The 72,089-nt window shown below is 33.5% G+C and overlaps 4 protein-coding genes across 5 annotated transcripts; 2 read left to right on the top strand and 2 right to left on the bottom strand.

The window, feature by feature from the left end:
* Positions 1-2,562: 2,562 nt before the first annotated feature.
* Positions 2,563-3,075, top strand: LOC111983174 (2S seed storage albumin protein). The gene has a single exon (XM_024014838.2). It carries the CDS (start codon positions 2,563-2,565, stop codon positions 3,073-3,075), a length of 513 nt encoding a protein of 170 aa, XP_023870606.2.
* Positions 3,076-4,450: 1,375 nt separating this feature from the next.
* LOC111983172 (polyubiquitin) lies at positions 4,451-11,799 on the bottom strand. Its single transcript, XM_065761433.1, is given in 3 exon segments — positions 4,451-5,105; positions 5,108-5,894; positions 11,515-11,799. Coding segments are annotated over 3 exon segments (1,608 nt in total). The 3' UTR covers positions 4,451-4,569.
* Positions 11,800-24,743: 12,944 nt separating this feature from the next.
* Positions 24,744-28,883, bottom strand: LOC112036130 (polyubiquitin). 2 transcript variants are annotated; one of them, XM_065761432.1, is made up of 3 exons: positions 28,771-28,883; positions 27,723-27,998; positions 24,769-26,207 (listed from the first exon to the last, which is right to left on the bottom strand). In XM_065761432.1, exons 2-3 carry the CDS (start codon positions 27,996-27,998, stop codon positions 24,882-24,884), a joined length of 1,602 nt encoding a protein of 533 aa, XP_065617504.1. In that variant the 5' UTR covers positions 28,771-28,883; the 3' UTR covers positions 24,769-24,881. The 2 variants fall into 2 exon arrangements, with proteins under 2 accessions (XP_023876977.1, XP_065617504.1); XM_024021209.2 differs by lacking the exons at positions 27,723-27,998; positions 28,771-28,883 and adding an exon at positions 27,028-27,161 and having other exon boundaries at positions 24,744-26,255.
* An 11,047-nt stretch (positions 28,884-39,930) lies between these two features.
* On the top strand, positions 39,931-53,273 carry LOC112037872 (uncharacterized). The gene is made up of 4 exons (XM_065761431.1): positions 39,931-40,062; positions 41,214-41,313; positions 52,099-52,281; positions 52,988-53,273. Coding segments are annotated over exons 1-4 (408 nt in total). The 5' UTR covers positions 39,931-40,060; the 3' UTR covers positions 53,111-53,273.
* Positions 53,274-72,089: the final 18,816 nt, after the last annotated feature.

The following is a 72,089-nucleotide window of genomic DNA, read 5'->3' as shown; positions in this document are numbered from 1 at the left end:
CAGTCTGCAATTTTCAGTCATAGCTTGATCACTTTGACTGGTCTCATGTTATACAACTTGTCTCACCCTTTCCTAGAATGATATCTCTTCATTATGTAAGTTCTTTTGTTATCAAAGCTCTAGAATCCCAAGTTTTACGACACATGAAATGCAGTCACCTGATGATGATTCAAAATGTAGAATATCTTACACTTTGACAGTCTATTCCCTCAAGTAATTGGTGATATAAAATAATGCAAGATGTATACAAAGAATTGATGAAACCTATAGGAAATATCCAAAAAATGTCAATCCTTCATATATTCAAAACCCCGATCACTCTTTCTCTCCCCGTGCCACTTAACCAAGCACTCTAGCCGCTATCCCTCTACCCATTTAACTCTTCACTCCATTGCTCTCTCTTCAAACCAAAGATTCAAGGGTTTTTGGGTTTGGTTTAAGATTTCGTTTGCAAAATCTCAAATCGAAGCTCTATCGGTGTTGGGGGTTTTATGTCCTCTTGATGATGCAACTGTCTCCCATCATTTAGGTCAACTGGGTTAATTTTCTCAGCTTCATCATAGTGGGTTGTCGCTCTCTGTCACAGGATTGGATGCTTCAGGTGGTCACTGATTGTTTGATTCAGAAAGCTTGTTCATATGTTCAACTTCAATTACCAGTAAATTCTTGGAATGGGTTTGGATTGGATTTTTTGGAATGAGTTTGATTTTGGGTAGGATCTGATGGGTGTTGTCGTGGTAGTGGTGTAGGTTGTTGTCGTGGTGCTATCTGGTGGTTGCGAGATTGGCATGGGTTTGGTTGTTGTTGGATTGATGCGGTTCTGGTTGCGAGATCAGTGCTGGGTTTTGGCCATGAGTATAGGTGGTGTTGGGTTTGCTTGTTAAGAGCATCTCCAGCAAATTCATCAAATTTTTGTACTGTTTGGAGAATGAACAGTGACTTTTACCTTTATCTACCCACTTTTTCAAATACACTTTCCAACAGATTCTCTATCTCATTTAAATATTATTTCTTCATTCATTATTTATTCTTTTTTTAATAACTACACATCTTCCAACACTTTTTTATTCAACACCTAATTATTATAATAGGAAAAAAAAAAGCATTTGAAGAATGAACAATAGCCCATCAGACTTGATGGGCTACTGTTCATGATCCCAAAAAAAAAAAAATTCCAGGTATACCGAACCGGTTGGAGCATAAATAGTGCACAGATTCTCCAAATTTTAGCCAAAAAACCCGGATACAGCATCTGTTGGAGATGCTCTGATGGGTTTTGGTGATGTTTTGGTCGTGGGTGGTGAGTTTGATCAGTGTGGGTGTGGTTGGGTTTTTTTTGGTGTTGCTAATCGGTTAAGGTTTGAGGTTGTTGGTTGCAATAGGGAATAGAGAGAAGAGAGGAAAAGGAAGAGAGAGAGAAATAGTAAAAACAAATAAAAAAGAATATTTTAATAAAATGGCAAAAAAATAAAATAAAGTTTGGGATGTTTGGTGTGTTGTAAAATGATATAATATAATTGATAAAGTAACTTTTAAGATGGTAAAATATGATAATTTGTAGAAACCAGGTCTAAATGCTCTCAAGGTTTTAAATAATGTCATTTGGAATAATTCACACTTTATCAGAAATATCTAAAATTTTTAGACATCTAGTGGGAAGTACATTGAAATTTGAACTTTTACAAAACAATTGCCCACATTCAATTTCAATACTTGTTAAATATGTTTATTCCTCCTCAAGTATTCATTGAGCCCACAAACTATAAGAAACTATATTTATTGTCTCACATATAAAGTTTACAGAGCATTCTGTGGACATATAAAGTAACACAAATACTAATACATAAATAAATTATATATATATATATATATAAAAGAGAATTAGAATATATAAAGTAACACAAATACTAATAAATAAATAATATATATATATATATATATATATAAAAGAGAATTAGAATATATAAACATGTAGCACTAAAACATGTGCATACGTACATGATCAAGATTGAATGTTATTTTTAGTTGATTGGAAATTGGAATAAGTGAGATGTACTAATTTGTGGAGGGAAATGCTAACGAATGCTTTTAGGGTATTAGTTAATAATCCATTTAAAGAAAATTTTTATGAAAAAAAAAAAAAACTAATATTTTGACAATTTTTTTCATTTTCCATAAAATAGTATTAAAATTTTCTTAAAATATATTGTTAAGCACTCGTTTAGCATGACACATTCAAAATTGCAATATTTTTTCTAAAAACTGGTTCCCACACTGTTTTCTCAAATAATATTGTTTGTTGACAGAAGCATTTGCATAACACATGACTAGCTAGCTACTTGGCAACATGAGCACGGTGATCAGACCATGCAAACCCACCTAGCATGCCACACAAATCCAATCATGCAATAACCAAACCAAAAGCAAACAACAATTAAACCAGACATAGCTACCCCACCTTCCACGTACCTAATTACATGCAGAGCCCAAAATCCTCTACAAAAACCTCATCACCACCACCAATTCCAGTCACCAAAAACAACCCAATTAAGGATTATAGTCATGGCTAAGCTCACTATCTTAGCAGCTACTTTCACAGTCCTCCTAGTCATGATTGCCAACACCTGTGCCTACAGCATCACCAACATTGAGGTCGATGGATACAGGGATGCAGACGTGCAAGCTCCGGTGAGGTCGACATGCTGTGAGCAAGTCCAAAGGCAGGACCTCAACCAGTGTGTGCAATACTTAAAGCGTGCAAGCGAAGGGTACCTAAGCCTGCGAAGAGGATGTGATGAAAAGGAAGAGCAGCAGCAGCAAGCAGCTCTGCTATATTGCGAGCAGCTGAGGCAATTGGATGACAACTGCCAATGTGAAGGGGTAGTTGAAGTGTTCAAGGAGCAAATACAGCAGGGACAATTGCAAGGCCAAGGGATGAGAGAGATATTCCAGAGGGTTAGGGAGTTGCCTGAGATGTGTGACTTGGAAACCAGCACTGTGAAATACCGTCTGGGTGTGGTTTTGCCTTCTAAATTAAAGCAGTGCATTTTCAAGTTTACTCCAGTAGAGTTATGATATATAGGACTAGGAGTGAAAAATATGCTAGCAACTAGAAAGCACTGACACTACTGTGTGCTTTGGAGTTGAGAGGCTGTAGTGTAATTAAACCGCCTTTATACTCTATATGATAAAAGTGATATAATGTCAATGTTAAATATTAGTTATAGGCTTGTTTTGAGCCTTCCAACAAGGTTCGGTAAGTATTGTCACAATTTTCAAAAAGAAATAAAAATATTTACAACTATTGAGACGGTGTAAAACAATATATTATTAATGATAGATAATAGATAAAATGATATTAGTTTAAAATTTAGATAAAAATTAACAATGATAAATAATAAAGTAATATTATTGATGAATTCAAGTAAAAATTAATATTAAAAATAGACCGTAAAATGATATTAGTTATGAATTAATAATAGACAGTAAAGCTATATTAGTTATGAATTCATATATATTATTAATGATAGCTAATAAAGTGATACATATTATTAATAATAGATGATAGATAATAAAGTGATATTAGCAAAGAGAATTCATCTTTTCAATCGATTGGTTAATTCCTGTTTTCAATTATTTTTATCAAGACAATTTTTTCGAAATTTCAATTGGCCATATCCATTTCATGGGATGATGCATAAACACTTGAAAAGGAGATCAAGAATTGCACCGATGGATGATGTAGGACTTTAGTACACGCAAAAGGGCTCGAAAACGCTTCCATTATCCTGTCTTTCACGTGACGGCTGGGCTAAGAGAGTAACCAACTATAGACCATCGACACAACGCGATTCAGTATTTCAAGGAGAGGCAGAAGCATTCGAGGAGCATACTGTTCCCTTTGGATGGTTCATAAACTCTAATCATTCAATAATAGATAAGTGCTTGGACTAGCCTTGCAAACTCCACACCATAATCGAACACCATCTTACTACAAGCATAGAATGGAATGCCTGGATCCAAATTCCATGGCAACTTACATTATATATCAATGCATTCCCATCCAAATAATCAACCAAATGATCTCATCCAAACATCTATGCAGACAAACTTGTATTTCTTATTCGTAAATATGAAGCAGCATAACAATGAAAAGACAGTTCAGTGCTCTAAACAAGCAACGAACTAATCACACATGACAAACTAAGATGAAATTCTAGGGGCCTCTATATTTCCAAACGCAAAGGCTACCATCAACTAACTGCTCTAAAGTCTAAACCAGCAAAACCAAATAATAAAGAACAGCATACCAGATAGACAGGATAATCATACACGAAAGAGGAAACTTTATTCAAATTACTTAATAAAATGACCAACATATGGCCATTCAACGAGTTTAAGATACCACGACCATAACCAAACAACACTAAATTAAAGCAAGTTTAGAACATATTAGGAGCCATTATACAATGGCAAGTAAACTGTGAACAGATAGACAAAAACCAAAAAGCACCAACATAGAAATACTCGAGACAATGGACTCGAACACAGAATCCCAACCATCCAAGCTTAGAAACCACCACGGAGGCGTAGGACAAGGTGCAGAGTAGACTCCTTTTGGATATTGTAATCAGCCAGAGTCCTTCCATCTTCAAGCTGTTTGCCTGCAAAAATAAGCCTCTGCTGGTCTGGGGGAATTCCCTCCTTGTCCTGAATCTTTGCTTTCACATTATCAATTGTATCAGAACTCTCAACCTCCAAAGTAATGGTCTTCCCTGTCAAGGTCTTAACGAAAATTTGCATTCCACCACGAAGGCGCAGCACCAGATGAAGGGTAGACTCCTTCTGGATATTGTAATCTGCAAGAGTCCTTCCATCTTCAAGTTGCTTTCCTGCAAAGATAAGCCTTTGTTGGTCTGGTGGGATACCTTCCTTGTCTTGTATCTTAGCCTTGACATTGTCAATAGTGTCCGAGCTTTCAACCTCCAGGGTTATGGTTTTTCCAGTCAAAGTCTTCACAAAAATCTGCATTCCACCACGCAAACGCAGCACCAAGTGAAGGGTTGACTCCTTTTGAATATTGTAATCAGCTAAGGTCCTTCCTCTTCCAACTGCTTGCCAGCAAAAATCAGCCTCTGTTGGTCCGGTGGGATACCCTCCTTGTCTTGGATCTTAGCTTTAACATTATCGATAGTATCTGAACTCTCAACCTCCAAAGTAATTGTTTTGCCAGTCAAGGTCTTAACAAAAATTTGCATTCCACCTCTAAGCCGGAGCACCAGGTGGAGGGTGGATTCCTTTTGGATATTGTAGTCGGCTAGCGTCCGACCATCTTCAAGCTGCTTGCCAGCAAAGATCAACCTCTGCTGGTCTGGTGGGATTCCCTCCTTGTCTTGAATTTTGGCTTTGACATTATCAATGGTGTCGGAGCTCTCAACTTCTAAAGTAATGGTTTTACCGGTCAAGGTCTTCACAAAAATTTGCATTCCACCTCGAAGCCGGAGCACGAGGTGGAGGGTGGATTCCTTTTGGATGTTGTAGTCGGCAAGTGTGCGACCATCTTCGAGTTGTTTGCCGGCAAAGATCAACCTCTGCTGGTCTGGTGGGATACCCTCCTTATCTTGAATTTTGGCTTTGACGTTATCAATGGTGTCAGAGCTCTCAACTTCCAGAGTAATGGTTTTGCCAGTCAAGGTCTTCACAAAAATTTGCATTCCACCTCGGAGCCGGAGCACCAGGTGGAGGGTGGATTCCTTTTGGATGTTGTAGTCTGCGAGGGTGCGACCATCTTCGAGCTGCTTTCCGGCAAAGATCAACCTCTGCTGGTCTGGTGGGATACCCTCCTTGTCTTGGATCTTAGCTTTGACATTGTCGATGGTGTCTGAGCTTTCCACCTCAAGGGTGATGGTCTTGCCAGTGAGTGTCTTAACAAAGATCTGCATCTGTTTCATTCAAAATTACAAACAAACGTTATATTAGCTGGGTTCAGACAGGAACAACCCCACATACATTCCATTCAAAATTGAAACAAGAACTTGAGGAATAATCAGTTTGATAACTCATCAAGGTTGATGGAAACAGCAACTACGTATAATATTCAGGGGATAGTATTTGTTATGATTAGCCAAGACCAAATCTTTTACAATATCTTCGTCATCTAACACAAAACACAGACAAAACCCAATTCACAACTACGTAAAAATTGCACAACTTCTAAATTCCCCACAAAAAAAACACCGTTCATATAATCAAAATCAAAAAAAGGCAAAAAAAATCAATCTCATATTAACCCAGAAGGCTAATGTTCGACAATTTTTCTCAAGCTAATAAAAATTCATACTTTTTCTCCATCTAGAAGTCAAAACAAATTCTTCTTTTAAAATTTAAGGGAGAGACCAAACAAAAATTCCAACAGATCAAGCAGTTATCAATAAATCACATATCACAAATAATAAATCAATTCTAATAGATCCAGCCCTAAAAGTTGTAGCTAGTATTAATTTCAATAGATAAAAGATCGACCATAAGATTACTACAGGAAACCACAAAGGTCAGAGAGAGGATCTGAAAATACCTTGAGATTGAGAGAGAGAGAGAGAGAGAGGCTTTTGAACGATCTGAGCTTGTTCAAAAAGTTTGAAGAAGAGGCTCCGCTGTGTTGGTTTGTGAGAAATTTCTATTGAGTTTGTGTTGGGCTGGGCTAAAGGGATGGGGGTGGTGCTGCTTTTATAGGTGGGATTGCCTTTTACATTAAGGAATTGTTGAACGGTTCAGCCATCAGGGTTGTACCACGTGGTGGTCCTATTTACATGCCAAGATTGACTTCCTTCTCGAACCCTTCGCTCTCTTATTTCTGGTAGTAGATAAAGATTGATGAACTGTTTGTTGCTTTTTGGGGACAGGTTTTCCTCACGCCACGCCCCTTTAACCACGCGCATCTTCCATATTTGTGGGTTTTTTTTTACCCTCTATTTTTAGTAGAATTTGGGATTCAAAATTGCTAATTTAGATTTTATTCAAAATTAAGTTTTAATGGCTGAGATGCACTATCACAAATTGAGTTTGACTATATGTGATTATGAACAATTGATTCCAATTAATTATAATTATAATCAATTTGAGATTAATGACGTGTTATAATTTGATTGGCTAGGACTGTATTTTATGGTAAGGTTACACGCATTTAATTAATTAGATAGTCAAACATTAATTATTCAATGAGTAATTTTTGCAATTATCTTTTAATTAGGATAAATTTTTAGGTATGCAATTTTGCCCCATCTTGCTTAACCCACCTCTCCCTGCTTCGCCTCGCGCAGATTTTCCCCGCCCCGCAAAGGTGATGGGGCAAGATTTTAGCCCCGCGCCATAGGATGGAACGGGGATGAGTTTAAACTTTTTAGACCCATCCCGCCCAGTCCCGCGTTGCTAAGGGTTATAACTGTAAATTTTTCATACTCTAAAATCCTACTATTTAAACAAACATATTAATATTAGCTTATTTTATTCTATCCAATGTGGTTCTCTGCCTTTATTTTGTTATGTATTATAATATGAGTTTTTTTTTTTTTTTTTTTGTGATTGTCTTGTTAAACACTTGGATATATTATTCAATATTTTCTAAAAAATTGATTTGATTGGATAGGATAAATTTAGTTATAATTTCAAATATATTTTTATTAATGAAATAGGTTTCATTAAAAAAATTATACTTGTTGTAGGGAAAATTAACAAAAAGTAAAATTTTATGGAGTGGAACGGGGCTTCGTGGGGCCCTAAGGGTGGGGTGAGAAAATTTTTCCCGTCATGCAGGGTGGGGTGGAGATGGGGTAAGACAAAACCATGCGGGGTGAGGACAAAGACTCTATCCTTCGGCCCCATCCTGCCCCATTGCCATCCCTATAAATTTGTAACTAATTAAGTCTGAAATGAGAATGATTGGATCCTATTAATGTTAATTGAAAACTAATTTGGGACCTATTAATGTTAATTATGCTGAAATTATTTTCTAACAAATAACCTCTACTCACTATTTCGTTGATATCTCTCAGAATATTTTGAATCTATGATTGAGGTTAATTTTCCCAAAAACTAGACATCCGGTGCTTCAATTTGATCACAAAAATAAGACAATTCCGATCAGAATTGAGGAAGATATGATTTTTTGAATTTGGCTCTACAAACTGTTACAATAGTTACGAGAAAACCGAATTTTGCTTACTCCTCATGCCTATCAATTTTTGAATTTAATGCACCCGATTTTCCTAAAAGCTAAAATAAGGTATAGGTTCGTGATTTTTTGTCAACCCTCATTAAATGACATCCATTCATATTTTCTCCACCACTACTATATAAACTCCTTATCTCCTCTATTCCAAAGCACACAAAAACCCCCTCTCTTCTCATCTCTTGAATTCTAGTGAAGTAGAGTAGTCTTATTATATTTTAATCTTCTTGAGACTCAAAGTATTGAGTGAGACTCACACTCTCTCTTCTAACTCTTCTTTTCCTCCACCCTTAGGACCTCCACCAAGAGTCTCCTCCTTTACCATATGAATCTTACATTGAGGTATAATCAATTTCTCTAACTTGTCTTTTTATGTTGCCATGATAAGAATTTAAGATTAAAGCATGATAGTAATTATTCAAATTCTCTTGAATATGTTTTAATGTTCTTATGTGTTCTTCACATGTTTTTGATTGTTCATCACATGTTCATGCATAACACTAGTTTTGATCTTAAATCCACATCAAAAACATGAAAAAGATGTTTGTTTAATAATTCTTTCAAATCATTGAATTTAGAATATCACCATCCACACACATTCATTATAATGTATTTTTCAATCAAAATGAAATACTTAATAAATTGAATTTGGGTTTATCACATGCACACATATTAAATTCAATATGCAAATTGATAGATAACATATTGGATAATGTGATATGAATGTTGGTCACTATTGTCTAGAAAACAGGTTTCACCGAGTAAGGTGGGTGCCCAACATTTTCCCACTTTATAACATAGCCTCCGAGCTTAGATCAAGGGTTAATAGATAAATGTTTATCCTTGTAATTTTATATTTCTAAATTGTAACTAGGAAATAAAGCTATGTACTTTATTTTAGATTGTATTTAGGACCAAAACCATGTAATTTTCCTATGATCAATGTAAATTTAATTTCAAATTAATAAAATGAGGAATTTTTCAATTTTGGTTTTCTTATTTATTCCAATAATTAAGTAAGCGGCAACTCTATTGTAAAACTTTTAATCTAAAGGGGAAAATATAATTAGTCAAATCTTTATTTTGAGAGGCAATAACACNCGCATGTTTTGTCTTACCCCATCTCCACCCCACCCTGCATGACGGGAAAAATTTTCTCACCCCACCCTTAGGGCCCCACGAAGCCCCGTTCCACTCCATAAAATTTTACTTTTTGTTAATTTTCCCTACAACAAGTATAATTTTTTTAATGAAACCTATTTCATTAATAAAAATATATTTGAAATTATAACTAAATTTATCCTATCCAATCAAATCAATTTTTTAGAAAATATTGAATAATATATCCAAGTGTTTAACAAGACAATCACATTTATATATATATATATATATTTTTTTTTTTTTTTGGGTACAATTTTGGAACCTTTTGTTTATTTAATGGGATCATTAAAACCTTTTAAAAAAAAGTTTAAACAAAAAACCTAAGCCTTGAATTGGCACTGTTTCATTTTGTACTATAAAATTAGCCGAGTCCTAATGCATGAGATGGTATCTTAGGAATGACTCATATGCATTATCTCTCTTATAATATATTAGTCACACAAAGTTATGAGGACCATATATGAAGTATATGCTAGTTTTATGAGATGATTATTATCTCATTGTACATACAAACGTTGGCTATAAGCATTTTGATATCCTTTTTTTTTTATTATTATCAATAATGTGCTAAAATACAATTCTCTCATTTTAAAATGATTATATACAATTTTAAGAAATCTATGTAGAATTATCTATAAACACAAAATTTCAAATTTGAAAATCAAACAATTGGAAGTGTTTAACAAATCCAAATTTGTATTGATAAATAACCAAGTACAATTCTATGTATTTTTATTATATTACTAAATAATAATCCTTTACTTCAATCACCTTTAAAATGTCTTCAATTCAAGAATTGCGTCAATGCAGGCTTAACTCAAACAAAAAGTATCTTATACTTAAACTAGAAAGTGGTTTGAAAGATCTTTGACCCAGAATTGTGAGAAATCTTTGATTGTGTGCTTCTTTGAGACTATTTGCTCTTTGCATTTTTAGCATATAGGTAGAAGTTCTTTAGGGTTTTAGTCCTTGAATCAAACTAATCTTCACTTGATTAGAGTTCCTTGAGTTTCTAGATGCTTTGGGACTTAATTACAGTAATACTCTGAGACTTGGAATGATGATTTGAATGAATGTTTTTCGAATATTATTGTAATTGAAGATTCTAATGTAGATGTTGTGGGGCCCGTGGGCCTGATAGCCTCGGCCCATCGAATGGTAGGCCCAAGGACAGCGCCAAGGAGGACTGACCAGCTAAGGCTAAGTCAGGCAAAACCTCTGTTGTGACCCACGCCGAGGACCTGTTTGTCCTCGGCATTCTAAGGATAACTTTCGGGAGGGGACAAGCTCAGAGCAAGCTGTCACATTCGCACTTAATGCATTCACCTAACCCCTCTGGCCGCATTAATGGGGATATAACCCCTTGGCAGGGCAACGTTGATCAGAGTGAACCACTTGAGTATTGATAAGGTCTCTGATGGGACGGACGGCCAGAAGAAAGGCAAATGGATGATCAACAGATGGAATAAGGAGATAGGCAGATGGGAACTATATAAGAAAGGCAAGTAAAGAAAGAAGGGGGGGGGAAAAAAAGAAAGAAGAAAAGGGTCTCCTCGGCCATGGGCCGAGGAGCATCCCCCCATTTGTAAAGAAACTCTCAGCATTTTTCTTATATAGAAAGTCCATGCATGGTGATCGACGGCCAGCACCTAAACCTTTAACCCACTCTCTATAAATTTATTGTTTGGGCTTGTTGGGCTGAAAACCCAGCAAAACTCAGGGTCAATCCAAACTGAGTCCCTACAGATGTTATTCAGGATTTTAGAACTTGATCTAATATAGTTTCAAAAGTTAAAGTTCTTGGAGGTTTAAAGGTTGATTCTTTTAGACCTTTAAGACTTTTGAGTGATGAATGTTCATATTATCTTTTAATTTTGTGAAATTCAGGCTTAAAATTTAAATCATCAACCTTTTAATATAATTTATTTATATATAATCATTATTTAACTGCATATTTAATATTGTTAAGTTAGATGTGCCAATATAATATACCCCCTGAAAAAAAAAAAATATATATATATATATATATGCAATACAATGGTAATCAACCTCTGCTGGTCTGGTGGGATACCCTCCTTATCTTGAATTTTGGCTTTGACGTTATCAATGGTGTCAGAGCTCTCAACTTCCAAAGTAATGGTTTTGCCAGTCAAGGTCTTCACAAAAATTTGCATTCCACCTCGGAGCCGGAGCACCAGGTGGAGGGTGGATTCCTTTTGGATGTTGTAGTCTGCGAGGGTGCGACCATCTTCGAGCTGCTTTCCGGCAAAGATTAACCTCTGCTGGTCTGGTGGGATACCCTCCTTGTCTTGGATCTTAGCTTTGACATTGTCGATGGTGTCTGAGCTTTCCACCTCAAGGGTGATGGTCTTGCCAGTGAGTGTCTTAACAAAGATCTGCATCTGTTTCATTCAAAATTACAAACAAATGTTATATTAGCTGGGTTCAGACAGGAACAACCCCACATACATTCCATTCAAAATTGAAACAAGAACTTGAGGAATAATCAGTTTGATAACTCATCAAGGTTGATGGAAACAGCAACTACGTATAATATTCAGAGGATAGTATTTGTTACGATTAGCCAAGACCAAATCTTTTACAATATCTTCGTCATCTAACACAAAACACAGACAAAACCCAATTCACAACTACGTAAAAATTGCACAACTTCTAAATTCCCCACAAAAAAAAACACCGTTCATATAATCAAAATCAAAAAAAGGCAAAAAAAAATCAATCTCATATTAACCCGGAAGGCTAATGTTCGACAATTTTTCTCAAGCTAATAAAAATTCATACTTTTTCTCTATCTAGAAGTCAAAACAAATTCTTCTTTTAAAATATAAGGGAGAGACCAAACAAAAATTCCAACATATCAAGCAGTTATCAATAAATCACATATCACAAATAATAAATCAATTCTAATAGATCCAACCCTAAAAGTTGTGTAGCTAGTAATTTCAATAGATAAAAGATCGACCATAAGATTACTACAGGAAACCACAAAGGTCAGAGAGAGGATCTGAAAATACCTTGAGATTGAGAGAGAGAGAGGCTTTTGAAAGATCTGAGCTTGTTCAAAAAGTTTGAAGAAGAGGCTCCGCGGTGTTGATTTGTGAGAAATTTCTATTGAGTTTGTGTTGGGTTGGGCTAAAGGGATGGGGGTGGTGCTGCTTTTATAGGTGGGATTGCCTTTTACATTAAGGAATTGTTGAACGGTTCAGCCATCAGGGTTGTACCACGTGGTGGTCCTATTTACATGCCAAGATTGACTTCCTTCTCGAACCCTTCGCTCTCTTATTTCTGGTGGCGTGAGGTAGTAGATAAAGATTGATGAACTGTTTGTTGCTTTTTGGGGACAGGTTTTTCCTCACGCCACGCCCCTTTAACCACGCGCTTCTTCCATATTTGTCGGTTTTTTTTTTTCCCCTCTATTTTTAGTAGATTTTGGGATTCAAAATTGCTAATTTAGATTTTATTCAAAATTAAGTTTTAATGGCTGAAATGCACTATTACAAATTGAGTCTGATTATATGTGATTATGAATAATTGATTCCAATTAATTATAATTATAATCAATTTGAGATTAATGACGTGTTATAATTTGATTGGTTAGGACTGTATTTTATGGTAAGGTTACACACACTTAATTAATTAGATAGTCAAACATTAATTATTCAATGAGTAATTTTTACAATTATCTTTTAATTAGGATAAATTTGTAGGTATGCAATTTTGCCCCGTCTTGCTTAACCCACCTCTCCCTGCTTCGCCCAGCGCAGATTTTCCCCGCCCCGCAAAGGTGATGGGGCAAGATTTTAGCCCCGCGCCATAGGATGGAACGGGGATGAGTTTAAACTTTTTAGACCCATCTCGTCCAGCCCCGCGTTGCTAAGGGTTATAACTGTAAATTTTTCATACTCTAAAACCCTACTATTTAAACAAACATATTAATATTAGCTTATTTTATTCTATCCAATGTGGTTCTCTGCCTTTATTTTGTAATGTATTATAATATGAGTTTTTTTTTTTTTTTTTGTGTGATTGTCTTGTTAAACACTTGGATATATTATTCAATATTTTCTAAAAAATTGATTTGATTGGATAGGATAAATTTAGTTATAATTTCAAATATATTTTTATTAATGAAATAGGTTTCATTTAAAAAATTATACTTGTTGTAGGGCAAATTAACAAAAAGTAAAATTTTATGGAGTGGAACGGGGCTTCATGGGGCCCTAAGAGTGGGGTGAGAAAGTTTTCCCCGTCATGCGGGGTAGGGTGGAGATGGGGTAAGACAAAACCATGCGGGGTGAAGACAAAAACTCTATCCTTCGGCCCCATCCTGCCCCATTGCCATCCCTATAAATTTGTAACTAATTAAGTCTGAAATGAGAATGATTGGATCCTATTAATGTTAATTGAAAACTAATTTGGGACCTATTAATGTTAATTATGCTGAAATTATTTTCTAACAGATAACCTCTACTCACTATTTCGTTGATATCTCTCAGAATATTTTGAATTTGTGAATGAGGTTAATTTTCCCAAAAACTAAACATCCGGTGCTTCAATTTGATCACAAAAATAAGACAATTCCGATCAGAATTGAGGAAGATATAATTTTTTGAATTTGGCTTTACAGACTGTTACAATAGTTACGAGAAAACTGAATTTTGCTTACTCCTCACGCCTATCAATTTTTGAATTTAATGCACCCGATTTTCCTAAAAGCTAAAATAAGGTATAGGTTCGTGATTTTTTGTCAACCCTCATTAAATGACATTCATTCATATTTTCTCCACCACTACTATATAAACCCCTTCTCTCCTCTATTCCAAAGCACACAAAAGCCCCTTCTCTTCTCATCTCTTGAATTCTAATGAAGTAGAGTAGTCTTATTATATTTTAATCTTCTTGAAACTCAAAGTATTGAGTGAGACTCACACTCTCTCTTCTAACTCTTCTTTTCCTCCACCCTTAAGACCTCCACCAAGAGTCTCCTCCTTTACCGTATGAATCTTACATTGAGGTATAATCAATTTCTCTAACTTGTCTTTTTATGTTGCTATGATAAGAATTTAAGATTAAAGCATGATAGTAATTATTCAAATTCTCTTGAATATGTTTGAATGTTCTTATGTGTTCTTCACATGTTTTTGGTTGTTCATCACATGTTCATGCATAACACTAGTTTTGATCTTAAATCCACATCAAAAACATGAAAAAAGATGTTTGTTTAATAATTCTTTCAAATCATTGAATTTAGAATATCACCATCCACACACATTCATTATAATTTATTTTTCAATCCAAATGAAATGCTTAATAAATTGAATTTGAGTTTATCACATGTACACATATTAAATTCAATATGCAAATTGATAGATAACATATTGGATAATGTGATATGAATGTTGGTCACTATTGTCTAGAAAACAGGTTTCACCGAGTAAGGTGGATGCCTAACATTTTCCCACTTTATAACATAGCCTCCGAGCTTAGATTAAGGGTTAATAAATAAATGTTTATCCTTGTAATTTTATATTTCTAAATTGTAACTAGGAAATAAAACTATGTACTTTATCTTAGATTGTATTTAGGACAAAAACCATGTAATTTTCCTATGATCAATGTAAATTTAATTTCAAATTAATAAAATGAGGAATTTTTCAATTTTATTTTTTTATTTATTCCAATAATTAAGTAAGTGGTAACTCTATTGTAAAACTTTTAATCTAAAGGGGAAAATATAATTAGTCAAATCTTCATTTTGAGAGGCAATAACACAACTCCACTCATTCACGTGGATTTGGCCCAACACCATAGAAAAGGGGCCGGGGGCACAATCTCTCACACATATTAGGGTTTTAATTGTGTTAGGTTACTATTGACTCTTTTCTTTTTTCTTTTTTTCTTTTTTTTTTAAAAAAAGAAAAAAAAGGTTACTATTGACTCGATATTTTGGAGCATTCTTGGAAGTGGGGAAAAAAAATGCAAAACCCACATATACTTTTTAAAAAATATGTGCCAATTCTAATTTTTCAATTTTTAGATTTTTTTTTTTTGGGTACAATTTTGGAACCTTTTGTTTATTTAATGGGATCATTAAAACCTTTAAAAAAAAAAGTTTAAACAAAAAACCTAAGCCTTGAATTGGCACTGTTTCATTTTGTACTATAAAATTAGCCGAGTCCTAATGCATGAGATGGTATCTTAGGAATGACTCATATGCATTATCTCTCTTATAATATATTAGTCACACAAAGTTATGAGGACCATATATGAAGTATATGCTAGTTTTATGAGATCATTATTATCTCATTGTACATACAAACGTTGGCTATAAGCATTTTGATATCTTTTTTCTTTTTTTTTTTTTTTATCAATAATGTGGTAAAATACAATTCTCTCATTTTAAAATAATTATATACAATTTTAAGAAATCTAGGTAGAATTATCTATAAACACAAAATTTCAAATTTGAAAGTCAAACAATTGGAAGTGTTTAACAAATCCAAATTTGTATTGATAAATAAACAAGTTCAATTCTATGTATTTTTATTATATTACTAAATAATAATCCTTTACTTCAATCACCTTTAAAATGTCTTCAATTCAAGAATTGCGTCAATGCAGGCTTAACTCAAACAAAAAGTATCTTATACTTAAACTAGAAAGTGGTTTGAAAGATCTTTGACCCAGAATTGTGAGAAATCTTTGATTGTGTGCTTCTTTGAGACTATTTTCTCTTTGCATTTTTAGCATATAGGTAGAAGTTCTTTAGGGTTTTAGTGCTTGAATTAAACTAATCTTCACTTGATTAGAGTTCCTTGAGTTTCTAGATGCTTTGGGACTTAATTACAGTAATACTCTGAGACTTGGAATGATGATTTGAATGAATGTTTTTCGAATATTCTTGTAATTGAAGATTCTAATGTAGATGTTATTCAGGATTTTAGAACTTGATCTAATATAGTTTCAAAAGTTAAAGTTCTTGGAGGTTTAAAGGTTGATTCTTTTAGACCTTTAAGACTTTTGAGTGATGAATGTTCATATTATCTTTTAATTTTGTGGAATTCAGGCTTAAAATTTAAATCATCAACCTTTTAATATAATTTATTTATATATAATCATTATTTAACTGCATATTTAATATTGTTAAGTTAGATGTGCCAATATAATATACCCCTTGAAAAAAAAAAAAAATATATATATATATATATATGCAATACAATGGTATCATCCCTTAAAAAAAAGGTGATATAGCATTTTTTTTTCTTTTTCTTTTTAAAAAAAAAAATGTGGAAGAGGAGAGTGGCAACCCCTATGCACCCAGGGAAATACAAAGGAAAAGGAACACCAAAGCGCTCACTAATGGGGATCAAGGGGACTCGAACACATGACCGAAGTCATGCTAGCCCAATACCCAGTCACTAGACCACCTGCAACGTTAGTGTATCTCATTTATTTATTTTATGATAATAAATGCCTTACAAAATAACCTATATTAGTAAGATCTAATTAAAATAACCTACATTAGTGAGATTATTAGTAAGATAATTAGATTGTATAATTAAAAGGTTCTCCCATCTCTCTTTCCCATTTCAAGGGTATCTTAAAATCATGCTCAAACAGAGAGAGAGAGAGAGAGAGAGGCTAAAATGCAAAACTTACCCTCCAAATTCAATAGAATTCATTTCAGTTTTATAATTTTTCTTTCATTTATTTTAGTCGTTTAAAATTTAAGTTTATTCAATAAAAGTTTTTCCATAAACTTTTATTAAATGTCGCCATTAATTGTCTAAATTTTTTATTTTTTTATTCAAATTTTCTAAATTAGAAAAATTCAATTAATAATTGAAAAATATTTTCAAATTAAAAAAAAAATTAATAAAAATCGATTGAGAGACTTTAATTGAATAAACTTGAAACTTAAAGGATTAAAATGAATAAAAGTAAAATTAGAGTACTGAAATAAATTCTTATGAAACTTAGATAATAAATTTTCATCATCAAAAATATATATAGTTAGCACGATCAATGCAAAGGGAGTGTTACTGTTCTCATCCGCATGTTGCTATTGAAAATCTGAATAAAGTAAGCAAGAAGAATAAATTCATCACATGGAGACATGAGTTTTTAGACACGCGCTCTGTAAGGGACTGGGTATTGTCATTGTGAAGAGACCAAATGGGTCATAAAGCCGTGGAGGTCAGTTTTGGCGTTGGATTATTTTGGCGGTATTACTTCATGTTCTTCCCCCAAAAACATGATTGCCTAGAAAATAAGAAATACACGATCAGATCAAAAACAAAATACCAACACTATAAGCCAATCATCATCAATAAAATACACCAAAACACAATTATGAGCTAGTTAGATCAAACCACGGTGACCATCTGGTTGAGAGAGAGAAATGGGGTTTTGTTCTAGTAGATCAGAAGGTTTAAGCTTAATTATGCAATATGCTAACATCAAAGGTTGAAAATCTAATAGGTGGGGGTTTTGTTCTGGTAGATCATAGCTCCAAACATTACCAACGAAAGAAAGGAGAAAAAATTAAAGGAACTCATGGTACAAAGTGGTAATGCCTATACCTTTCTAGAGGGGATGCTCAAAGACAAGTCTTGAAAATTTGAATATCTGGACGTGTGGGATATTTCAAGCCCCAGCCACCGTTCACATCCCAGCACCACTGAAAACAACGAACCCACATCGATTCAAAAGAAGCTCTAGCCACTAAAACAACATAGCACCACGAAAACCCACATCGATTCAAAGTCGAACAAGCCCCAACCACCGAAACTAACCCAACACCACCGAAATCAAGCTAATCCGACACCGATTCAAACCAACTCACCATCGATTCAAGCAAGTCCCAGCCACTGAAACCAACTCAGCACCACCGAAATCAAGCTAGACCACCACTGATTCAAACCCAAAATCACTGAATCAACATCTATTGAAAGCCACAACTTCAAACCCAAAACACAACAAATCGGAATCAAAGCAACCACAACGGTAAATACACCGCCTGTCTACCAGATTCAAACCCACGACGGTGAGGGTGATGGTGATTTATGAGAGAGAGAGAGAGAGAGAGAGAGAGAGAGCCTCCCAAGAACTTGCATAAGTGGTGCATCAAAAATAACTCTGAAATTTTTTAGCCTAAGAGTAGCACTCATTACAACTAGCTTCCGATCAGGTCTATTTGTCAACACTTGCTTCAGAGTCCAAACAGAACATCAATTGCCAACGATTCTTTCTGAGCCCTGGTCTTCTCTCGCTCACCCAGATGGTTCACCGCGGTTTGATCTAACTAGCTCATAATTGTGTTTTGTGTATTTTATTGATGATGATTGGCTTTGAGTGTTAGTATTTTGTTTTTGATCTGACTGTGTATTTCTTATTTTCTGGGCAATCATGTTCTTGGGGACAACATGAAGAACTTANTCAATAAAAGTTTTTCCATAAACTTTTATTAAATGTCGCCATTAATTGTCTAAATTTTTTATTTTTTTATTCAAATTTTCTAAATTAGAAAAATTCAATTAATAATTGAAAAATATTTTCAAATTAAAAAAAAAATTAATAAAAATCGATTGAGAGACTTTAATTGAATAAACTTGAAACTTAAAGGATTAAAATGAATAAAAGTAAAATTAGAGTACTGAAATAAATTCTTATGAAACTTAGATAATAAATTTTCATCATCAAAAATATATATAGTTAGCACGATCAATGCAAAGGGAGTGTTACTGTTCTCATCCGCATGTTGCTATTGAAAATCTGAATAAAGTAAGCAAGAAGAATAAATTCATCACATGGAGACATGAGTTTTTAGACACGCGCTCTGTAAGGGACTGGGTATTGTCATTGTGAAGAGACCAAATGGGTCATAAAGCCGTGGAGGTCAGTTTTGGCGTTGGATTATTTTGGCGGTATTACTATTCCCTTTATCATTTGTTTGTTTTTTGATGAGGTATTCTCTTATCTAATCTTTTTTTTTTTTTTTTTTTTTGAGAAAGTCTTATCTAATCTCTACCTCGCAACCAGTTATGCCTTTGGATCATTGGATGATGCTACCTAACCCACGTCAACAAGTTGTTGGGTCAGTTCGTGTGAGGGCCTTTTAACTAAAATTTTTAATATTTTTATTTTAAAATTATTGATAACTAAAATTTTATTTTATTTTAAAATAAAATATTTTTAATATCTTTTTAATTCTGTTGTTTGCTACGTGTGCATTTTCTATCTCTAATGTAATGACAGGGACTAAAACGGAAAGCGTTTTTCAGGATAGGGATTAAAATCTGTAAAAATAAAATGTAAGGACTAAAATGAGAATCGCCTGAAAATATAGGGACTAAAAGTGACTTTTCGCCTTCTTTTTATCTAATTCTGGCACATTGTGCCACACTGTCTTAAAAACGACGCTATTTTGGAAATCCAAAAATGTCTAGTTTTAGGAATCAATTATAAGAGAAGTGAACGAAAGGACAATATTGAATTTTGGACAATTTGTACTTTTAACCTATATTTTTATATAAGGCGGTTTCTTTTCAGTGATCAGCTTCATTAACTTATTGTTTGGAGTCGTACATATTTCTTTTACCCAAAAATACTTTCCCTCAAATACAGTAAATAAAATACATTGAGAAGCCGCGACTATCACTATCGCATTAAAAATATGAATTAGTCCCCATATTGTGGGGAAAAAAACTTAGGTAGTGCTCCGGTCATCCCGGAGCAGTGCCTTATTACAAGTAAGTACTAATTTAAGCACATTTAAAGATGTAATTTCTTTAAAAGTAAGTACTGACACGCAAGGACGGACCCATTCATTGGCATTGCTCCCTCACTCTTTCATTTTTTCTAAAATAGTTGGTATAATTAAGGTTTATTTAGAATTTGAATCCAACAAAATAAAACTTGCCCCTACGATTTCTAAAACCAAAAAATAGCCCAAATAATAACTACAAAAATTAATTCAAATAAACTAAACAACAACAAAAAATTTATCAATAAACCCATGGTTTAAGCCTTTCATAAACAAATATAAACACAAAAATAAAAACCAAATTCCAGTATGTAAAATCTGTTCAAATTTACAAAAGGGAAAACCCTAAAATACCAGTCAAATAGCAAGTGAGACTACGACAGAGTGTCTCATAAGTTGCAACTCCTTTTCTCTAGAAAGTGATGTCATGCCAGCATGCCACAAGCAACTACAAGCATCATCTCATCATGCCTAGCCCAATCTAATCTCCTTCTTTGGTATTTCATCTTCCTCGCCTCTTTTTTTATTTTTTCTTATTTTTTATGAACATCTCTTTTTTGTATGAGTTGAGAGATATTTCTGTCTAAAATCTCTCCATATATATATATATAATGTAGATTTTCCTACTTTTTGATTAATGGTATCTGATTTGGTTTCTTTAAAAAAAAAAAAAACAAGTATAAAATCTTGACCTATTTCAAGGATAGGGAAGAGGATTAAAGGGATGATGATGCTGAATCCTTTGGTTCATAAACACTGTTGAGGGTCATTTTTGTAAAACACAAATAGAAGGAAGGAAGCCCAACTCAGCAACGCAGGCAGCAAATAGAAGTGGCAAGCATAGAAAGAAACCATTAAGCCTAAGCGGTAGGAATAATGGGTCACAGGTCCATAAACTAAATAAATGGATCTTGAGGAAGCAAGTGGGCTCGAAAGGCCCGGAAAGAAAGAATAACAAACCCATGGGTAGTGTATGATGTGAAAAAGTAAGAATGGGCCGCGGCAGGCTCAAAGTAATGTAAGCAAAGAGAGTAAAGGATTATTGACAGGACCACAAACCTCAAGGATAAGTATGAAGTAATTAGGCCGGGAAAGCCCAATGAAGTAAGTAAAAGCCTATGGGAATACAAAGTTAGGAAATGGGCTGAGGATGCCCAAAACAAGTAAATGGGCCGAGGATGCTCGAGGGGACATAGGAGCCCCTAAGTAAAAAAGCCCATGGCCATGCAAAGCCATTTGGGGAAGAGAGTAAACAGCAGGTCTAAAAGAGGACTAGTAGGACCAAGTCATTACAACAAGAATGACAGAATAATATGGCAGGACATGATAGCAATTAAGAAATGGGCCAAGAGAAATGTAAAACCCTGTATTAAATGAAGCATAGCCCCAAAAGGGAATAGTAAATTATAAAACGGTCCACATAAAAGAACGAAGAGGTGCGACAGACTATGCAAACAAAGCTCCAGACTACGGTAAATGCATGAGCAGCAGGTAGATTTTGGACATACATTAGAGGGAAGCATGCGCAAGGCCTAGACACCACCAGCCTGTACCCAGCCAATATGGGACGTGGTGGGGCCATGGGTCAAAGGTAAGAGGTAAAGAGGGTATGGTTTGGTGGTGGAGAGAGGGGAAAAGACCTATTCTGCGGTACCTACCCAAGCCCTTTTGGGAGGTACGTCCTGCTGGGATGACAGACCGCCTAAAAGAGGTAAGGTTGAAGGGGGAACCACTGGGTGCATGCTATAAGGGAGAGAGAAAGAAAGTATTTACACCATGGTAGGAAAGGGTTCCACGGCGGACTAACAAACGACACAAACCTGCCTTTGTCTGACGAGGGTAAGTGGTACACAGATGAACTCTTTAGTGGTCGGCAAGTATGCCCAGACCAAACAAAAGCGGTTGAGGGGTAAAGTGGTAAAATTCGTTCACGGCAAGCCCTATAAAAGGAGAAGGGATCGAAATATAGAGGTATTACGAAGTGAAAAGAAAACAAAAGGAAAATAAAGGAAAGAAAAAAAGATAAGAGAGAAAACAGAAAGTAAAAGAAAGATAATATAATGGGCATGCACCAGTAGGTTGGTTCCCTTCTCTCCCCTCGAAATCCCTCTCTCTTGGAGGCAAGTAAATAATAGAGATTCCTTTTGGCACTAATCATTTAGGTTTGGTTCCCTCAAAGTCATTAATCCCCATGACGGGATCTTTTCCTAGGAGATTAGTTTCACTGAGAAGTGGCATTCTTCCTCTTTGGTCTTTGCCTCTACAGATCCAAACTTAACTTGATATTATTTCTTTGATTAACTCATATTGTCACTTAATCCTTCACTTTTGTAAAAGCTATTGTTATTACTGTGATTGTCATAAATAGGGATTACTTGGTCATTTTTCATTAAGAAAAGGTCACCATATTTTTGTTCTTCTGCTATTGTTATATCTACTTGCTGTAAATCATTTTAAACAGCTCTGCTTGCCATAAGTACACTCCTGGTAAACGAGGTCTAATTTGCACACAAGCCAGCCCAAAGTGAGTTACAGTTTGGCCGATCTCAACTCTTCTACTCAGAATACTCGGGCCCATCACCGCAGGAGGCAGCCCAGCCCAACGCACAACATAAAAAAGACCCCTACGAACACTATAATCACTCAATATACTAAACTAATAAATAAATAAAAAATACCTTGTTAACCAATGCACTAAGGACATATATTAAAGATTAATACATTCTTAATTATGAATTGTAATGCACAATTTTCATAAAATAAAATACAAATATTAATAATTCATTGGCTTACAAGAAAAAATTTATTGTGGTTGTATTTGCTTTTTTGATATATGTGTGTATGTATTAAGAAAAATATTTAATTAAGCATTAAATGCATCTTAACCACTAGCTTTAAGTCATTCATTAACAAAATCCATTAAGGAAAATATAAAAGTACAAGTACTATGTTTACAACATTTTCATAATACTTTCACAACAAAATTCTAAGTAGTAAGTTGTTACTAACTGTTATTAGTAGGTAAAAAAATCATTTTAGTGCTGATTTCAAATTAGAACTAATAATAACTTACAACCTAAAATTTGTTGTGAAAATATTATGGACTTAAAACTTCTTATTCTTATATAAAAGCCATAAATAAAATGCAAATTCTAGAATTGGGTTCGCTTCAAAGTTCATGCTTCTTAAAATCTTGAAGGCCAATAAGCTCTCCCTAAAAGCCTCAATCAGACGCTTGTTTGATAAATCATCCAGCATGATGCTACTGTACCCCCTCTCTAATCTAAACTCTAAAGTCGCATCAGCCTTGTTCTATCCCTTTTTTTCTATTATAAATTAAAATCATAGGTCCTAACCATATATACATAGACATGCAAGCCCTAGCATGCCCACAAATCCCAATCCCCTGGCCCTAGTGCTTCGGCTAGCCTATACAGTATAGGCCATATATATAAGAGTACAATGCATTACTATCCAAACCAAAAAATCCACCATATGTATTTCTTATTCGTAGATGTATAGGATGAAGCAAAGCATAACGGGGAAAAGGGAGTTCAGTGCTCTGCACAAGCAACGAGCTAAGCAGCCTAAGCTAATCACACGTGACAAAACTCTGATGAACTTCAAGGTGCCGCTATACACTACAAAAAACTGGGTCTATAGCCGCGTTTGAAAAACGCGGCTATAGACCCCAAAAACGCGGCTACAGCCTGTAGCCGCGTTTGTAAACGCGGCCTAAGTACCGCGGCTACAGGGCTATAGCCGCGTTTTAGAAAAACGCGGCTACAGGTCTGACCTATAGCCGCTTTTTTGCCTCTGGCACAGGAACCCGGCAGAGCACGCCTATGGCCGCGTTTTTTAAAAAACGCGGCTACAGGTTGAACTTGAGCCGCGTTTGAAAACGCAGCTACAGGTTGAACCTGTAGCCACGTTTTATAAAACGCCGCCATAGGTCGCATTGGAGCTGCGGACCTGTAGCCGCGTTTTACGAAACACGGCCATAGGTCGCACTGGAGCTGCGTTTTTTAATGCGCGGCTAAGGCTAAGGACCTATAGCCGCGTTTTTAAAACGCGGCTATAGGTTCTACTTCTGCGTTTTCAGCAACCTATAGCTGCGTTTTTAAAAACACGGCTATAAGTTCCCCCCCCACCCCAAACAGCTGCATCCTGCCATATACATATACAAGTTCCTGCCATATACATTCAAGTTCCATGACCAAGTTCCTGCCATATACATTCAAGTTCCATGACCAAGTTCCTGCCATATACATTCAAGTTCCATGACCAAGTTCCCAACAACAAATCAAGCAAGATAAACCAATTGCTTCCTGCCATATACATATACATTCTCCCAACAACAAATCAAGCAAGATAAAACAATTGCTTCCCGCCATATACATATACATTCAAGTTCCATGACCAAGTTCCCAACAACAAATCAAGCAAGATAAAACAATTGCTTCCTACCATATACATATACATTCAAGTTCCCAACAACAAATCAAGCAAGATATATGGAAGTTCCCAACAATAAGGCAGCAAGCAACAACACTAAGGCATCACAAAAGATAAGACATAACCAAACGACAGTAAATTAAAAGCAAGTTCAGAACATATTAATTAGAAGCCATTAAACAATGGCAAGTAAACTGAAACCAGATCCACGAAAATAGCAGCACACGTATACCACAGAACCACAACCTAAGCTTAGAAACCACCACGGAGGCGAAGGACAAGGTGCAGAGTAGACTCCTTTTGGATATTGTAATCAGCCAGAGTCCTTCCATCTTCAAGCTGTTTGCCTGCAAAAATAAGCCTCTGCTGATCTGGAGGAATTCCCTCCTTGTCCTGAATCTTTGCTTTCACATTATCAATTGTATCAGAACTTTCAACCTCCAGGGTTATGGTCTTCCCAGTCAAGGTCTTAACGAAAATCTGCATTCCACCACGAAGGCGAAGCACCAGATGAAGGGTAGACTCCTTCTGGATATTGTAATCTGCAAGAGTCCTTCCATCTTCAAGCTGCTTGCCTGCAAAAATAAGCCTTTGCTGGTCTGGTGGGATACCTTCCTTGTCTTGTATCTTTGCCTTCACATTGTCAATAGTATCTGAGCTTTCAACCTCCAAGGTTATGGTTTTCCCAGTCAAAGTCTTCACGAAAATTTGCATTCCTCCACGCAATCGCAGCACCAAGTGCAGGGTTGACTCCTTTTGAATGTTGTAATCAGCTAAGGTCCTTCCATCTTCCAACTGCTTGCCAGCAAAAATCAGCCTCTGTTGGTCCGGTGGGATGCCCTCTTTGTCTTGGATCTTAGCTTTGACATTATCAATAGTATCAGAGCTCTCAACCTCCAAAGTGATGGTTTTGCCGGTCAAGGTCTTAACAAAAATTTGCATTCCACCTCTGAGCCGGAGCACCAGGTGGAGGGTGGATTCCTTTTGGATATTGTAGTCAGCAAGGGTGCGACCATCTTCAAGCTGCTTGCCGGCAAAGATCAACCGCTGCTGGTCTGGTGGGATACCCTCCTTGTCTTGAATTTTGGCTTTGACGTTATCAATGGTGTCAGAGCTCTCAACTTCCAAAGTAATGGTTTTGCCAGTCAAGGTCTTAACAAAAATTTGCATTCCACCTCTAAGCCGGAGCACCAGGTGGAGGGTGGACTCCTTTTGGATGTTGTAGTCTGCAAGGGTGCGACCATCTTCGAGCTGCTTGCCGGCAAAGATCAACCTCTGCTGGTCTGGTGGGATACCCTCCTTGTCTTGGATCTTAGCTTTAACATTATCTATAGTGTCTGAGCTTTCAACTTCCAAAGTTATGGTCTTCCCAGTAAGGGTTTTAACAAAGATTTGCATACCACCACGGAGGCGGAGCACCAAGTGAAGTGTGGACTCCTTTTGGATGTTATAGTCGGCCAAAGTGCGACCATCTTCGAGTTGCTTACCAGCAAAGATCAACCTCTGCTGGTCTGGTGGGATACCCTCCTTGTCTTGGATCTTAGCTTTGACATTATCAATAGTGTCTGAGCTTTCGACCTCGAGGGTGATGGTTTTGCCAGTCAGAGTCTTAACAAAGATCTGCATCTGTTTAATTATTCAAAATAGAAGTTAAAAACTAATGTTATCCTAACTGGGTCAGACAAGAATAATCACACATACATACATTCAAAATTGAAAATTGATTAAAACAAGAACTTGAAGAATAATAGGCAACGCTTCATAAAGGTTAATGGGGTGATTCTTATGTACAAGAGTGAACTGCTGTTGCAATTTAAAACATTCAATTAAGTATCTCTTTAGATATATTTACAGTTCACTACACCAAAGTAAACTTAGCAAAATAAGTCTAAATTCTGCAAAGATCTAATTATCTAAATAATTCAAAAGGGAAATCAATCAATAAAATTTAGAGAAAATCTTTTAACAAATTGTCAACCACGATTAGTGAAAACCCAAACTAAACCAAAAGAGTGTAGCACCAAGCAAAATTTAAGTATAACATTGCAAAGATCTAATTTTATCTAAATAACCCAAAGAAGAAATCAACCAATAAAATTGAGAGAAAGATCTTAACGAATTGTCAAACATGATTGGTCAAAACCAAAGCCTACTCTGAAAAATTCTCAAACCACAGACAAAACCCAATTCACAACAAGTTTCTTGACTTCTCAACCATCTCATATAAATCAAATAGAAACAAACCCCACAAGCACAAAGGTAAACCGTAAACATCACTATAATATTCAAGAAATCGCACAAAACACCTATATATCTGAAGTCACGTTTGATAATTGTATATCTAGAAGTCATAGATGAACAGAATAAATCTAAACTGAAGAAGAGGATCTGAAAATACCTTGAGAAAGAGAGAGAGCTTCTTCAAAGAATCAAAGGGAATGAAAGGCTACGCTGCGTAGATTTGTGAGAATTTTTTGTGAGTATTGTGAAGGATTAGGGACTCGGTGGTGGTTCTTTTGTAGGTGGGACTGTTGATTAGTGTAAGGAATTGAGAATTGTTGAACGGTTCAGCCAACAGCGTGGTGCCACGTGGTATTCGTACTACACGCCAAGATTGAATTCTTTCTACTTCCTTCACGAATCAGCCGCTCTCGTGTCGCGAGTGACACGAGGTAGTAGATAGATGTGTATCTAGGGATGGTAAAATTAACCCAAACTTATTTGCCCACTTAAATTCACTCACTTAAAATAAATCTAAATCTATCTAATTATTAGTTGGGTTAAATAGGTATTAACCCAATTAGCACTAATGTTTATTGGGTTTTAATTGAGTACCCATACCTAACCTTAAAACTATTAAAATTACCAAAATATCTCATTAACCTAAAAAATGACCAAAATAATACATAATCCTAGAAAATGACCAAAATACTCCCGAAACCCAAAAAATGACCAAAATACCAAAAAAAAAAAAAGGGTGCGACCATCTTCGAGCTGCTTGCCGGCAAAGATCAACCTCTGCTGGTCTGGTGGGATACCCTCCTTGTCTTGGATCTTAGCTTTAACATTATCTATAGTGTCTGAGCTTTCAACTTCCAAAGTTATGGTCTTCCCAGTAAGGGTTTTAACAAAGATTTGCATACCACCACGGAGGCGGAGCACCAAGTGAAGTGTGGACTCCTTTTGGATGTTATAGTCTGCCAAAGTGCGACCATCTTCGAGTTGCTTACCAGCAAAGATCAACCTCTGCTGGTCTGGTGGGATACCCTCCTTGTCTTGGATCTTAGCTTTGACATTATCAATAGTGTCTGAGCTTTCGACCTCGAGGGTGATGGTTTTGCCAGTCAGAGTCTTAACAAATATCTGCATCTGTTTAATTATTCAAAATAGAAGTTAAAAACTAATGTTATCCTAACTGGGTCAGGCAAGAATAATCACACATACATACATTCAAAATTGAAAATTGATTAAAACAAGAACTTGAAGAATAATAGGCAACGCTTCATAAAGGTTAATGGGGTGATTCTTATGTACAAGAGTGAACTGCTGTTGCAATTTAAAACATTCAATTAAGTATCTCTTTAGATATATTTACAATTCACTACACCAAAGTAAACTTAGCAAAATAAGTCTAAATTCTGCAAAGATCTAATTATCTAAATAATTCAAAAGGGAAATCAATCAATAAAATTTAGAGAAAATCTTTTAACAAATTGTCAACCACGATTAGTGAAAACCCAAACTAAACCAAAAGAGTGTAGCACCTAGCAAAATTTAAGTATAACATTGCAAAGATCTAATTTTATCTAAATAACCCAAAGAAGAAATCAACCAATAAAATTGAGAGAAAGATCTTAACGAATTGTCAAACATGATTGGTCAAAACCAAAACCTACTCTGAAAAATTCTCAAACCACAGACAAAACCCAATTCACAACAAGTTTCTTGACTTCTCAACCATCTCATATAAATCAAATAGAAACAAACCCCACAAGCACAAAGGTAAACCGTAAACATCACTATAATATTCAAGAAATCGCACAAAACACCTATATATCTGAAGTCACGTTTGATAATTGTATATCTAGAAGTCATAGATGAACAGAATAAATCTAAACTGAAGAAGAGGATCTGAAAATACCTTGAGAAAGAGAGAGCTTCTTCAAAGAATCAAAGGGAATGAAAGGCTACGCTGCGTAGATTTGTGAGAATTTTTTGTGAGTATTGTGAAGGATTAGGGACTCGGTGGTGGTTCTTTTATAGGTGGGATTGTTGATTAGGGTAAGGAATTGAGAATTGTTAAACGGTTCAGCCAACAGCGTGGTGCCACGTGGTATTCGTACTACACGCCAAGATTGAATTCCTTCTACTTCCTACACGAATCAGCCGCCCTCGTGTCGCGAGTGACACGAGGTTGTAGATAGATGTGTATCTAAGCATGGTAAAATTAACCCAAATTTATTTGTCCACTCAAACTTACTCACTTAAAATAAATTTAAATTCACCAAATTATTTTTTTTTGATAGAAAATTCACCAAATTATTAGTTAGGTTAAATGGATATTAACCCAATTAAATCCAATTAACATTAATGTTTATTGGGTTTTAATTGGGTACCCATAACTAACCTCAAAACTACTAAAATTACCAAAATACCTCATTAACCTAAAAAATGACCAAAATAATACATAATCCTAAAAAATGACCAAAATACTCCCGAAACCCAAAAAAATGACCAAAATACCAAAAAAAAAAACCAAAATACCCCCGAAACCTAAAAATGACCAAAATACCCCTAAAACTCAAAAAATGACCAAAATACCCCAAAAATCTAAAAATGACCAAAATACCCCTAAAACTCAAAAAATGACCAAAATACCCCTGAAACCCAAAAAAAGACCAAAATACCCCCGAAACCTAAAAATGACCAAAATATCCCTACAACCCAAAAAATGACCAAAATACCCCTAAAATCCAAGGGGCTTTTTTTGGGTTATAGATTTAAGGGGCTTTTTCGTCATTTTATAGGTTTCGGGGAATTTTGATCATTTTAAGGTTTAGGGGTTATTTTGGTTGTATTTAGGTTTCAGGGGTATTTTGGTCATTTTTTAGGTTTCAGGGGGTATTTCAGTTAATTTTTAGGTTTCAAAGGTATATCGATTATTTTTTAGGTTTAGGAGGTATTTTGGTCATTTTTAGGTTTAGGGGCTATTTTGGTCAATTTTTAGACTTCGTGGTTATTTTGGCCATTTTTGAAGTTTTGGGAGTATTTTGGTCATTTTTAGTTTTCAGGGTTATTTTGGTTAATTTTTAGGCTTCGAGGTTATTTTGGTCATTTTTTAGGTTTCAAAGGTATTTTAGTAATTTTTTAGGTTTTGGAGGTATTTTTGGACATTTTTTGGGTTTAGGGAGTATTTTGGTCATTTTTAGGTTTAGGGGCTATTTTGGTCATTTTTAGGTTTCTAGGTTATTTTAGTCAATTTTTAGACTTCGTGGTTATTTTGGCCATTTTTGAGGTTTCGGGAGTATTTTGGTCATTTTTAGTTTTCAGGGTTATTTTGGTCAATTTTTAGGTTTCGAGATTATTTTGGCAATTTTTTAGGTTTCAAAGGTATTTTAGTAATTTTTTTGGTTTTGGAGGTATTTTGGACATTTTTTGAGTTTAGGGGGTATTTTGGTCATTTTTTAGGTTTTGGGGGGGTATTTTGGTCATTTTTTGGGTTTTAGGGGTATTTTGGTAATTTTTATGTTTCGAGGGTATTTTGGTCATTTTTTGGTTTTGGGGGTATTTGGCCATTTTTTGGGTTTTAGGGTTATTTTGGTCATTTTTATGTTTCGGGTGTATTTTGGTAATTTTTTGGGTTTTGGGGGTATTTTGGTAATTTTTTGGTTTCAGGGGTATTTTGGTTATTTTTTGGGTTCTAGGGTTATTTTGGTCATTTTGTAGGTTTCGAAATTATTTTGGTAATTTTTAGGTTTTGGGGGTATTTTGGTCATTTTTTATGTTTTGGAGGTATTTTGGTCATTTTTTGGGTTTTGGAGGGTATTTTGGTAATTTTAAGGTTTTGAGATATTTTGGTCTTTTTTTGAGTTTTAGGGGTATTTTGGTAATTTTAAAGTTTTGAGGTATTTTGGTCATTTATTTGGGTTTCATGGGTATTTTGGTCATTTTGTAGGTTTTGTGGTTATTTTGGTAATTTTGAGGTTTTGGGGTATTTTGGTCATTTTTGAAAATTTTACAGTACTTTGGTCATTTACACTTTAGGGGTAATTTGGTATTTTTGATAATTTGGTAATTTGGTGGGTTGGGGTTTACCCATAATAGTTGGGTTGGGTTGGATTTGGGTTCGAAACAATTTAGTTAAATGAGTTTTAATGGATAAATGGATTTTATATACCCAACCCAATTATGCTTATCCCAAATCCACCCAAACCCACCCATTTGACACCCCTATGTGTAACATACCACGCTCCTTCCACCACGCGCTTCTTTCTTATTGTGGGTTTCTTTTGTTTTGATTTTTATTTGTTTTTAATGTTTTCTCATCATTTTGCACTATAACTGTTGGCTTTGTTCATGTTTTTAAAAACCGAACCGATCAAAGAACCAAAAAAAATGGTCGGTTTTCGGTTTAACTCGGTTCTTGATGGATTATTTATTTATTTATTTTTGGTTTGACTGACTTTGTGCCTTTTTTTGGTTTTGACTGGACTGATTTTAGGTTCAATTTTTGGTTCAACCGGTTGAACTAATCGGTACAGTTCAGTTTTTAAAACAGTGGCTTTGTCCAAGTATATGTGAAAGTATCTTATAAATCCCTTATATGCATCGCCTCTTTATATTTTTTAAAATCCCAATAGTTGGGAAAGTTAAATTTGAACCCTTATATTTACAAAAAATACTAAGAGATACTAGTTGAACTATTACACTCTTGATTTCATTTTTCATATAATATGTGAGTCACATATATATAATTTTAAGAGCACCACCAACTAGCTTATTAGAGCCACACAAAAACACACAAAAACTCCATTTAAACAACCACAAATCAGATTCACCATTTCCTTGTTTAGTACTAATAAATGAATAGTACCTCAATACACTTATTGAGAATTGTTCATCAACAAATATGCTTTTCAAGAATCCTCCTCAAGCAATGGTGAGCGACGATCAGTACGGTGATGCAAGTGGCGGTTTGGGATTTGAATCTACTCAACATCATTTTAGACCTAGATTTACCCAATTGCAAGCGGCATTACCTTCTAGAATCCTCCAATGGATTCAAACAATGGGCATTTGGAGTGGTTTGTGGGAGCAAAAAATTTGATTTTCTTTTGGGTTTGCACTAGCTCCTCAAGAAAGTTAAGCCTTTTGTAAATTTGATGATTTGTGTGGATGGCAATTTGGGGTGTGGGTGGCATTTTGGGGTGATTTATGTGAGTGGCAATTTAGGATGAATTGTACAATGGCAGTGACTATGCATTTTTGGACGAAACTTGGGTAGAGATAAGAGAAATGAAAAAATAATATTTAAATGAAGTAGAGAAATAAATATTGAGGTTAATATAAGTGTATGTTTATTAAAATAGCAAAAGTGAGGTTTTTGGATTAATTTGGCTAAAATTGTGTAGAGGGTGATTTGAATTCTCTAAGGACCACACATTATAAGAAATGAAGCATATATGTTAGATGTATGGGATCATTAATATCTAATTGTAATCACACATGAGACAAGCACGAGGCCTAAAGCACTCTATAATCTATTTTGAAATAAGTGTATTGGATTTTGGCATAACAATAATGTTGGCTATCAACAATTTGATGTCTTTTTATAATATTGATGATGTGGTAAAATATGGTTTTCTCATTTTAAATGACTATATAAGATTTTAAGAACTCTTGGTAGAGTTACTTGTAAATATAAAATTTCAAGTTTGGAAATTAAACATTTGAAAGTGTTTCATAACTGTAAATTTTGATTTATAAATGGGTGGATATAAATCTCTGAATTTTTATTCTATTACAAAAGAATAATTCTCTAATTTGATTTCTTTTAAAAAATTACTAATTTAATAGTTGTATCAATGCGGTCTTAATTTGAACATAAAGTATTCTATGCTTTGATCATTAAGCAAATTAAAACATCTTTGAACTATAATTGAGATGAATATTTGATTGTGTTCTTGTTAAATTTTTTTTGTTTGTGTTCTTCAAATGTTCTTCGCATTTGAAAGCTTGTAGATTGAAGATCTTTGGGGCTTTAAAGATTGAATCAGATGAATTTTCAATTGATTAGAGTTCCCAAGTTTTTAGAGGCTTTGAAACTTGATTCCAGTAAAACTCAGAGATTTGAAAGAATGATTTGAATATATGTTTTTCAAATATTCTTTATATTTGAAGATTTTGCTATAGAAGTTCTTTAGAGTCTCGAAACTTGGTTTGATAAACTTTCAAAAGTCGAAATTCTTGAAGGTTTTTGGAGGTTTTAGAACTTGATTTCAATAGCCAAGTGGAGACACATTGCATAGCCAAGTGGAGCTACTCTATTGAAATCTCTCCTCATTTAGTAACATAGAGTAGCTCACTGTGGAGACACATTGCATAGCCAAGTGAATCCATCGGTCATTGAAGCCCAGTTTCTTCATTATCTTGCGTAAAAATTCCCATTCCACTCAGTCATACGTTTTGCTTATGTCAAGTTTCACTGTCATGTGTCCAATCTTGCATTTCCTTTTGTTTCTTAACCTGTGCAACATCTCACAGGCGACGAAAATATTTTCAATAATAAGTCTATCCAAGAGAAAAGCGGTCTGAGCATCAGATATAATAATTGGTAAGATAGTTTTAACTTTATTGGCCAACACCTTAGAGACTAACCTACTGATCACGTTACTCAGGCTTATAGGTCGATAGTCTGACATGGACTGGGGTTCTTTCTTTTTTGGTATAAGTAGAATGTGTGTGAAATCCATTTTTCTAAGAAAGTGTCCTGAGTTCAACACAAATAAGACAGCTTCAGTGACATTGTCTCCTACAATGTGCTTGAACTTTTGAAAAAAGAAAGGAGACATACCGTCAAGGCCAGGCGATTTCGAAGGATGCATCTAGAAAAGGACTTTACATACTTCATCACCATTAAAAGGCGGGAGCAAGCTTTGGTTCATGTCCTCTATGACCACTGCCTCCATCGACTTTAGCACATCATCAATTGTGTTTGGGTTGGAGGTAGAGAACAAATTTGTAAAGTACCTCTTAGCCACCTTTGCAATATTCTCCTTTCTTGATCTCCGCACACCTCCCTCATCCATCAGTCCCTCAATCTAATTTTTGCTTTTCCTTTGAGAAGCTTTTTTGTGGAAGAATTTTGTATTTTTGTTGCCCGTTAGAAGCCATATTGCTCTTGAGCGTTGTCGCCAAAAGACTTCTTCCTGGTGCATTAGATTATTGAGCTCCTCCCTCTTATTATGAATCTGTTCTAGGTTGTACGCATATCCCAAGTTGATAAGTTCCTCCATCTCCCTCTGTTTTTCTTCAATTCTGAACTTTGTGTTTCCAAAGGTCATGCAGCTCCATGCTACCAATCTTAAGCGGCACTGTTTTATCTTCTTAAATAGTTTGAACATCGGACTCCACTCCTCGGGTGTAGGTTCCAAACCTCTCTTATTACAGCTTCACAGTCTTGGTAAGCTACCCACCTCTCTTCAAAATGGTGAATCCGCTTTTTCTGAGCTTGGTTTTATCGAGTAACATGTTGTGTATTCAAAAGTATGGGGTCATGGTCTGAGTAGGATACTTGCAAGTGGAAGACTGGAGCCTCCGGAAACATTGCTTGCCACGGAGCAGTGGCCCAAGCCTTGTCCAGTATTTCTTGCACAAAAGCGTCCCCCAGTCAGCCATTCCATCATGTGAAGGTATGTCCCTAGAAGCCTAGGTCTTCAAGGCCACACTGAAGTAAGGTTTCTTTGGAAGCAAGCATTGGTGTTAGTGGCTTAGGTAGGCGGCCTTGCTTCTTAGTGGAGTGTAGGATCTCATTGAAATCTCCTAGGCAAACCCATGGTAGTGTTGCCCTAGCATGTAGGTGTTTGAGGAATTCCCAAGATTTGTGCTTTCTATGCCCCTCTGGCTTGTTGTAGAAACTGGTTATTCGCCAAGGTTGCTGGTCAGTTGGTAAGATATGTGCGTCAATGTGATTAAGGGAGAAGGGTTTTAGGAAATGGTGAGTTTAATCACTTAACCATAATTCAAGCACTCCCCCTCACTTGTGGACCTAAACTTCCCCTTAGTAAGTGGGGGCCAACAAGTGAGAATTTAACATTTTAAATGGGAGATAGAGTGAAGATAAGGATTGAATTCAGAATCTCCTGCTTTGATACCATGCTAAATTATCGATTGTGCAAAAAGTTTAAGCTTTTAGGAAATTGTGAGTTTAATCACTTAAGCATAATTCTAACTTAATTACTCAATATCATGATGCCACTTGTATTCTCTTAAGGATCTCATTCTATTGGTATTTTTCCAATAGTGTATTTTTATATAACAACGTCATATTATATATACTAATTAAAGGCTTGTGTGTTGTACGGTTTTGTCATAAACTTTAGAATATATACTTTATTTGATAAACAATAACAAAATAAAAAATTATTATAATATCAAGATGAATAAATTGTATTGGTATAATAACTATCAAATATAAAATGATAACACCTAAATAATTTTTTTTTTTTTTGTAACATACCGATTGTGCTCTAATGAGAATTTTGTATTTTTAGGAGATTGCTGAATACCTCTTTGTACTCTATATTTTTAGTGTATCCTTTGTTGATTATATCTATTCCATTGAAGTTTCAAGAGAGTGGATTACTTCAGATCTGGATGCTACTCCTATATTTTTATACGTGGATCTCATATTTATGCCACAAGTTTTCTAATTTTTTTAAAAAAATTTACTTAGTTCATCATTTTTTTTTTAATTGAGATTTGTAAATAATTAATTTTGTAAAATATTTATGAAAAAATTATACAAAACCAAACATGATATTGCATGTTTTTTTCACCCATTTTCATGGAGTAAAAAATGTTGCCAACGCCCATTTTTGCCATGACAATCGTTTCTTAGAATTATAAATGTTGATAGGATTGTAGAGAGACGAAGATAGAATTTAAGGTAAATAATTATGTAGATAACTAATAAGTAATAACTTCTAAATGAACATTAAAATTGTTAGATTAGCAAAAAAAAAAATAATAATAATAATAATTATTAGGACTCTAAATGATGTATTGGTATTAATAATGTTTAGGGTCTGTTTGGTTAGGCATTTGTGAGTTTAAATGAGCTTTTTTAAAACCCAAAACTTTGTTTAGTAAAACACACCTTTAATATTTTATACCAATTGTCGTGGATTGCAGGTGGATTTTTTTTACTAAGGCATGTGAAGGTCTCATATTTAATCATCTCAAGCAACTTCATGCCACACTTGAAGTTATCACTTATTCATTCTTTGCTTGCATGATGGGTCACATAAGTCTCAAATGATGTGTTTTATCTCCTAAAAATGCATTCTTTTTCAATTTTTTCACTTCAAAATAAATTTTTTGGTCATAGGAATTATTACTACACTTCACCCTTTCTACCAACAACAACAATAGTAAACAAAGAAAATGGAATATGCCCAATTTTGAAACCAAATTAAAATAATAAAAAAACCATTTTCCATTTGCATAGGAATTTGTCACATTGCTTGATAATGTATAAACTCTTCTTTCATTGGTGGAGTATTGTATAGACACATAAAAAAAAATCTTTATTACAAAGAATAAATAGAAATACAAAGTCATAGCGTCTAACTCTAGCTTTATCACCACCACACACCCTTGGTGCGATGGTCACTCCACAAGTATAAGTGCTTGTGGGGTGTGGGAGACAAGGGTCGGGGTTCAAGTCTTTAGGAGGGAGCTTCACACATATATATATACTTAGATTAGACTAGAGAAGAATTCTATTTTGTATCAAAAAAAAAAAAAACTCTAGCTCTATCACTACTATTATTTATATTAACTCTACCTAAGTGTTTTTATTTTTAGATCTCACTTTTGCACTCACATTAAATTTTGCTTCTTTTTCATTTCACTTCACAAAACCAATTATGCAATGTATAGTTGGCTGTGGATGAACACTGGACTTGGCAAGTAGAAGCCAACACTGTTTAGAGTTTCTCTTTGACTTTTGTTGATTGTCATAGCATAACAGATCTAATAAATTTAAGTTAGATTTGAACCAAAAAACCACAAAACACAAGCATTTTTAGGTACAAATATATACATTTTTAAAATAAATTAGATTTGAACCAAAAAAACCACAAAGCACAAGCATTTTTAGGTACAAATATATTTTTTTAAATAAAAAAGTACATATATTAATAATAACTAGTATGTAACTTCATGCAAACGCATGGATGCATTTAAAATTAAACAAAATTTTTATTATAAAAATATAAATAATTAGTCAAATTATTATTTTTTTAAAAAAACATGTAACACATGCATTCATGCATACATATAGATACATTTAAAATTAAACACAATTTTTATCATAAAATATAGCTAATTAGTCAGATTATTTTTTTAAAGTAAATATAGTTAGTCACATATTAAAATTCTTACCTAAATTTAATACTACTTATGATAATTTTTTTTTCTAATTTTTAATAAGATAAAACGTGTGGTGATTTTTATTTATTTTTATTTTTTGAGAAACATATGGTGATTTTTATTGAGTATATGTAATTTTTTTTTAATTTTATAGTTCATTAATATTAGATTCTTAGTATTTTGCATTTATTAACTCATTTGACACAAAGATTAAAAAACTTAAGTAAACACATAGCACATGCTTAAGTGGATAATATTGGTGTAGTCCCCACATAAATTTAGACATGTGCAAAATTGGATTATAATTTCAAATTTTAATTCAACTTCCTCTAAGTTTTACCTATTAATATATATATATATATATATATAGATGACTTATAAATTTGAATTTTTTTTAGTTATATGATTATGTTTTTTTATGGTTTATTATATTGGACTGCTCGTTTTCTACATTAAATTAACTAATTTGGCACAAAATTTAAAAATTTAGATTAGATGAGACACGTGGCGTAAAATTAAACTCTAATTGAAATTCAAAATTTTCACTAAATTAACTCACTTGGCACAAAATTCTAAAATTTAGATTAGATGAGATATGTGGCGCAAAATTAGACTTTAATTAGATTTCAATTTGAAATTTAATTGGATTTTTTCTCTGCTTTACCTATTATCATATATATAAATAATAACAAGGTTTTTTAGAATAAAAAATCATAAGAATTTTTTTTTTTTGAATAAGAAGATTGCAACTTTATTATTACTATTTTTTTTTAATAATTAAGATTGCAACTTTATTAAGAATAAGATAAATTCAAAAAATCTTGAGGTACAACCAACTCGATCATATAAGAATTTTCTTTATCCAAGTTACAGAATCATATAACAAAGATAAACAAGCAGAGAGAGATGACATAATTAGTTTTGTAGAGTTCTAGAAAAAAAAAATAATGTTTAAATGAAATAAAAATAAAATATTAAGATTGATGTAGTTGTCTATAAATAGTACTGTAAGGACTCAATTTGGATTTGACCCTGAGTATGAATGGGTTTTCAGCCCAACAAGTCCAAACAATAAATTTGTAGAGAGTGGGTTGAAGGTTTAGGCGCTGGCCGTCGTTCACCAAGCATGAACTCTCTTTTATTAAAAAATACTTAGAATTTATTTACAACTGGGGGGATGCTCCTCGGCCCGTGGCCGAGGAGCCCCTTTCCTTTTTCTTCTTTTTTTTCCCCCTCCTTTCTTACTTTACTTGCTTTTCTTATATAGTCTTCATCTTCCTATCTCCTTCTTCCATCTGTTGATCATCCATTCACCTCTCTTCTGGCCGTCCGTCCCATCAGAGGCCTTATTAGTACTCAAGTGGTTTACTCTGATCAACGTTGCCCTGCTAAGGGGTTATATCCCCATTAATGCGGCCAGAGGGGTTAGGTGAATGCATTAAGTGTGAATGTGACAGCTCGCTCTGGGCTTGTCCCTTCCCAAAAATTATCCGTAGTATGCCGAGGACGAAGAGGTCCTCGGCGTGGGTCAAAAGAGAGGCTTTCCCCAACTTAGCCTTGGATGGTCAGTCTTCCTCGGCACCGGCCTTGGGCCTACTACGGGATGGGCTGAGGCTGTCAGGCCCACGGGCCCCACAATAGCCCCTCAAAACCCTGTTGCACGTTCCCTCGGACAGGGAGGAGGATTTTGATACCTACGGGCCCTCTAGACGAATCGCCCCACTTTGGTTCGTGCTAATGCTGGCAACTTTTCGACTGCCCGATGTGCGTTTTTTGCGTTTCACGACTTAATGTGTACCCACATTAAATTTTAGCGGCACCACGTTTCCCACTTTCAACGGTGTGATGGTAATTGTTCGGTGAGGATCTCCTGCTTTTATGGGCAGGCAGTTACATTTGGGGAACCTAAGGGGGAGTATAAGTACCTGTTTGAACCGCCTGGTTTCCTCATTTTCGCGCTTACAACCATTGATGCGTATGATTTGAATCTAGTTCAACTTGCACACTACCTGAAGAGAATCGTTATATTTCTGTAAGTCTTCTTCTTCCAGTGACCTCAAATTTCCTTGATTCTACTCCTTCTTTTCTTCTTCTGGAACTTTTAGTCGTCCTTGGGGAATGGGTAAGTTTAAGAAGTTGGTTGAATCCGACGAGATGATGAATAAATTCATTGTTAACTATGGGATACCCAATAATGTGAGTTTGAAGTATTGTGAAGAAGGGGAGTGGTACATTAAGAGGAGAGAGGGTGAAGTCGTGATCCCGATAGTAGCTTTCGTAGAGGGAGGGATGAGAATCCCTATGAGGCCAGTGACCCTCAATTACCTTAGGCATTTTCGCCTAGCTCCTACCCAGTGTGCCGTGAATGTATTTAGGATATTAGGGTGTGTAGATACCTTGAATGAGAAAATGGGGCTGAGACTGACTCACCACGATGTGAACTGGTGCTACAACCTTCATCATCTGAGGGGTAAGACGTACTATATGAAGACAAGGGACGATAGGGTTCGTCTCATCCAGTGTCTTCCTGATTCCAATAAGGGGTTGACTCAAGATTTCCTCATAGTGTCGGGGGAGTGACCCCCCTTTTTTCTCATTTCAAAAAATTACCTGTTTTCAATTCCAAAATTTCCGATTCATTTTCTCGAGAACCAAACGGAGCTTTGAAAAATTTGGTGTAGAATGCGGAGCTGTTTACCTTGACGTACGGTGCGATCGTGCGCCAGTTGCTTACCGATCTGGAGGAGGTTGAGGAAGTCAACAAGCAGCTTGATCAAATGTAAATTTTTTATTTTTTTATTAGTTTCTTACGGTTTTTTCCTTTTATATTTCGTAGATTTTTGTGTGCGATTTGCTAAAAATGTTGGTTTGATCCGAAGAGTGTGAATTTGGATGATTAAATTTGATTATAGTTATAAGAATTTTATATAGACTTAATTGGGCAATTATTATGATCTTGATACTCACTTATCATCTGTCTCTGGCATAGTTATATCTCATAGTTTTATGTGATTTTTCAAATTATGGGTTAGTTATATTTCATAGATGTTTGATTGGCTTGAAGATGGTTTTGGTTTGGAAAGTTTTCATTTTTATTTTCTTGTAAGAATTGTATTTAAACACTTAAATGGGCACTTATTATGATCTTGACATCCACTTATTCTTTAGCACGAAAGAAACAATCAAACAAGGAAGATTAAAGAACATTATCTGAGCCTTTTTTTCCCCCCAATTTCCTTTTATTAGCCTGGCATATTAGGCTAGGATTCAAGCACATACTCAATCCTGCTATTTAAGTTTGATGGGTCTTGACCAAAAACTTTGGAAGAATGTTGATTTATGCGCAAGCATTTCTTTTGGAGTGATAGTTAAAATTTAACTACACAGGCTATGTATGGTTTTCAGGAAAATTCCTAGGTATTAAAAGCTTACAAGATACAAATCCACAGTTAGGTACATATATGAAGACTCTTTATCATTAGATGTTATTTTATTGCTTTGCACTGAGGACTTATTCCCTATTCCAAGAACCTGCCTAACAAATCTATGCTCATTTGCTTACTTATTCGTCAAGAATTTACAACTCTATAATCAAATAGTAGCATTTCATTTCTCGTTCATACCCCCCCTCCCCCTCCTTTTGTTGGAGGTGGTTGCATGGAGGGGGATACTTGACAAATGCATTGACATACCTTTATCTGATATTGTACTCCCTATTTTCTTTCTACTTTAATGCCAATGAAATTTCTTTTACTTTATAAGAAAAATATACCTGATATTACGTTGTGAACATTGACATTATTTCATCTCCAATGGGTAATCTCCTACTGCCAACAAACCTTAAGTTATCATATTTGAGCATCAAATGCAAAATTGTTGATTAGATCATTGTAATATCAGAACTAATTTGACTAGTTAATTATCTTGCAGGGGTTATAATATTGGAATTAGACTAATTGATGAGTTTCTAGCAAAATCTAATGTTGCCAGATGTGTTGACTTCAAGGAGACAGCTGAAGTAATTGCAAAGGTCTGTTATCATCATTATTTATATATATAAAAAAGGTCTGTTATCATTGCTTGCCTCTTTACACATGAGAATTATATGTTGGCTCAACATTCCTCCTACTTGTCCAGGCCTCTATTACTTCTTCTATTCCAATTCATTATTTATCTATTTATTTTTTGTGGGCAGCCCGGGGGGGTTTTTGGTTGGAGGGGGGGGGGGGGGTGGTGAGATAAGAGAGAAGGAGTAGGTGGGTGCAACAAAAAGAACAGGATGTATTTTTGGTGGTTAATAGACTTGGTGGATGAAGACAAAAAGACTGGAATATACTTTTGCCAAAAAGACTTATCACTTAATGGATTACATATCTATGAATTCAGAACAAATGGTAATCAGATTGCCGAAATATTTCCCTTCATCTTGCTAAGGGGAGGAGGTGCCATTTAAGGCAGAGCACATTGGCACCATTTAAGCTAGAGTACGTTGGCTCTAATGGTTAATATTTTATTCAGGGAAAAAAAAAAGCCCTTGGAAAACTGTTCCATGCTTCAGTGTGGGAAATCAATTTTAGACTTCATCTGGTGAAGGTGCTATGTTCTTCTTTTGTACGAAAGGAGTTTGGGAGTTGGAGCTTCAACCCCTCAGTGGCTTGTCATATGGCTGAAATCTGGGAAGGATGGAGACAGTGGATTTTGTTGAATTGAGGAGCTATCTTGGGTTTGTTCTATTGAAAGGCATTTGAAATGCTTGGAAAGCATTTTAGGATGATCTTGGTTGCTGGTTGGCTCTGTAAAAATCTTGTTTCTAGACTTATCACTTATGTTTAGGACTTTGTATTTTTTAGTTTTTTTTTTTTTGCATAGGATAGGCTTGATGATAACTTACATTGATATTGGGTTTGTGAGTGCAATACAGGTTTAGAAGTTGGAGTCATTGGGCTCTCACCCTAACTTACATTGCAATTAAGGTTTTAAGTGTTGGAGAAGATAGGATAGGTGGAGTTAGTAGAACTAGAAGTTTAATCTATCAAAAATAGAAATAGAACTTCAAGATTAATTATCATTATTTTTTTTGATAAGTAAGATTAATTATAATTATTAGCCCTAAGGAGCAACACATTTTATTTCCTTAAAAAGAGCTGAAGTGCTTTCATAAAGTAGCTTTTATACTTGGACAGGTAGTCTAGAAAGATGCTTATTGTGAGAATTCTCATTAATCACATTAAGATGTGTCACTAAACCAAGAAGATCAATCATCTTTTCCATTGTTAAATTTCATCACACTTTTACAGGCGGTGAAAGTTTTTTCTCAAGCGATAGGAATTACTCCACTGCCCTAACTTGATAAAATATGCCAACTTAAGTTGGGCAACCCAAATCCTATATAGGTTTGGGTTCTGGTAACCTGTTCAACTTTGTTTTTCCCCATCATTTGACTGGTAAGTTAAGCACACACCTGGTGAGTTTTGAACCCATTGATCGCACCATTTCATTTTTCGGATTTGGTCGCCTTTGACCCAATCCAATCCACCAGGATTACAGCTTTAGGAAAACTTCTGGCTTGCTTGACAGAGTCAATATAAGGTCTTTTGGGTGGGTTCTGATAGAATGCATATTGTACTTTGCTTGTTTCATATTAGCATGGATCTAGTTGGCTCTCCATAACATGCTTTGGTTGGTGAAGTAATTCACACAAGGTTTAAAAGTGTAGTTTTCTTATATTTTGCTATATTTCACATATTTGCTGTGTCATGTATGTGGATTGCAGTCATTATAGGCGTAGAAGAGAAAAAGTCTAGGATTGAGATCTGTACAGGAATTTTCCTTGGTGAGTGGCCACGTCATAGAGTGGTAATTGGTTGCTTGTTCGAGCAGCTGCCCTGGGCATGGAAGGAAAGGTNTCTTAGGGGTCACAGCATCTGTAAGCAATTGGGATGCTGATGGAACATGTTGCAGTATTGTTTTAGAAGACAATCCTCTGGTAGACTTTGTTGAGCTTCCTGACACATGTCAAGGTCTATACTATTGCAATGTCTTAAGTGGAGTCATCAGAGGGGCCTTAGAGATGGTGAGTAATATCTCCTCCTACTGAACAGCTTTAACTTTGTCCTCTTGTTGTTTTCTTTTTCCCAGCACATTATAATACTATCTAACAGATATTCTTAGTCATGTAAATGCCTTCAAAAACTGGTCTCTCTTATTGTGAATTTTGCAGTTGACATGTATTCTTCTAAAATTTCTCATTCTCGTTCATCTAAAATATAGATTACATCAAGCGTGGCTGAGAAAGCTAGCTTACTGGTGGCTGTATTGATTCAAAGTTGTGTGGAGTAACTAATGACTCACACGTTGATATCTTTTTCCTTGCCTTCTCCCCATTTCTGGGAAATTCATTCTTTCTATTTTAAGGCAATGGGTATCACCATATCAACATTGTCTTTCTCAAGAGTGGAAAGGCATGGTCATTTTTTCTAAGAAGGTTCTGTTCTAAGCCATTTGCTTCATGTTGATAAATTTGATGATCCTATGGTTAATAGTTTGTCAGAAAATCGAAGTAGAAAAAGAAAATAGTCTTTTGTTCTATGGTCTTCATTTTGTTGCTAACCCCTTACGCTGAATTTTAACATTTCAGAATATCTTACACCTGATTAATATATGAATTTAATGTTGATAGTTGCAATATTTCTTTTTTGAGGAGTGTTTTGCTTGCTGCTATTTTTTTTTTGCTATAGCATCTCAATATGTGTATCTTTGCAATATTTTCCCACGTTCAGGTTTCAATGAAGACAGAAGTTACATGGGTTCGTGACATGCTTCGAGGTGATGATGCATTTGAGTTGCAAGTGAAACTTCTGAAGCAAGTTCCAGAGGAATACCCATACAAAGATGACGAGTAACATGTCAAGCTCTTATGTTATATGTATACAATTTATGATTTTTGTTTGTTCTTTATTTCCCAATGTGTAGAATGTTGGTAGCTGAGCTTCTCTTCTAATGCACAAATCTTGTGAACTTAATTAAGTCAATTTTATTTCTTAAATTTATATGACACTGTTATAAGGTCTACGATTGAACATAACAACTGCCATTGACATCTAATTCCAAAAGTTCACCAGAAAAAGAAAAATAGGGAAAAGGAAAACCGTATGATCATTGGAGTCGTCTTCAGTATTATCAAGGACTTTGTGTATTCTCGAAATGGTGCCACATTCTAGATGTGATGTTTAAGTGCATGAATTGAAATCTGTGTATTCTCTCAGATTTTGCATGCTATACAAGGGTCATTGGGGCTGATCTGTACCAGTGTGCCTAATCACTTAACAAGTTAACACCTCCTGCTGGATGATGACACCTAAATAAGAAGTTGGTGTGCCCGATTGTTTGGATGCTATCAACTATACTTTCTTGCATATAAAGTTTTAGGACATGAGAAATTCATCAATTCTCAACGGGAGCATATACCAGTTGTAAATGCTGAACTTACAATCCAATGGTCCATATAGTATGACTAGCTGTCAGCTGATGCGATAAACTGATAATAAAGCTCTAGGGTCGAGTGTGGGTTTAAAGCATATTGACTTGTTTATTTTTGGTTCTGAGAGGCCTAGGCCCAAATGGTAGACTAGAAGAGTTGGAGAGAGGTTGGGTGTAGGGGGCACTTCATTGGGTTGAGTTCGATGGCAGCAATTTTGTAGAGGTGTATTACAAGCAAGGTTGTCAAAATTAGAATCCTACATAGGATCATGGGTGTAGATAGGATTATAAATTGTAGGATTAGATTGTGGATTATAAGATTCTATATTATTTGAGAGGGGAAAAAAAATATATTGATATGTTAAATAATTACATAAATTATACATTCATTCATAAAAAACAAAAAATTTGCATTTATTTGATGTAATTGTCGTACATCACTATATTCACTTGTATCATCATTTAAAAAGGCCAAAAACCTCAAAACGAGACACTATTAGAGTATTATTTTTCATTTACGTTTAACTAACATTGTCTCTTTACCTTGAATAGTAAAACTAGGTCTATTGGGATGTTATATTTTCATTTGGGTCAAACTAAGTTTTCTGTCAATTTAAAGAAGATTACAAAAACCAGGATCGTTTGTAATCGTCAGAATCGTATGATTCTACCAATCAATCCTACTAAAGATCTTTGAAAGATTTGGATCGTTTTAAGCAGGGGAAATCATAAAATCGTAGGATCCAGATTGAGATTTTGACAACCATGGTTACGAGATGGTATGGAACTTCGGGCAAGGATGTGATGGTGGTTGCTCATCACTAGGTGGTTGCTCTGGGGTAGTTTGTTCTCTCTGGTTGGTGGTTGTCATTGGTTCTTTTCTTTGGGAGTGAAAGGTCTGGGTGGTGTATTTATGGTGTTTGTAGCAAGATGTCACTTTTCAGCTTGTTTGCCTTTAAGTTGAGATCTGTTTGGTTACATGGGTTTGATTCCTCAGTAGATCACCACACTAGACCTGGAAAAACTGGACCCAAAAAATGGTGAGTAATAGAAATAGCAATCCGTTTTACTAAGAACCATTTTCATCCGACCTAGTCGAGTCAAACTTGCATTGGACTCGAGAATTTTCCCAAGTCTCCATTGTAAAATTTAACATTAATTTTTACCGACCCATTTCCAATGTTTATTTGTATGCTAAAGTTATATTAGAATTTTATGTTTTTGACGAAAATACTAATGAACTTGTCGACTTCACATGCCATTCTCATCTATAAACATTTTCAGAGTGGATCTATTTTGTAAGTTCATTATAGATTTTTTCTCCTATGTACTTTTTTTCCTCTTTGAATATTTAACATGTTATATTTTATTCCTAAATTCTATATATTTAGTTATTTTTATAGGTTTTATAAAAAGAAGAAGTTATTTTTATAGGTGATTTAACTTTAATTCTTTTTTATTTTTGTTGGGCAAATTTCTTTCATGTTACATATATGCATAAGTGTTTGCATTTTTGTGTGTGGAATTTCTAGACTATTAAAATATTAGAATTAATTCTTGGACTATGAATCTATGGATTTATATACCGTTCAAAATTTTATGTACTCCACAAGTATAAGTGCATGTGGGGTGTGAGGGCCAAGGGTTGGGATTCAAGTCTGTAAGAGGGAGCTTCACACACATATACACTTAGATTAGGCTAGAGTAAGAATTCTATCTTGTATAAAAAAAAAAAAAATGTTAAGAGGTATGTTTCAAGTGTTTTTTTGGTACATGAAAAAAAAAAGAAAATCATATCGAGTTGACTTCACCCATCAAAAACTAGTAAAAGGGTTATATATATATATATATATATATATATAAGCATTAGCTCAAACCATATCCGATTCGATTTGTACCTGACTGGGTTAAACCCAAATATGCACAACCCATTTCCTAGGACTTAGGTGCGGCTAAGGGCCTAGGCTACTTAAGCCTTGGTCAAAGTTCCCTCAATAAGAAAATGTCCAAATTGTAGGTAAATAAGTGTTCCCTTCCCTATACTCAAGAAAGCTCTCCAAATTGTTAGCCAATAGAATCTAAGCAAAATTTAAAGCCTAAGTTTAAATAAAAAATGTTGTGAGTGTGCTAATTATCATTTTCGACTGATTCCTCTAACAATTAGAGGTTTCAATTTTTGTAAGTTAGTATCCCACATGATTAATTTCATCATTATCCACTCAATCACTCACATGATGCCACACCAAAGAATCCCTTTCTCTTTCTCAAAACCAAAATTAAAAGATTTCATTCTTACTTCACCAATAGGCCTATCCATTGCTCGAGTTAGTTTGGTTTAGGGCTCAAACTGCCACTTGACCCAATCATGTCGGGTGGAGGATCACAAGATCTATCGTTGATTGTGAAGAACCACGATCTCAAACGTTAGACCTTCAACATGTGGTGGACAATTTAGTTGAAGCCAATGAAAATGGGTGACAACAACAAGTGATGATGAGGAGATCTTTATATCTTTGCCATATTTGGGTGAAGTTTGTCAAATCTTCATCTGATCTAATTGTCCCGTCAGATCTCTGTCAGTCGGTTTAGTTGTGTTGAATTTCAATATGTTAAACTAACACTCGAATTGGAAGGATCAGTTCTTGGAGGAATTAATTCAACGTTGACTTCCGCCTGCAAGTCAGTCGTGGTTGAGCATGTGAATCGGTTTGATGGGTCCTTGGATAGTCCTATTCACCATGCACCAACTTGCTTAAAACTCTTTTTTTTTTTTTTAAATTCAAAATATAATAATATTTCATATCTTTGTGTTAAATTTAGTGCCTAAACCTTGATATTAGTTCTTTATATAAAGTTAATCTTGGATCAGGTAAGTTGAGGCTATTAAAGGGATTTTATTGTTAAGTGAAGTTACAATAGTGCATCTGATGAACTAAATTCTATTGTTCTTAGCTTTAAAATTTATTTTGTTAGTTATGTTATAATTTTATATATTAGGTAGTGTTTATTTAATTTGTAATGAATGTCTTAGAAAATATCAATTTGGATATGAAAAACTAAAAAGAAAAATATAAATTAATTGAACATCGAATAGGATCCTTAATAAATTTATTACCAACAATCTAAAAAACATATAATAGAAAGTCATGCTTAGTCTAGCAGTTGCTCTTGGCAAAGAAAGAGGCAACGAAGGAAAGGTGCTCCATAGCATTTGGGGTTGACTGGAGGCCCTTTTCTAATTACTATAAAATGTAGCACCTTTATTTTTAGAACCCACAAATGAATAAAAAAAGAATTTAGAAGATAATGAAATTATACAATAAAACGTTAAAAATGGAAATAATTGCAATGATTTTCAAATATGCAATATAAGAATTATTGATTATATAAAAGTCAACTTTTTTATTTTCAAAACTAAAATTTATAAAATCCAACTTTAGTTAGCTATAATATCTATAATATCAATTGAAAAGCAAAAGAAAAATCTAAATACAAAAACTTAATTTATAATTTTACATCTCAAGAAGTGAGGAGCATTTAAATATTGTATAAAGATGCAAAATTACTAATTAAATATAAAAAATATCCCATTCAAAGTTAATGCCATAGGCTTCAAATTGTATTGAGCCAACCCTATTAAGACTATGCCTTAGTTTGCTAAGTTGGTGGTGGTATATTAATTTTAATTAATTTGTGTTTTATTATTTGATTTAAGAAATAATGTAGGGGTCTATATTTATTAATTTTGTAATTTTGATTTTCCTTTTGTTTTGTTAGGATTTAAGATTTAATTCTCCTGTGGATTTCATGAGATTTGTGACATGCTTATCAATTTGGGTTTGAATGCCAAACTAGATCGTGGAGACAATGGAAGCAATCATGTCAGAAACTGTTCTCGTGACCGACCTATCAATCGACATGTTCTTAATTTTAATAATATTCCATACTTTGATGACACACCATACAAAGAAGACTTCATAGATTTGATATTGCATCCTGGAGATTATTTTGCTTTACAAAGATTCCAGAATAGCTTGAGGTGCAACCAGTAGTGGCGGAGCCTTAAAATTTTCTCAAGGGAGGGCAAATCAAACGTGTCATTGTACTTTGGTAGCTTTAACTCTCTATATAAATGCGTATGATTTTATTTTGAAAAACAACAAAAATATGTTGCTAAAAAGATTTACTTATATATTTTTATTAATTTATACTTTAAATGCTCCTAAAATTAACGACTTATATATGACAAAAAAAAATCAATATTAAAAGGAAAATAAAAAAGACAACAATAATTAACAAGCATTTATACTTTCTTTAAAATGAAAGGGGGCTATCACCTAAAATTTACTCAATATTTTAAATTTTAACATTAAATAGAGGGGGAAGGGGCATTTTTGGAAAATCCAGAGGGGGCCATGGGTGCAACTTGTATTGAAGCAAGTTTGTGAGCGATGCAATAGATTGGTAGAATGATATAAAATATTTTAGAATGCAAAGGGACAAGTCTTGATTTTCCTTATGGTTAAGAATGAAGAAGATGATGGTAAAGTTTTCATAAGAAAATAAATTCATGTATAGTATGGATAATAACAAGAATTTTGGTATCCAAATGCAAAGATAATATTAAAGACGTTGAATGTGATGAATTCCCGCTACAAGTCAAGATTGAAGAAGATAATGTTTTGCTAGAAGTTGTTGAAGCAGATAATGGAGTTGATTAAGGAGAATGACAAAAATAATGAGTTGGAGATTGTTAGAAAATCTGTGAAAGATTTATAATCAAAATTATATAGAATCAAATTCCTATTGACAATGAATCAAAGTCCATTGATTTTCTAGGAATAGAATTTTTTATTTTGTCTACAATCCCTTATTGATTGATGTAGCTAATCAATTGAAGGCCAAGGAGAAAGAAATTTTACCTAACATTGTCTCAAGGATACGGATTTCAAAATTAGATCAAGTTATTAAAGTCTTTGAATTATCTTTTTATTTGGAGTGAAGGGGTTCAATAATTAGACGAAAACTCAAGGTCAAGTTTCATTCAAGTGGTGGGATCTGATGTAGGACATAATATAGAGGTTTATTTTATCATTTATTTATTTATTTACTTTTTATCTAAGATAGAAATTCTATTCTAGTGTAATATGTGTATATGTATGTGAAATTCTTTCTTAGAGACTTGAATCCTGGCCATTGCTCCCCTCATCCTACAAGAACTTGTACATGTGAAATGACCATTACTCCAAGGGTATGCATTGATTATTTTATCATTTATTAGTTTTTGATATAATTTTTGTTATTGTAGGATTTAAGGTTTTATTTCCATGATTTCATGAGCTTTTAAGGTTTTTCTGGTCAAATTAGAGTTTTTAAGGTTTTTCTTGTCAAATTAGAGTCATAATGTGGTACCATATTTATTAGGATATGTTTATGAATATTTTTCTTGAAAAATATGTATTTGGAACCTTTAAATAGGCTAGCAATATGCAAAAAAGAAAACGAACAATTTGCTTCAATAAAATAGAAGTTTTCTAACTTTTTTACTTTGGTAGATTCTAGATTTCTTCGTGGATTCAAGGGATCATTTATGGATTTAAGGGTTTGCGTCTAGTTAGAACAAGATTTATACTCTTTCATGTTTTTTGTTTGACATCATTATTGTACTAACTGATCATCTTAATGGGATTGCAGGCGCATCAATTATGGGTGAATTGTGAACTCATATATTATGCAAGTTTAATAACATAGAACTTCACCAAGATCGTTGTAACTTGGTTAGTATTTTTTGGTGTTTTTAATAGGAACATCTAAGTTTCAACCCCCCTCCCTCGTGACTATCGAATAAAAAAAAAAAAAAAACCATAGAACTCCATTAATGATGTTTAGTGGAATCAGTTTAACAGTTAGTAAAGGGGATTTTTTTGGTTAAATAAAGGATCTAAATTTGAATCCTGTCTGAAGTAAAAATCAATTAGTAATGTGTGATAGATTTATCATATCAATATGTATTTTTTTTTTCAGAAATGAATGCAATTTTAAGTTCGGAGGTTCTTTTCATCTACGCTGAGTGTCCAAAATTTATTGGAGTACATTGTCTAACAGTACGAGTATTAGATAGGACAAGCTACTGAGGACATCGATGCACTGAGGAATCTTTGGAAATTTTAGAGATTTGGTCTGCTGAGGATATATTTGATTGGAGGTTTAAGGTGTTGGGTGAAGAATTTGGTGAGTGGTTCTTGATTTTCTTATTAATGAATAATGATACCTTTTCCTTTGCTTAATTGGTGTTTAACTTATCATTTCGTTTCCGATTTGAAACATGTCATTGAAATTGAAGCTGTCATATTCTTGTGATTCTGACCTATGTAACTTGGTCCCCAAAGGCCCAATGAGAGATCACAGGGATTAAACACCACAGGAGTCCAAATGATTGTGACTATGATTTATGTGAGGTTAGGTTAGGTTTAATTATTATCTTTTCATGGCCTACGTACTTTTGGAAGTTGAGGAGTCTTCTTTTCTTAATAAGTGTTTTTGAGATTGTACTTAATGAATCTCTCTCTCTCTCTCTCTCTCTCTCTCTCTCTCTTAATTATCCTGAAAAACAAACCTTCCAATCGCGTGCACAAACTTTCGCATTGATAAGAAGATAATAAATATAATAAACCCACGTTTACATATGGAAAAGGATAAAAGAGGTCTCTCTCTCTCTCTTAATTATCTCGAATAACAAATCTTCCAATCGCGTGCACAAACTTTCGCATTGATAAGAAGATAATAAGGATAATAAACCCACGTTTAGATATGGAAGAGGATAAAAGAGGTTTCTCTCTCTCTCTCTCTCTCTCTCTCTTAACTATCTCGAAAAACAAACCTTCCAATCGCGTGCACAAACTTTTGCATTGATAAAAAGATAACAAGGATAATAAACCCACGTTTATATATGGAAGAGGATAAAAGAGGAAATATCTATTTGCAAAAAGATATAATTAACCCTACTTACCTAAACTATTTTAGGAGTTGGAATAAACATTTTGAGATATATTTGATAGATTTTATTCATTCCTCCTCTCCCTCAATTTACTTGGAAAGTGTTGAGTTACAAATTGACCTTGGTTAATTAATTCAATTACTCAAACTGGTTAATTAGGTTAAATTACTTGCAAATCACGAAGGCACCAACAAATCACCAAATAAGCTAAGTGCAGTGGAAATTAAATTGACATGATACTAAACCCACTACGTACCACACCACCGTGCATAAATTTTCTATTGTAAAGTACGAAATATGTTTTTGTTCATATATGTCCTAATGATACTTCTTTATCAGGTTGGTTTTAAAATGTTCTTAGGGGTCACAGCATCTGTAAGCAATTGGGATGCTGATGGAACATGTTGCAGTATTGTTTTAGAAGACAATCCTCTGGTAGACTTTGTTGAGCTTCCTGACACATGTCAAGGTCTATACTATTGCAATGTCTTAAGTGGAGTCATCAGAGGGGCCTTAGAGATGGTGAGTAATATCTCCTCCTACTGAACAGCTTTAACTTTGTCCTCTTGTTGTTTTCTTTTTCCCAGCACATTATAATACTATCTAACAGATATTCTTAGTCATGTAAATGCCTTCAAAAACTGGTCTCTCTTATTGTGAATTTTGCAGTTGACATGTATTCTTCTAAAATTTCTCATTCTCGTTCATCTAAAATATAGATTACATCAAGCGTGGCTGAGAAAGCTAGCTTACTGGTGGCTGTATTGATTCAAAGTTGTGTGGAGTAACTAATGACTCACACGTTGATATCTTTTTCCTTGCCTTCTCCCCATTTCTGGGAAATTCATTCTTTCTATTTTAAGGCAATGGGTATCACCATATCAACATTGTCTTTCTCAAGAGTGGAAAGGCATGGTCATTTTTTCTAAGAAGGTTCTGTTCTAAGCCATTTGCTTCATGTTGATAAATTTGATGATCCTATGGTTAATAGTTTGTCAGAAAATCGAAGTAGAAAAAGAAAATAGTCTTTTGTTCTATGGTCTTCATTTTGTTGCTAACCCCTTACGCTGAATTTTAACATTTCAGAATATCTTACACCTGATTAATATATGAATTTAATGTTGATAGTTGCAATATTTCTTTTTTGAGGAGTGTTTTGCTTGCTGCTATTTTTTTTTTGCTATAGCATCTCAATATGTGTATCTTTGCAATATTTTCCCACGTTCAGGTTTCAATGAAGACAGAAGTTACATGGGTTCGTGACATGCTTCGAGGTGATGATGCATTTGAGTTGCAAGTGAAACTTCTGAAGCAAGTTCCAGAGGAATACCCATACAAAGATGACGAGTAACATGTCAAGCTCTTATGTTATATGTATACAATTTATGATTTTTGTTTGTTCTTTATTTCCCAATGTGTAGAATGTTGGTAGCTTGGCTTCTCTTCTAATGCACAAATCTTGTGAACTTAAGTCAATTTTATTTCTTAAATTTATATGACACTGTTATAAGGTCTATGATTGAACATAACAACTGCCATTGACATCTAATTCAAAAAGTTCACCAGAAAAAGAAAAATAGGGAAAAGGAAAACCGTATGATCATTGGAGTCGTCTTCAGTATTATCAAGGACTTTGTGTATTCTCGAAATGGTGCCACATTCTAGATGTGATGTTTAAGTGCATGAATTGAAATCTGTGTATTCTCACAGATTTTGCATGCTATACAAGGGTCATTGGGGCTGATCTGTACCAGTGTGCCTAATGACTTAACAATTTAACGCCTCCTGCTGGATGATGACACCTAAATAAGAAGTTGGTGTGCCCGATTGTTTGGATGCTATCAACTATACTTTCTTGCATATAAAGTTTTAGAACATGAGAAATTCATCAATTCTCAACGGGAGCATGTACCAGTTGTAAATGCTGAACTTACAATCCAATGATCCATATAGTATGACTAGCTGTCAGCTGATGCGATAAACTGATAATAAAGCTCTAGGGTCGAGTGTGGGTTTAAAGCATATCGACTTGTTTATTTTTGGTTCTGAGAGGCCTAGGCCCAAATGGTAGACTAGAAGAGTTGGAGAGAGGTTGGGTGTAGGGGGCACTTCATTGGGTTGAGTTCGATGGCAGCAATTCTGTAGAGGTGTATTACAAGCAAGGTTGTTAAAATTATAATCCTACGTAGGATCATGGGTGTAGGTAAGATTATGAATCGTAGGATTAGATTGTGGATCATAAGATTTTATATTATTTGAAAGGGGAAAAAAAAACATATTGGTATGTTAAATAATTACATAAATTATATATTCATTCATAAAAAACAAAAAATTTGCATCTATTTGATGTAATTGCCATACATCACTACATTCACTTGTAAGCATCATTTAAAAAGGCCAAAAACCTCAAAACGTGACACTCTATTAGAGTATTATTTTTCATTTACGTTCAACTAACACTGTCTCTTTACCTTGAATAGTAAAATTAGGTCTATTGGGATGTTATATTTTCATTTGGGTCAAACTAAGCTTTCTGTCAATTTAAAGAATATTACAAAAAACCAAGATCGTTTGGGATTGTTAGAATCGTATGATCCTACAAATCGTAGCAATCCTACTAAAAATCTTTGAAAGATTTGGATCGTTTTAAGTAGGTGAAATCATAAAATCGTAGGATCCAGATTGAGATTTTGACAACCATGGTTACAAGATGTTATGGAACTTTGGGCAAGGATGTGATGGTGGTTGCTCATCACTAGGTGGTCGCTCTAGGGTAGTTTGTTCTCTCTGGTTGGTGGTTGTCATTGGTTCTTTTCTTTGGGAGTGAAAGGTCTGGGTGGTGTATTTATGGTGCTTGTAGCAAGATGTCACTTTTCAGCTTGTTTGCCTTTAAGTTGAGATCTGTTTGGTTACATGCAGGGGCGGAGGCATGTTATGCATTGAGGGGGCCATGGCCCCCCCAAAATTTTTTAAAACCTCTATAATAGTAGGAACAAATAGGTCTCACACTCTCTTATTTAAGAGCTGGCCCCCCTATTAGAAAAACTTGGCCCCTCCTCCAATACGCAGCCATAAAAATGCCCCACCCCAAATTCCTACTTTTCATCTTTTTGATTTTTCCTTTCCTTCTTTAAGACATGTCAGCCATATCTCATATTTTTTTTTCCTTGAGTGAGGCCATATCCCATAGCTATTCAAGACCTATGTTGTACTGGTGTGAAAATTATCATCAGAGAGAAGAGAGATTATGAGGGTACAATATTAGACTACTAGTGGGAATGAAATTGATTTTGAATTTAGTTGGCATGAATGAAATTGATTTTGAATTTATTTTTGACCATAGTAGTCTAATTTGGTTGAATTTAACTGCTATTTATTTTATGGTTGCTTATAGTGACTTTATTATATTTAATTTCTATAAATATAATTTCTTATAAATGTAGTCTAATTTTGATTAAATTTTACAAATCAATATGATAATATTACCTTGGCCCCCTCAACCAAAAATTTCTGGCTACGCCCCTGGTTACATGGGTTTGATTCCTCAGTAGATCACCACACTAGACCTGGAAAAACTGGACGCAAAAAATGGTGAGTAATAGAAATAGCAATCCGTTTTACTAAGAACCATTTTCATCCGACCTAGTCGAGTCAAACTTGCATTGGACTCGAGAAGTTTCCCAAGTCTCCATTGTAAAATTTAACATTTAATTTTTACTGACCCATTTCCAATGTTTATTTGTATGCTAAAGTTATATTAGAATTTTATGTTTTTGACGAAAATACTAATGAACTTGTCGACTTCACATGCCATTCTCATCTATAAACATTTTCAGAGTGGATCTATTTTGTAAGTTCATTATAGATTTTTTCTCTTATGTACTTTTTTTCCTCTTTAAATATTTAACATGTTATATTTTATTCCTAAATTCTATATATTTAGTTATTTTTATAGGTTGTATAAAAAAGAAGAAGTTATTTTTATAGGTGATTTAACTTTAATTCTTTTTTATTTTTGTTGGCCAAATTTCTTTCATGTTACATATATGCATAAGTGTTTGCATTTTTGTGTGTGGAATTTCTGGACTATTAAAATATTAGAATTAATTCTTGGACTATGAATCTATGGATTTATATACTGTTCAAAATTTTAAGTGTTTTCAAAATTTTATATACTCCACAAGTATAAGTGCATGTGGAGTGTGGAGGGCAAAAGTTGGGATTCAAGTCTCTAAGAGGGAGTTTCACACATATATACACTTAGATTAGACTATAATAAAAATTCTATCTTGTATAAAAAAAAAAAAAATGTTAAGAGGTATGTTTCAAGTGTTTTTTTGGTACATGAAAAAAAAAATCATATCGAGTTGACTTCACCCATCAAAAACTAGTAAAAGGGTTATATATATATATATATATATATAAGCATTAGCTCAAACCATATCCGATTCGATTTGTACCTGACTGGGTTAAACCCAAATATGCACAACCCATTTCCTAGGACTTAGGTGCGGCTAAGGGCCTAGGCTACTTAAGCCTTGGTCAAAGTTCCCTCAATAAGAAAATGTCCAAATTGTAGGTAAATAAGTGTTCCCTTCCCTATACTCAAGAAAGCTCTCCAAATTGTTAGCCAATAGAATCTAAGCTAAATTTAAAGCCTAAGTTTAAATAAAAAATGTTGTGAGTGTGCTAATTATCATTTTCGACTGATTCCTCTAACAATTAGAGGTTTCAATTTTTGTAAGTTAGTATCCCACATGATTAATTTCATCATTATCCACTCAATCACTCACATGATGCCACACCAAAGAATCCCTTTCTCTTTCTCAAAACCAAAATTAAAAGATTTCATTCTTACTTCACCAATAGGCCTATCCATTGCTCGAGTTAGTTTGGTTTAGGGCTCAAACTGCCACTTGACCCAATCATGTCGGGTGGAGGATCACAAGATCTATCGTTGATTGTGAAGAACCACGATCTCAAACGTTAGACCTTCAACATGTGGTGGACAATTTAGTTGAAGCCAATGAAAATGGGTGACAACAACAAGTGATGATGAGGAGATCTTTATATCTTTGCCATATTTGGGTGAAGTTTGTCAAATCTTCATCTGATCTAATTGTCCCGTGAGATCTCTGTCAGTCGGTTCAGTTGTGTTGAATTTCAATATGTTAAACTAACACTCGAATTGGAAGGATTAGTTCTTGGAGGAATTAATTCAACGTTGACTTCCGCCTGCAAGTCAGTCGTGGTTGAGCATGTGAATCGGTTTGATGGGTCCTTGGATAGTCCTATTCACCATGCACCAACTTGCTTAAAACTCTTTTTTTTTTTTTTAAATTCAAAATATAATAATTTTTTTTTTTTTTTTAATTCAAAATATAATAATATTTCATATCTTTGTGTTAATTAAATTTAGTGCCTAAACCTTGATATTAGTTCTTTATATAAAGTTAATCTTGGATCAGGTAAGTTGAGGCTATTAAAGGGATTTTATTGTTAAGTGAAGTTACAATAGTGCATCTGATGAACTAAATTCTATTGTTCTTAGCTTTAAAATTTATTTTGTTAGTTATGTTATAATTTTATATATTAGGTAGTGTTTATTTAATTTGTAATGAATGTCTTAGAAAATATCAATTTGGATATGAAAAACTAAAAAGAAAAATATAAATTAATTGAACATCGAATAGGATCCTTAATAAATTTATTACCAACAATCTAAAAAACATATAATAGAAAGTCATGCTTAGTCTAGCAGTTGCTCTTGGCAAAGAAAGAGGCAACGAAGGAAAGGTGCTCCATAGCATTTGGGGTTGACTGGAGGCCCTTTTCTAATTACTATAAAATGTAGCACCTTTATTTTTAGAACCCACAAATGAATAAAAAAAGAATTTAGAAGATAATGAAATTATACAATAAAACGTTAAAAATGGAAATAATTGCAATGATTTTCAAATATGCAATATAAGAATTATTGATTATATAAAAGTCAACTTTTTTATTTTCAAAACTAAAATTTATAAAATCCAACTTTAGTTAGCTATAATATCTATAATATCAATTGAAAAGCAAAAGAAAAATCTAAATACAAAAACTTAATTTATAATTTTACATCTCAAGAAGTGAGGAGCATTTAAATATTGTATAAAGATGCAAAATTACTAATTAAATATAAAAAATATCCCATTCAAAGTTAATGCCATAGGCTTCAAATTGTATTGAGCCAACCCTATTAAGACTATGCCTTAGTTTGCTAAGTTGGTGGTGGTATATTAATTTTAATTAATTTGTGTTTTATTATTTGATTTAAGAAATAATGTAGGGGTCTATATTTATTAATTTTGTAATTTTGATTTTCCTTTTGTTTTGTTAGGATTTAAGATTTAATTCTCCTGTGGATTTCATGAGATTTGTGACATGCTTATCAATTTGGGTTTGAATGCCAAACTAGATCGTGGAGACAATGGAAGCAATCATGTCAGAAACTGTTCTCGTGACCGACCTATCAATCGACATGTTCTTAATTTTAATAATATTCCATACTTTGATGACACACCATACAAAGAAGACTTCATACATTTGATATTGAATCCTGGAGATTATTTTGCTTTACAAAGATTCCAGAATAGCTTGAGGTGCAACCAGTAGTGGCGGAGCCTTAAAATTTTCTCAAGGGAGGGCAAATCAAACGTGTCATTGTACTTTGGTAGCTTTAACTCTCTATATAAATGCGTATGATTTTATTTTGAAAAACAACAAAAATATGTTGCTAAAAAGATTTACTTATATATTTTTATTAATTTATACTTTAAATGCTCCTAAAATTAACGACTTATATATGACAAAAAAAAATCAATATTAAAAGGAAAATAAAAAAGACAACAATAATTAACAAGCATTTATACTTTCTTTAAAATGAAAGGGGGCTATCACCTAAAATTTACTCAATATTTTAAATTTTAACATTAAATAGAGGGGGAAGGGGCATTTTTGGAAAATCCAGAGGGGGCCATGGGTGCAACTTGTATTGAAGCAAGTTTGTGAGCGATGCAATAGATTGGTAGAATGATATAAAATATTTTAGAATGCAAAGGGACAAGTCTTGATTTTCCTTATGGTTAAGAATGAAGAAGATGATGGTAAAGTTTTCATAAGAAAATAAATTCATGTATAGTATGGATAATAACAAGAATTTTGGTATCCAAATGCAAAGATAATATTAAAGACGTTGAATGTGATGAATTCCCGCTACAAGTCAAGATTGAAGAAGATAATGTTTTGCTAGAAGTTGTTGAAGCAGATAATGGAGTTGATTAAGGAGAATGACAAAAATAATGAGTTGGAGATTGTTAGAAAATCTGTGAAAGATTTATAATCAAAATTATATAGAATCAAATTCCTATTGACAATGAATCAAAGTCCATTGATTTTCTAGGAATAGAATTTTTTATTTTGTCTACAATCCCTTATTGATTGATGTAGCTAATCAATTGAAGGCCAAGGAGAAAGAAATTTTACCTAACATTGTCTCAAGGATACGGATTTCAAAATTAGATCAAGTTATTAAAGTCTTTGAATTATCTTTTTATTTGGAGTGAAGGGGTTCAATAATTAGACGAAAACTCAAGGTCAAGTTTCATTCAAGTGGTGGGATCTGATGTAGGACATAATATAGAGGTTTATTTTATCATTTATTTATTTATTTACTTTTTATCTAAGATAGAAATTCTATTCTAGTGTAATATGTGTATATGTATGTGAAATTTTTTCTTAGAGACTTGAATCCTGACCATTGCTCCCCTCATCCTACAAGAACTTGTACATGTGAAATGACCATTACTCCAAGGGTATGCATTGATTATTTTATCATTTATTAGTTTTTGATATTTTGATATAATTTTTGTTATTGTAGGATTTAAGGTTTTATTTCCATGATTTCATGAGCTTTTAAGGTTTTTCTGGTCAAATTAGAGTTTTTAAGGTTTTTCTTGTCAAATTAGAGTCATAATGTGGTACCATATTTATTAGGATATGTTTATGAATATTTTTCTTGAAAAATATGTATTTGGAACCTTTAAATAGGCTAGCAATATGCAAAAAAGAAAACGAACAATTTGCTTCAATAAAATAGAAGTTTTCTAACTTTTTTACTTTGGTAGATTCTAGATTTCTTCGTGGATTCAAGGGATCATTTATGGATTTAAGGGTTTGCGTCTAGTTAGAACAAGATTTATACTCTTTCATGTTTTTTGTTTGACATCATTATTGTACTAACTGATCATCTTAATGGGATTGCAGGCGCATCAATTATGGGTGAATTGTGAACTCATATATTATGCAAGTTTAATAACATAGAACTTCACCAAGATCGTTGTAACTTGGTTAGTATTTTTTGGTGTTTTTAATAGGAACATCTAAGTTTCAACCCCCCTCCCTCGTGACTATCGAATAAAAAAAAAAAAAAAACCATAGAACTCCATTAATGATGTTTAGTGGAATCAGTTTAACAGTTAGTAAAGGGGATTTTTTTGGTTAAATAAAGGATCTAAATTTGAATCCTGTCTGAAGTAAAAATCAATTAGTAATGTGTGATAGATTTATCATATCAATATGTATTTTTTTTTTCAGAAATGAATGCAATTTTAAGTTCGGAGGTTCTTTTCATCTACGCTGAGTGTCCAAAATTTATTGGAGTACATTGTCTAACAGTACGAGTATTAGATAGGACAAGCTACTGAGGACATCGATGCACTGAGGAATCTTTGGAAATTTTAGAGATTTGGTCTGCTGAGGATATATTTGATTGGAGGTTTAAGGTGTTGGGTGAAGAATTTGGTGAGTGGTTCTTGATTTTCTTATTAATGAATAATGATACCTTTTCCTTTGCTTAATTGGTGTTTAACTTATCATTTCGTTTCCGATTTGAAACATGTCATTGAAATTGAAGCTGTCATATTCTTGTGATTCTGACCTATGTAACTTGGTCCCCAAAGGCCCAATGAGAGATCACAGGGATTAAACACCACAGGAGTCCAAATGATTGTGACTATGATTTATGTGAGGTTAGGTTAGGTTTAATTATTATCTTTTCATGGCCTACGTACTTTTGGAAGTTGAGGAGTCTTCTTTTCTTAATAAGTGTTTTTGAGATTGTACTTAATGAATCTCTCTCTCTCTCTCTCTCTCTCTCTCTCTCTCTTAATTATCCTGAAAAACAAACCTTCCAATCGCGTGCACAAACTTTCGCATTGATAAGAAGATAATAAATATAATAAACCCACGTTTACATATGGAAAAGGATAAAAGAGGTCTCTCTCTCTCTCTTAATTATCTCGAATAACAAATCTTCCAATCGCGTGCACAAACTTTCGCATTGATAAGAAGATAATAAGGATAATAAACCCACGTTTAGATATGGAAGAGGATAAAAGAGGTTTCTCTCTCTCTCTCTCTCTCTCTCTCTTAACTATCTCGAAAAACAAACCTTCCAATCGCGTGCACAAACTTTTGCATTGATAAAAAGATAACAAGGATAATAAACCCACGTTTATATATGGAAGAGGATAAAAGAGGAAATATCTATTTGCAAAAAGATATAATTAACCCTACTTACCTAAACTATTTTAGGAGTTGGAATAAACATTTTGAGATATATTTGATAGATTTTATTCATTCCTCCTCTCCCTCAATTTACTTGGAAAGTGTTGAGTTACAAATTGACCTTGGTTAATTAATTCAATTACTCAAACTGGTTAATTAGGTTAAATTACTTGCAAATCACGAAGGCACCAACAAATCACCAAATAAGCTAAGAATAAAAGAGGTTTCTCTCTCTCTCTCTCTCTCTCTCTCTCTCTCTCTCTCTCTCTTAATTATCTCGAAAAACAAACCTTCCAATCGTGTGCACAAACTTTCGCATTGATAAAAAGATAATAAGGATAATAAACCCACGTTTATATATGGAAGAGGATAAAAGAGGAAATATCTATTTGCAAAAAGATATAATTAACCCTACTTACCTAAACTATTTTAGGAGTTGGAATAAACATTTTGAGATATATTTGATAGATTTTATTCATTCCTCCTCTCCCTCAATTTACTTGGAAAGTGTTGAGTTACAAATTGACCTTGGTTAATTAATTCAATTACTCAAACTGGTTAATTAGGTTAAATTACTTGCAAATCACGAAGGCACCAACAAATCACCAAATAAGCTAAGTGCAGTGGAAATTAAATTGACATGATGATTTGTTGACAAATGGGGAAAAATTTTTGCAAGGAAAAAATCTCATTGGATGAATTTCAGGTCACCACTCTCAAAAATCTATTAATCAATAATCAAGCGGTTATAAGTATGAGAAATTTTACCACTATCTTGGTCTATTCCAAAACACCAACCTGTAGTTGAACCTTTACTCTAATATCCAATTGGATTTGATCTTGTAGTAGACTTTTTCGCTTTGCACAAATCTTTTATCTTTGACTAACTCTTTTGTACGGATTCTAGAACGCGATTAACTCCAACAACTTGATTGATTGTTATTGGATGCAAAGTTCTTCACTTTATAGATGTTGAAGATAAGGAAGTACTTGGTTACAAAACTCTAAGGCACACAAACACAGTAGCTTCTCATAGAGTATATGAGTTCTAAGTATGTGTTTTCACACTCGATGACTTTTTAAAAATAAGCTTTATATATGACTAGGGTTGTAGAGATAGAAATCTTAATCATTCAAGTTATCATGGGCCAAAATTCAGATTTGAGAATTCTGAATTCATAAGTCTCGATAGGTCAAGCTTGTGTCGAACTCTCTTATTAAGCCTTGATAGCAACTAGTATCGAGCTTTAATGAAATAGTTTTTCTTCACTTGTTTCTTGGATCAATCTTCATGACTTTAATATAACCATTTGTTATATTTAAAGAACATACTTCTTGATATATTAAATCCAACTTAGATTTATCAAATTACAAGTAAAGTGTGTTTTGTTAAAGGATTAACCAATACATAGAAAAAATGACCCTAACAAAAAGAAATATGTCGACAGTGCAAAATTTTTTTTTTAAATTTAATTTAAATTATTATTATTATTGTTATTATTATTGTTATTATTATTATTCATTATTATTTTAGATTTGCAACAATTACCTTCCCATATAGTAATTTCTATTAGAAATTTTAAATTGCATGAATAAGTCTAGTCATAATCATTAAAAAAAAAAAGTCTAGAGTTACAATAAATTTCACAAATGTTAGTTTCTGTTCATGTATTGAAATCGGCCACTAAATAGAGCCTGAAAATTAACTTGCCCATTTAGACCGAAACTTGATGAACTTGGCACCTTCGACGGGGAAACCACCCTAGGGTAAACCACCACCAGGTTATAAGGTTGTTTCCTTGTTGGTAGGATTTGACATTCGGAACGAGAAAACAAGAAAAGTATAAAGTGTAGGAAAATTTAAATAAAAAAAAGGGACAAACTAAGAGAGAAAAATAGAGAGCTTTCCATTTTCCCATGAAAAATGTAGTATTAGAAACTGGTCATGAAGAATTAATTATACAAGTATACAACCAACACTAGTTCATGTTTGGCTTCATGTCAAACCTTGAGGAATTTGGGATGTACCTTTTCTTCTCTTAATGAAGCTTTATTCATTTAATGAAAAAAAAAAAAAAAAAAAGGAATTAAACTTACCTTAATGTATTACTATGGTGCAAGCTAGAGAGATGGAAACTGAAAATCAAAACATAAAGGGAGCAAATAAAGAATTTTAAAATATTAGGGGGCAAAATTAAAGTGACTCCAAATTTCGGGCCGTATTTTACAATTTACTTTAAATTTTTTTATATAACTTCTCAAACTCATACTTAAACAAAAATCTTATTTATTTCCATTTGTTAATAATTTATCTATTTCATTTTTTATGAGTTCTCGACTATAATACTCATTAGAATTCAGTCTAATGTTTGAAGCCTTGGGATGAGTTGTAGATCTAGAAATTCTGAATTCAATCCCCATTAGGAATTTTTTTGGATTGCTTGATACATGGTTTTGGTAAGTGAGGTCGTGTATTCGTGGATCGTGGTTTACTTTCAAGGAATGAGTTCAAAGGAGCCTACTTTGATGAGGTCTCATATATATATATATATATATATATAAAAGGAGTTTTTGACTATAATGCAAGAGTGAGCTGTACAAGGGAGATAAATCTTGAAGGAGCCCACTGCACACCCAATAATTTCATATTGGAGGGACCAAATATGTGTCAATATGAAATCTTACTTGAGATCGCAGGGGCCATATGAGAAATAACTGAATGTTTGGGTGCGTGACCAATCTTAATTTGAAAAATGTTCTAAAATGCATGATTAAATGATAATAAAAGTACTTGAAGGTCAGGTTTAGTCAATAAATTCTTTTTCTGTCAGGGAAAAAAATAATTTAAGGGTCAAATCTCGCTTACGAAATGGATGATATGAGTTAGTGATTTAAGAATTTGAACACTGTCAAATAATTAGTTCGTACATTAAACTTCATAATCAATGATTATGAGTCATATCATATCATTTATAAAAAAATATCTTATCATTTACTAGTATTAATTACTATTTGCGTCGAAAGTGTCACACAGCAAGAATCATGGAATAATCAATAGGTTTGGAGAGATTCAATGTAAAAGATTCGCATGTCATAAACGTGTTTGGAGAGAATTCAATGGAACAGATTTGCATGTCTAATCTAACTCCTAATGATCATTGTGGCCATGGACCACCTTGAACTGATAGACTATCTTTACGCAATGAAATGGATAGCCAATCATAATACAAGGGTAAAATATAGTTAATACTCTTGATGTTATTGCTAGTGCTAATTAGGTCTAAGATTTTTTTAAATTGACTAATTTAGCCACTAATTAGATCCTATATTATTATTTATTTTTCTCCTCTCTCACTGTCATGATTAGGAACCAAATTAGTTAGTGTTGAAAAGTTTTAAATCTAATTGGTATTAGCCTGAACCTCAAGAGTGTTAACAGGGCCAACTTAACAAAATTTTGAGCTTAAGGCGAAAACTTTAAGAGCCATCATTTCTCATCTTATATTTATATATTAATATTTATTTTAAAATCTATTTTTTCTTACTTTTTATGTTGTGTTTGCTAGAAGTCCAAATTCTTGTAGGGAATGGTATTTTATCCAAGGGAATTAGGCCTCCTTAGAGAAAGGGAGAGATAGACTAAATTAAGAAATAGAGTGTATTAGCATTCATCATTTTTCTTATCATCTTACAATAGAGTACTGCCTTCTTTATAGTGAGTACAAATTCTGTTACAAGTACTAACTAACTACCCTTTCACCCCTTTTGTTAAAAGAAACTAACTACCAAACTAATTGCCACAACAAATTTAACTGCCACGGCTATACATTTACACAATTGACTTATTAGTCACAACTCCTATCAATTCCCCCCCTCTTAAAACCTCTTAAAAAACATTCCCCCCCCCCCCCCCAAAAAAAATCTCAAAGCACCTTGCCCACAAGGTGAGGGAATGTTGTAGCTTGTAAAGGGACTCCCAGGTGGCATTTTCCATAGATTGGCCTTGCCATTGCACCAGTACTTCAGTAATGCACCTCCTTCTAAGCTGCTTGGATCAGTGCTGTAGAATTGCAACTAGTTCTGGATGAAGGAGACCAGCAGAATCAACAGGGGGAAGTGTAGGGAAAGGCAGAACATTCTCGCCTAGCTTCTGCCTCAAAGAAGAAATATGAAACACTGGATGGAGTTGACAATCAGTGGGAAGGTCCAACTTATATGCCACAGTTCCAATTTTTTGTAGGATCTAAAATGGACCATAGAACCGAGGAGAGAGCTTAGTAAAGCCTTTGACTCGTAAAGAGTGCTACCTATAAGGTTGGAGTTTGATATAAACCCAATCACCAACTCCAAAAGACTTATCAGATCTATGTTGATCAACCTGCACTTTCATTCTAGCCTAAGCTAAGAGCAAATTCTGCTTCAACAATGCAATGAGATCCTGTCTAGCATGCAATAATTGGTCCACTGCAGCCACCTAAGTGGTGCTTGGATTGTAGTCCAAAAGTTTGGGAGGATGATATCCATACAAAGCCACAAAATGAGTTATCTTAGCTGAGCTATCGTAATTAGTGTTAAACCAAAATTTAGATAAATGTAGCCAAGCAGCCCAAGTATGAGGCCTCTCATGAACAAAGGCTCTTAAATATTGTTCCAAACTTCGGTTGACCATCTTAGTTTGACCATCAGTTTGAGCATGATAGGCTGAGGACATGGCCAGATTAGTACCTTGAAGTTTAAATAGCTCCTGCCAAAAATTGGCAGTGAATACGGCACCCCTATCACTAACAATGGATTTAGACATTCCATGTAGTTTAAACACACCTTGCATGAAGGCAGCAGCAACCTTAGCAACAGTAAAATGATGAGATAAAGGCAGGAAATGAACATATTTGGTAAGCCTATCAATAACCACCAAAATGACCTCAAACCCTTGAGACTTAGGCAAACCCTCAATAAAATCCATACTAATGTCCAACCAAGGCTTCTCAGGAATAGGCAAAGGCTGCAACAACCTAGCAGGCTTGTTTGTATCCATCTTAATCCTTTGGCAAACTTCACAGCACTTGATATGGTTTTTAACATCAGACTTCATACCCTTCCAAAAGAAATCCCGCTTAACTCTATGGAGAGTTTTCAAATACCTAGAATGACCTCTAATGAGATTGTCATGAACGTATCGTAATACTAATGGCTTCAAAGAAGAAGAAGCACTAAGGAAAATCTTGTCCTTATACAAAAGAAGCCCATTCTGCATAGAAAAACTAGCAAATGTGAACAAAGTTTCAGAGGATGTCAAGGATATTTCAGAAAAGGTCAAGGCCTTGGTTGAATCTAAAAAGGCCATGGAAGAAGAACTCTTAAGATTGTAAGAGGATCTTGAGAACATGACAAAAAAGGAGTTATAGTCTCTTGATTCAATGGAACTCGAAGAACAAATCAAGTTCGAAGAATCTACTACTGTTGTTGCAAGCCAAGATGTTGATTTTTGTGTCAAAGTGGATGATGATATACATGAAGACGTAGCCCTTGAAGTTCAGTCCAAAGAACCAACAAAGAAGGTGATGATGATCTTCCAAGAACCAATTCTTGATGCACCAATGGAGTCTATGATTCAAGAATTGGCAATCCAAGTGTTGGTGATCCAAGAATCCCAGATGCGAGCACCAAAAATTTTAATGGTTCTAGAATCAAATGAGGTCTTGAGGATACAAGAACATTCCAAGGTTCATAGAACCAATGAGACCTTGAAGTTTGAAGAACCATTGAAGGCTCAAGAATTCGAGCAAAGTTTGAAGATCTTCAAAGAAGAAACCTTCATGTGCACGAGACTGCTTGTTAAAGAGAAATGCATGAATATGGTGATCAAAATGTCACTAAGGTATTGGTCCATTGGAAAATCTCCTTTAATGAAGGTGTCATTTCACAACAACACCTTGTGGGCAAGGTGTTTTCAAAGGGAGGGAAATGTTAGGAATATGAAATAATTGTTGTAATCCTTTTAGTTAGGAAATTAACTAGTTGGTTGAGATTAAGATTAGGATGAGTTAGTCAGGATTTGAGCACATGAGTTAATTTGAAGATCTATAAAGAAGGAAACTTCATGTGCACGCGACCGCTTGTCAAAGATAAATGCATGATTATGGTGATTAAAATGTCACTAAGGTATTGGTCCATTGGAAGATCTCCTTTAATGAAGGTGTCATTTCACAACAACACCTTGTGGGCAAGGTGTTTTCAAGGGGAGGAAAATGTTAGAAATATGAAATAATTGTTGGAATCCATTTAGTTAGGAAGTTAGCTAGTTGATTGAGATTAGGATTAGGATGAGTTAGTTAGGATTTAAGCACATGTAACTCATTTAAAAGTTAGGAAGTTAGCTAGTTGATTGAGATTAGGATTAGGATGAGTTAGTTAGGATTTAAGCACATGTAACTCATTTAACACATGACTTAATTTATAGAGCACATGTTGAATTAATTAGCCAATTATCTTGAGCCATGTGGGCCAATGACATTAGAGCTAATTTCCTATAAATACATAATTGTAATTCAACATTAGATATGAATGGAAAAATAAATTAATTTCTTAGTGCATTAGTGCGTTTGTGTGTGTGTGTGTGTGTGTGTGTGTGTGTGTGTGTGTTAATCTCCCTCTTTCTCTATGGAGGGTGACTAACTCGAATTAAGTCAATTTCCTTACAATTCTCATCAATTCCCTTATAATTCATATTCATCCCCATTAAGAACCACTGGGTTCCTAACAGTGTTTTCTTTATTACGACTAATAAATTTATCCATATATCCTTTTTGAGATTTAATTTTTCTCTCTTTTTATAGCTTTTTCTAAATATTTAGATGAAAATTTTCTAGTAAGCATTTATAATTAAAAAGTATATATGACTAAATGAAACACGACTTGTAATATAAAATTATAATTTATTAAAATAAAATTTGAAGTATAAAAATCAAAAGCAAGATTGCAACTTTACAAAATGGACCCATCTAAAAAGTTTATTTATCTCATAACTCAATAATTTAATATTGATACAAAGTATATTCTAAATTCATATTTTCATTATATTAAATTTTATACAGATTTTTAGATTTGATTTAAATATTTATTATTAAAAAAATAGAATAACTTATGAAACACATATAAAAAAAAATACAAAAAAAATAAAAGAGCCGGATTTATATTAATATAAAAACAATCCTAGGTTATTGTAATAAAAAAAAGGGAAAAGTGATATAACAAATATATAAAAAAATGTCAAACTAATTAAAAAAAATTTTATATATAACAAAGAAAAACGTGAGTCAATGTGATATTACATCAACCCATGTAATTCCCTCAAAAAAATAAAAATAAATAAATAAATAAATCAACCCATGTAATAGCTAGGAGCTATGCTGATAGGTACAGACGTGCAGTCCTATTAAAAAATTACTATAGAGGCTAAACTATAAATGTGTGTGTTATGTTGGTTGAAATACACCCATCTTATTTATTATTATACTAGTTTCTATGTTTTATGTATTAAAATTTGTAATAATTTGAACATATTTTCTTTTAGTTTTTATTCTTTGATAAAAAATTTAATTTTTATCTGGCTAATATTTAAGGTTTTATTATTAACTAAATTTTATCATTTATAAAATAAAACAAACTATAAATATACTAGCCTCGTTACACGTGCTTTGCACGTACGATGAGGTTTTTTTTTTTGTTGGTCTAGTGTCATTGTTATTATTATTTTTTTAAATTTTGAATAAGATTGTTTTGAAGTTATGGATTAGTAGGAAAATATCCTATTTGGTAGGATTTTAAGTAGAGTTGGAGATATATTTTTACCAGGTTATCCTCAAATTTTTTTCCTTATTAAATGTAAGGTTTAGGGGTATTTCTGAACTACATAAAAATCTAGTTCAAAGAGATGAATTATCTTTATCTATACTATAAATAAGAGGATTCTCTTTTTTCAACTATACTTTTATGTGTTTCAAAAATACCCTCAGAATGATAACTTCATTTAGAAATAGGCTCATAAATGTTAAATAATAAATTTCATTTTGAATTAAAAAAAAGAACTGCTAAAATTTAGGATTTTTTTTCTTCACGTTCAAAAAAAAATTATAGCTACTACTTATTTTTAAAGTTTATCATTTTTATTTTTTTGAAAAATAAAAAAAAATCTAAACTATAATAGATACAAATTATTAACATTTACCCAAAAAGTAAAAGAACTTCGGAGCACTTATATAGTGAGTACTTAGATATTAGTGTATGTATATATATATATATATACACAATGATTATAAATAATAATTAAACAGCGCTTACTCTAGCTTTTTTCATAATTGGTCTTTGGCTGTCTCTAGTGTCCAAAGTCAAGCATATAAAACAAAAGGCTTCAATCATACATTTTGATAGAAAACAAATAAAGAGAAAGTAAGAACAGAACAACTATAGAATAACCGTGTATTGTATAATATGTTAGTTTTCTGTCGACATATTATAAAGCAGAAAATCCCGAATTAGATTTTTTTTTTTACTCTACTTTCCATTTAAAATGTTAAAAATTTTATGTGTTGTCATCCATTTATTAAAGGAGATTTTAAATACACACATGAGAGAGAGTGTGTTAGAATTATGATTAAATGATTAAATTAACAATTTTCTAACAATTTAAATATTTTGGACAATCGGTAATTTATCAATCCACATATGAAAATTGTACATACTGCCAATAAGTTTGCAATTCAACTGGTTGACACATCTTTATATTTCCAATAGAATCTTGATGTCTCTAACATAGACATCCGTGACTCAAATTCTTTCTCCCCAAATATTGAATTATGATCATTATCAAAAAAGTTATTTACAATCACTAACATGCCACCACAAAGTTGAGAAAAAAGGTTTTGAAATTTTTTGTGCCCTTAAATTTATTGTTTCATGATTTGCAACCATAGCAATTGACGGTTGAACACGCAGGTGCCACGCAAAATCTATTTCTGATTTGTTTGTTTAATTTTTGAATTGATTAATTAATGCAGTGCATATCTCTGGCCAATCGAGTGTGGGTCATACTGTAACCAGAAAATGGTCATTGCCGACTTTGATTATTCAAACTTTAGATCTGTTCTATTATCTATTTTTAAAAAAAAAAAAATTCCTGCTTATTTGTCTTCTATGAAGATGGAGACATGCAATGTACTCCTTATTATATACTCACTATTATATAACTATTATATATTATAATGTGATCAAAATCTTGTTTTGAAAATACAATTTTAATTAAAATTGTAAAATCGTGTTTTAAAAATACAAATTCATGATTTCACCATTTTAATTAAAATTGTATTTTGAAAACATGATTTTAAAGGAAGTGTGTATAGAGTATGTAATAATGATTAATGAGTAAATAATTAGATTTTTCAATAAATATATAGATAAATAACAAAGAAAAAACCCCATAGGAAAATTTTGGTCTATCAAATCAATAGACTATTATAGTAATTAAAAAAAAATCCATTGTATATTAAAGATTACTGTACAAAGAGTTTTGTAACTCAATTGGTTGATATATCTTGGTGTTTCTATGACATTCGTAATTCAAAAAAAAATGTTATTATTTACAAGTAATTACAAAACTTGGTAACATTTTTATTTTATACATAATTCAGGCATACATATATAAAATCTTCAATAAAGCTTTGGAAACTATATTCTTCTAAAAAAAAAAAAAATCTTTGGAAACTATTTTTCTTTAAATAAAATTTTTATTATAAAAATGGAAAATAGCATATCCTAGTGACTTTCACAAAACATTAATTATACTTGGTAAATGTATTTTCCAAAGGCAAGTCTCGGAATTATTTGGTTTTCTGAAATTTTAATAATTATTAGAATTGATTAAATATAGGATTATCAGGGTTTAATAACATATCCATCCCTTTCCCTTTTTTTTTTTTTTTTTTAATATTATTTTTATATACAATACTAGCACATCCTATTTGCATATGGAATGATAGAGATGTTTCCAATTTTATTATAAAAAAAAGGGTTTATAAACTAACATAGCAATGTATGCGATTAATAAACAAACCGATAATATAATAAATAAAAAATTTTAATTACTTTTTCTATTTGTATTATAATTCCTATCAATCAACTTTATACTTGTGTAGTAGATAATACATACAAGTATATAGTAGATGAAACTTATGAACAGTGGCAGAGCTAGGAATTTATCTACGATGCAAAAAGATATTCTTTTGGTTCAATCCCCAAAAATTTAGAAGAACGCTTATTTGATGTCAAAGTTTTTACATTAAAACCTAAAAGTGTATTATTTTCTAAATTATCATCTTTCTTTCTTTTGAAGAATAAATAATGATTATTAACTTTGCCCATATTATCAATTAAATTATAACCCCCTAAGTATAATGACTGAGATTCAACAAATACCAATAGTAGACAATTTTTTTTCTTCCAAATTTCAATGTCTAAAATGCTCATAAAAAATTTAAATGTATGAAAAATCTTATTAAATACAACTAATTAAATGTTTAAGTATTATTTTAGATATGATATACTGTAGTATATATATTCATTCATAATGTTATATAATATAAAATACTTTAACAACAAATAAGGATGAAAAGGAAAAATTATATGGCCCATACCTAACCACCTGGGTGGGGATTATCAATTGCTTTAGAAGA

Source organism: Quercus suber, unplaced genomic scaffold, assembly GCF_002906115.3.
Source record: "Quercus suber isolate HL8 unplaced genomic scaffold, Cork oak 2.0 scaffold_412, whole genome shotgun sequence".
Lineage (NCBI taxonomy): Eukaryota > Viridiplantae > Streptophyta > Magnoliopsida > Fagales > Fagaceae > Quercus > Quercus suber.
Note: the sequence above shows the minus strand (reverse complement) of the source record. Positions and strands in the feature narration are given on the sequence as shown.

Coding starts and splice junctions, on each gene's coding strand:
- LOC111983174 (XM_024014838.2), top strand. CDS start 2,563: ATGGCTAAGCTCACTATCTTAGCAGCTACTTTCACAGTCCTCCTAGTC.
- LOC112037872 (XM_065761431.1), top strand. Junction 41,314..52,098: donor CAGCTGAAGTAATTGCAAAG/GTCTGTTATCAT, acceptor CTTCTTTATCAG/GTTGGTTTTAAAATGTTCTT. Junction 52,282..52,987: donor TCAGAGGGGCCTTAGAGATG/GTGAGTAATATC, acceptor TCCCACGTTCAG/GTTTCAATGAAGACAGAAGT.
- LOC112036130 (XM_065761432.1), bottom strand. CDS start 27,998: ATGCAGATATTTGTTAAGACTCTGACTGGCAAAACCATCACCCTCGAG. Junction 26,208..27,722: donor GGAAGACCATAACTTTGGAA/GTTGAAAGCTCA, acceptor ATCACCCTCGAG/GTCGAAAGCTCAGACACTAT.